Below are 59953 nucleotides of genomic sequence, written 5' to 3' on the forward strand. Positions count from 1 at the left end.
CCGATCGTAAACTCACAAAAAGGTGCGTTTGTAAACGTTGTTTGACCAGAATCAGGCTTTCTGGGGAAGTATAAACAGAACCACGATCATAAACGTGTTTAAATGACGTCATTTGGTACATGCTTCCGGTGAGATGAAAATCCGCGGGCAAATACAGTCGTATTGCTCCTTGTTATCTCTACGTAAAAACAACGATGCGAAGCCAGCTGGAGATCATGATATGCTCTGAAAAGTTAAGCATAAACAGCACTCCCAGAAGCACGTTTACGATCGGCGTTTTGAATCGACGTTTGAAATCGCTGATTCTGTCCTCGCAATGGAAGCATAAACACACCAGAAGATACGTTAGTATTAGTCTTGAGGACGCAATGATGATGATTTTTTTTAGATATGTCATATACTTCTTCATCATTGACGTCTTGACACTCTCTCCATAGTGTCTTAAGCGAAGGACCAAAACAAAGATGGATTTCCCTAGAAAATCCATCTTTTTAAACCAAAATCACAAGAATTCTATTCATTCTTACATCTTCCTACGCCTAATGCGTAGGAAGGTTTTAAATATTATTATAAAAAATATAAAAAAATGAAGATTTCTTACCTAACTGATGCCGCGTAGACCCCCCGTTCCACATGTAAACAATGGAAATACAATAGCGTCGACCCTTGAACCGTTTATGTATGACGTACTTCCGGAAAGCAATCCCGTCTTAACAATTTAGAGATGAAAATTCTTATTTAACAAATCATTAACTAACCCATTAAAATTTATATTTTCATTATAAATAATTCATATTAATATATATAAATTATTTATGATCACGAAATAAATTTTAAGATTTGTTGAATAAGAATTTTCATCTCTAATTTCTATCTCTAAATTTTATATTTTTATATAATAATATTTAACACCTCCCTACGCATTAGGCGTAGGAAGGTGTAAGAATGAATAGAATTCTTGTGATTTCGGTTTAAAAAGATGGATTTTCTAGGGAAATCCATCTTTGTTTTGGTCCTTCGCTTAAGACACTATGGAGAGAGTGTCAAGACGTCAATGATGAAGAAGTATATGACATATCTAAAAAAAATCATCATCATTGCGTCCTCAAGACTAATACTAACGTATCTTATGGTGTGTTTATGCTTCCATTGCGAGGACAGAATCAGCGATTTCAAACGTCGATTCAAAACGCCGATCGTAAACGTGCTTCTGGGAGTGCTGTTTATGCTTAACTTTTCAGAGCATATCATGATCTCCAGCTGGCTTCGCTAAAAAAAATCATCATCATTGCTTCCTCAAGACTACGTTAGTATAGTATTAGTAAATGATTTTTTACTCTTTAGAAGCCTCCTGGCTAGTAGAAAAGATGGAAAGAGCTTACGGCCGTGTTTATGTCGCCATCTTGATTTCGTTGTCTTTCGCTTGGCGACAGCACGCAAATCGCGCGATTCGTTTTTTATGAATTCTTCTTTAAAAATGAAATCAATATCGCAGAAATGTTACACCCGGTAATCTACTTCACTTGGAAAATAAGTTGAACCCCATGACAGGTAGGCCTACATGTTTTAGGGCTAGATTTAGAGGGAAAGTAGAAATCTCGGGGGCGAAAGTTTCAGGTTTTGTACCAGTACGTGGGTGAATATAGCTCGTGATCCCAGGCGTCAGTGGGGAGTAACCCTACGACTACGTAGAGTACTATGTAGAGCTAAATTCATAGTAACCCAGGCCAGGAAACTCCCGCCCGCGTAGCGGGCGGGAGTTCCCTGGGCTGGGTTAAATTAAAGGCAGTGTATACAGCCACACGCGTGTGTCTTTACCATCCAGCCACACGCGTGTGGTTATATCCAGAACACCTATCTGTGGTGTGGATACCGCCACACGCCGCCAGTAATAACAGTAAAACGCGTATGTAGGTCTGACCCTCTATATCACGATCAAAATAACCTCATTTCTTCATTAAATTCTTACATTCTAAACCACTCTGATTTCTTTAAATCGTTTCAATTTCATTCTCACCGTCTTCTTTCCTTGCTTTTCTTGTCGTTACAAAAGGCCGCCTGTTAAATAGCAAATTTCCACACTTTTTCTACTCGTGCATGTCGATTCTCTACTGACTCTAGGCTATGTGCGCGTACGTGCGTACGTACGAAACTTGGGATTCGTGCATGCTTATATGTCTACTACTGCGCTGCGCTAACGCTGTACTGTATGGGTCTGCCAGCGCCACCGCGAAGGAAGCCAGAATCGACACAAGTAGAAAAAGAGAATTTGCTGTTAAACAGACAACCGTTTGTAACAAGACAAGAAAAGCAAGGAGAGAAGACGGTGAGAATGAAATTGAAACGATCTCAGGATATCAAAGGGGTTTAGAATGTAAGAATTTAATGAAGAAATGAGGTTATTTTGATCGTGATATAGAGGGTCAGACCTACATACGCGTTTTACTGTTATTACTGGCGGCGTGTGGCGGTATCCACACCACAGATAGGTGTTCTGGATATAACCACACGCGTGTGGCTGGATGGTAAAGACACACGCGTGTGGCTGTATACACTGCCTAAATGAAATCATGACTTTCAGTTTCAGACGCCTCCAGGCTAGTCGAGCACCACATAGCCTATAGATCTATATACATACGGTTCTTCGGCAATTACCCCTGGACAAAGGGAGAGCATAAATAATTACATATTAGGTACAAATCAGGATATAATAATGTATATTTACCACTGGCCACTAACACCTTGGCCTTCCACATCCCAGCCAATGTTTCGGCCGTTTCTCTGCGGGGTTCCGGACTCCACCAGGCCCTCAAACTTCGGGTCCACCAAGTTGACCGACATCTTTTTGTTTGTTACAAAATCGCTAGAAGTAACAGTTCCTTGTTTCCACCCAGTGTACTAAGACGCACATGGTTGATATCCTTATCAATTCAAGAAGATTAAGACAAAGTGCAGTAAGATCAGATTCTAACGGGCGTAAATATTGGATGAAGCGATAAACTGTAACGGGCGTCGGTGAGCTTTAGCGAGTGAATTTGAAACGCACATGTATTACACTAGCGCGCTAGCATGCCTCGCCGAAAATAGATTTCCGATGCCGAGATTTACCGAAGAGTTCCGGATATCTAGTACTCTATTAACGTTATAGCCTTTACTGATAGTTTATCCATTGCGATGATGATCTTAAAAGAAAATAAAAAAATCATCAAATATCAAAATTACCGGCAAAATTTCAGTGTAAATTAAAAACTAAATGGAGATTGTATTGGGAATAGTGCATCAAACAATTTTTCAAGTTTAGTACTCCTCCCTGCTCCCCCCCCCCCCGCCCTGCGCGATCGAGCTTGAAGACCCTTGTTCTTGCTTGTTAAATTTTTCTCGGGTATGATTGAAGAACTTACTGTGGTAACACTGTGTTTGTTACCCAACTATGTGGGCAATTATGTGATTAACAATGTGATCTGAAGTCTAACACTGTGACCACATAGTTTACACATAGTCAACTATGTGAACACACTGTGGTAACACTGTGTTTGTTACCCAACTATGTGAGCAAAATTTGTGATTAACTATGTGATCTGAAGTCTAACACTGTGTCCACATAGTTTACACATAGTCAACTATGTGAACACACTGTGGTAACATTGTGTTTGTTACCCAACTATGTGGGCAATTATGTGATTAACTATGTGATCTGAGTCTCACACTGTGACCACATAGTTTACACATAGTCAACTATGTGAACACACTGTGGCAACACTGTGTTTGTTGCCCAACTATGTGGACAATTATGATTAACTATGTGATCTGAAGTCTAACACTGTGTCCACATAGTTTACACATAGTCAACTATGTGAACACACTGTGGTAACACTGTGTTTGTTACCCAACTATGTGGGCAATTATGTGATTAACTATGTGATCTGAAGTCTAACACTGTGTCCACATAGTTTACACATAGTCAACTATGTGAACACACTGTGGTAACACTATGTTTGTTACCCAACTATGTGGGCAATTATGTGATTGACTATGTGATCTGAAGTCTCACACTGTGACCACATAGTTTACACATAGTCAACTATGTGAACACACTGTGGTAACACTGTGTTTGTTACCCAACTATGTGGGCAATTATGTGATTAACTATGTGATCTGAAGTCTCACACTGTGACAACACTGTGACAACACTGTGACCACATAGTTAACACATAGTTTACACATAGTCAACTATGTGAACACACTGTGGTAACACTGTGTTTGTTACCCAACTATGTGGGCAATTATGTGATTAACTATGTGATCTGAAGTCTCACACTGTGACAACACTGTGACCACATAGTTAACACATAGTTTACACATAGTCAACTATGTGAACACACTGTGGTAACACTGTGTTTGTTCCATAAGGGTAAGCTTAGTTCAAATACGAAGAACTGAATTTTGGCGGACATGTTTTCACGTAATTTCTTTTTCTTAACTTTCAATTTGGAATCTTAGTGTGAGTGCATCAGATGTAGATGTTTTAGGTTTTAGATGGGAATTTAGGGAGTTGGCACCCGTTATTTTGCATTTTCTGTTTTACCATTCAAAAAGTCTCAATATACAGCTAGTCATTGTTTCACGAAAATGCTTATGCCATTAGTCACAAGATGGCGTTCTATGAGCCATCAAGTAGGGTCTAGGGTATCTGCTCTCCTGCAAGTCAGATTGTTCGAAAAGATTTTGCCTTGTCAGGACTTAAAGTCAGCGAGTCTAAAAGCCTTTTTTATCTCCAAACAATCGGGTCAATGGTTAGGCTTGCTGATTTATACAGTTTCTATGCAATTATCCCTACCAGAGAAAAAAGATACAGAAAACACAGGTTCCATCAAGTCATCTTTTGGCTGCCCCCAACCAATTTGTCTCGATCTGTTCGAGAAACTGCGCTGCACGCACTGATTTTAGAAATCGAATCAATTGGGTCCATCGCCATGCAGGCTTTTCTCAATACACATGCGCAGGACTGTGGAGTCACGTGATTCCTGGTCAGGTGTAGTTTTTGTCGTCCGCAGGTAATAAGGTCGAACTTGAATTTTGGCACAAAAACTTGGATTCCGTCAATGGGCAACCATCTAGTATTTCTGCTACCTCAGTCGCTAGCGTTTCGGGTTACGGGTCTCTGGTCATAAGTTGAAATGGTATTCCGACAGCCAAAATTCGTGCAGAATAATTTCAGTGCTAGCACTACATATTTTTTGCATGATTTGAGTATTCAATTATACAACACATGTCTGGAATTCAACGTTACTTACGAGCCAGAATGGCTTCCGCGCGATTCAAACCAGCGGGCAGATGATTGGTCTTTAAATCGTAAAATATTCGTCATTATCGATAGACGTTTCGGTCCACTTTCGGTAGATAGGTTTGCATCACATTCTAATTCACAATTACCACGTTTTCCAGTTGCGAACCTGCTGAGTGTTTCACGCAAGACTGGGCCGGAAAGAACAATTGGGTATGCCCACCGGTGTCTGTATATATAGTATTTAATGCAAAAAAAAAAAAAAAAAAAGATGAAGTATAAAGCAATCGGTACTGTCATTGGCCCTCGGCTGCTTTTTGACCAATCCTTTCGGCAAACATCGGTCATTTTCGAAAGTTTTGTTAGCACACATCGTGCTGCCTACCATTCAAGATTTACTGTACGCATACTACCAGACAAGCGTTTATTTAACGGTCCACTACTTTTCAAATTAATCGTTTTGAGATATGACTTTCCAATGGCATGAGTCCACTCCTATTGTCCACGAGCGACAATATGTAATTTGAATTAATTTGAATTATTTTTGAAGGTTCAGACACCAAAAAGTTTACGATTACAATCGGTACTGTCATAGTGCGTCAATGGCCATAGGCTGCCTTTTGATCAGTCTTTTCGCCAGACTTCGGTCATTTTCGGAAATTTTTGTTAGCGTGCTGCCTACCATTCAAGATTTACGCATACTACGCAGAGGGCAGATTATTGGGTACAAACCAGACATGCGTTTGTTTAACGGTCCTACTTTTCAAATTAATCGTTTTGAGATATGACTTTCCAATGGCATGAGTCCACTCCTCTTTTCCACGAGTGACAATATGGTAATTTGAATTAATTTCTGAAGTTTCAGACACACACACACAAAAACAAAAAACTGTTATGATTGCATGATACGTTTACTATTTGTAAATTTCGGATCCATGAGAGACAGAATTAAACACTATATCATTTTGTATGGTATATGATTGATTTGATTTTCAGAATTACAAATATTTCGCACTCAAAGTATACCGTGCCTATTAGAGACAGTTAAAGATCTTAGCCCATGAGCGGCACATTATTTGCCCATGAGCGGCACATGCTTAGTCCATGAGTGGCACATGCTTATACAAAATAATTATGGATCTTATACAAAGACAGTTTTGGATTTTAGCCCATGAGCGGCACATGCTTATACAAAGACAGTTATTGATTTTAGCCCATGAGCGGCATATGCTTATACAAAATAGCAATGGATCTTATACAAAGACATTTATGGATTTTAGCCCATGAGCGGCACATGTTTATACAAAATAGTAATGGATCTTATACAAAGACAGTTTTGGATTTTTAGCCCATGAGCGGCACATGCTTATACAAAGACAGTTATTGATTTTAGCCCATGAGCGGCATATGCTTATACAAAATAGTAATGGATCTTATACAAAGACAGTTATGGATTTTAGCCCATGAGCGGCACATGTTTATACAAAATAGTAATGGATCTTATACAAAGACAGTTTTGGATTTTAGCCCATGAGCGGCACATGCTTATACAAAATAGTAATTTATCTTATACAAAGATAGAATGGATTTTAGCCCATGAGCGGCACATGCTTATACAAAATAGTAATGGATCTTATACAAAGACAGTTATGGATTTTAACCCATGAGCGGCATATGCTTATACAAAGATTGACGTCATGAAGACTTATGTAGTTGTATTGTTGACGAACTGAGTTACATAATTTGGATCACAATTGCGATATATTATATGCACTATATGCCGATATTCAGACTCAAAGATTGGACTTTGATATTCAATGTTTTTTATTCTATGACCTACGGCATTATCTTTGAATTTCTTTTGATAAATTAAATAATTATAGCCAAAGTATAGCCAAATCGGCGAAACTACATCATTTATAGTTCGAGCAATTGTCTTCCACACCTTGATCGATAATTCGGCAGCAATACATGTTGCAAATATTTTCAACTCTTAAGCTGTGTAATCCTTTGTCTTTGGTATCAAAGAAAGCAATGAGAGCGGTAATACACGTCCGCCATTTAGTCTTGTCAGAAAATTGTCCCGATTTGCAACTTCATTTACTGCCATTTCTTTTTCAGAATAATGTTCTTATCTCCGGAACATGGGCCGAATCAGTTCTTCAGACACAAAGATTACAACCAACATGTATCTTCTTGAGTTAACGTCCTCTCCACAAGATTCTGTTTTGAAGTCCAAGGCACCTGCTACTATGGGCAAGTACTGGAGTGACTGGAAGCGTTGGAAGTTACTCACAAACCAACATGATCTACAAGCATTTCCCGTGAGGCCAGTACATCTAGTCTTATACGTTCAACACTTGGCGAAATCCGCAGCAAGAATTTCTCCGATCGACACCGCCATAGTATACGATGGTCACACACTCTGGCCGATACCTCACCACCTCCTACTGATAGCTCTATTATCAAATCGACCGTTGATGAATCTCGTTGAAGCCTAACTAAATCAAAATCATCAAAAAGAACCAGCAACTTCTTCAGAATTAGCTCAGCTGGTAGCAGATAAAGGGGGCCATGACGCATCTGCGTCTGATCTTCGTCTTCTATATCTTTCCATACTCGGAACGCACGAGCTGGCGGAGCATCGGTAGCCGCTTCAAGCTTCGTTAATTAGAGATGTTTTGCACGGCATAGGGCATATACGTACAAGATTCCATTTCCAGCAAATTATCCGTTGCAAGAGCAATGAATCTCTGAATTATAACGTTTTAATCGTATGTTAAAAGGTCCAGCTCTTTCGTGCTGATTTTGTTTGTATGGGATAATTTTCTTTTAATTTTCATTGTGCTGAAAATGGTAATAGATCTTTCGTCACATTCGTCTTATCCTGGTTTTTCATGCGTAAAGACAAAGAGTAAATACTTTCACGGTTGTACTTTTAATAGTTTGGAAGTTCAAAATGTACAACATTGACGTACAATTACTACTAGTTAGTATAATTACTAATTTTGATCCCATTCGATCTTTTACCTCGCAATATTTGTTTTTGAGGTGTCGGTGACCGCACTCTCCCAAGAGTAAAACAATAATTAAACAAATTGATTACAAATATAACAAACAATTTTGTTTGCTTTTGTTTGTGTGAAGAAAGGAGACTGAAATGAGATTGTAAAATTCTCTTAGCATTGTATAGAAAGAGAATTGTTATCTCATTTGAGGGGGAATGTTGAATTGCATGTGATTACGCAACATGCTATTGTTGCTATGTTGGGTGGAAGGGAGATTTCGGGTTAGCTTTCATTCGCGGTCATCACACCATACAGGGAAGTAGCATATTTTTTCCCTTAACACAGAGATTTATAAAACCATATTTTTAGGTGGTCAAAAATTTATTTCCTTACCAAAATCAGATAGGGTTAGTAAAAATGTAGGATGACCTTGGAGCTATTTTCTTTGTTCGCTCGATCGCCTTAATGGGGTCGGATAGGAATTTCAGAGAATTTTCCTTATTTGGTTTAACTCTGTTTTCGCCTATCTCAAGGTCCATGGTTTTGCTTGCAGTACGCAAGCAAAATCTTAGTTATCAAGTTGAATGATAACTCAATTTCTAAGATTCGATAATTCATAAATATTTGATTATCGTTTCATTATTCTAATTATGAAGGAAATTCATACGTAATCGTTCAGTGTAATTGACATACGATCACTAAGATTTCAAATATTGATGTTTCATGAATATGCAACCATTTTACATGTTATACACGAGAGCAATGTTCTTTAGAATGTGTAATCATGACGATTACTAGAATAGTCTGAGTAATTCAAATCAGCATGCAAGCTGAGTTAGATGCCAGTTGTTACATTATGTTTTCGAGGTGTTGTTAATTTGAGAACGACTGTGTTGTTTGTTTTTGAGGTGTCGGTGACCGCACTCTCCCAAGAGTAAAACAATAATTAAACAAATTGATTACAAATATAACAAACAATTTTGTTTGCTTTTGTTTGTGTGAAGAAAGGAGACTGAAATGAGATTGGATAGTTCTCTTGTTCTCGTTTTGTCCCCATACTAGAACCTTGATTTTGTTTCTTTTCGTAATGTGCATTTTGATATGGTTTCCAATATATTTCTCAACATTTCGACATTTAATGTAGTTTAATGCTTGCCTTTATAAAGAGCAATATTACATAAAACCTGCTTGGCGAAGCAGATTATAACATAACGTTCGAATGATATTTTATCAACACATTTTTAATTGAGCATGTAAATTCCCTCTTTATAGGCATGATAGGTCTACTCTTAATGTAAACATTCGAGTTATATTTATTGCCTACCATCTCTCTGTGCATTTTAATCCCGGGGGGGGGGGGCACTTACATTGACGAGTGGATACCATGCGCGACCAAAAACACGTAAAAAGGATGTCTTTTTCACGATAGGGCACTTTACGTACGTAACGTGATAAGGGTGTCAAAACACAAAAATAATGAAAGAAGGGTATCTATTTCGCAAGAAAAATTACTTGTTTAGGGTCGAATTTGCGGGGATGATAAAACAAAGATAGAATGTTTTATAAAGGATGTCTTTTTTGCCCCAACACTTCGTGTTTAGGGTCCAATTTAGGTGTAGATCGAAGGTGGGGTCGTTCTAAACCGAATAAGGTCAAGCCGACGACCGAAGGACCCGTTACAATAAAACATTCCTTTACTTGTTTAGGGGTTCATTTCAGGGAACATTTGCCAAGAGTATCGTTTTGTTTCCAATACTTGTTAAGGGTAGGGTTTCAAACGCCAATACTTGTTAAGGGGTGCATTTTCAGAAAATGGAAATTACGTGTTTAGGGTGCTTTTCGAGACCCCATGGTCGCGCATGGTATCCACTCGTAAATGGAAGTGGCCCCCCCCCCCCCCGGGTTTTTAATAACCAAATATATTGCAACTAATTGGGATTAGTTGCAAACACGGTTTTCGAATAGAAGGCACATCGGGGAACATCAAAGTAACAAGACAGTCACCAGCGCTGACAAAGTGATAATCTCCCCTTGACATACCCCTATATACCAATCAAGAGGTCATCTTTCTATTGAAATCCGCCACCACTCAGACCACCTCTATATGTTCAAGAATATAGGGTAATCTCCGCAATCAAGAATGGGGTAATTTAAATCTACCTTGACAATGGGGTAAGCCGTTAAATACAGCTTGCAATGCACTGGCCCATGTCATTTTCAACGTCCGGCTTTCGGGGAATTACAATTAGCATCAAATGGGTAGTTCTCTTGTTCTCGTTTTGTCCCCATACTAGAACCTTGATTTTGTTTCTTTTCGTAATGTGCATTTTGATATGGTTTCCAATATATTTCTCAACATTTCGACATTTAATGTAGTTTAATGCTTGCCTTTATAAAGAGCAATATTACAAAAAACCTGCTTGGCGAAGCAGATTATAACATAACGTTCGAATGATATTTTATCAACACATTTTTAATCAAGCATGTAAATTCCCTCTTTATAGGCATGATAGGTCTACTCTTAATGTAAACATTCGAGTTATATTTATTGCCTACCATCTCTCTGTGCATTTTAATCCCGGGGGGGGGGGGGGGGCCACTTACATTGACGAGTGGATACCATGCGCGACCAAAAAACACGTAAAAAGGATGTCTTTTTCACGATAGGGCACTTTACGTACGTAACGTGATAAGGGTGTCAAAAACACAAAAATAATGAAAGAAGGGTATCTATTTCGCAAGAAAAATTACTTGTTTAGGGTCGAATTTGCGGGGATGATAAAACAAAGATAGAATGTTTTATAAAGGATGTCTTTTTTGCCCCAACACTTCGTGTTTAGGGTCCGATTTAGGTGTAGATCGAAGGTGGGGTCGTTCTAAACCGAATAAGGTCAAGCCGACGACCGAAGGACCCGTTACAATAAAACATTCCTTTACTTGTTTAGGGGTTCATTTCAGGGAACATTTGCCAAGAGTATCGTTTTGTTTCCAATACTTGTTAAGGGTAGGGTTTCAAACGCCAATACTTGTTAAGGGGTGCATTTTCAGAAAATGGAAATTACGTGTTTAGGGTGCTTTTCGAGACCCCATGGTCGCGCATGGTATCCACTCGTAAATGGAAGTGGCCCCCCCCCCCCGGGATTTTAATAACCAAATATATTGCAACTAATTGGGATTAGTTGCAAACACGGTTTTCGAATAGAAGGCACATCGGGGAACATCAAAGTAACAAGACAGTCACCAGCGCTGACAAAGTGATAATCTCCCCTTGACATACCCCTATATACCAATCAAGAGGTCATCTTTCTATTGAAATCCGCCACCACTCAGACCACCTCTATATGTTCAAGAATATAGGGTAATCTCCGCAATCAAGAATGGGGTAATTTAAATCTACCTTGACAATGGGGTAAGCCGTTAAATACAGCTTGCAATGCACTGGCCCATGTCATTTTCAACGTCCGGCTTTCGGGGAATTACAATTAGCATCAAATGGGTAGTTCTCTTGTTCTCGTTTTGTCCCCATACTAGAACCTTGATTTTGTTTCTTTTCGTAATGTGCATTTTGATATGGTTTCCAATATATTTCTCAACATTTCGACATTTAATGTAGTTTAATGCTTGCCTTTATAAAGAGCAATATTACATAAAACCTGCTTGGCGAAGCAGATTATAACATAACGTTCGAATGATATTTTATCAACACATTTTTAATCAAGTGTAACATGACCGTTTGTACACTTCCAAACTCAGTCTCCTATGCTCTCCTGTACTCAATCAAACTAAGCTCTCCTTTAATTAAACTAAAATTATTAAACTGAAGATAGGGTGAACACAAAATAAATTAGAAGTTGACAAGATGAAGTCCAGATCAGCACTGACTTTACTTTCCAATCTTATCTTCTGCCCATGTACCCACATTGGATAATCATAGAAATCAACCAATCAAATATAAGGAAAATGGTATGAACTATAAAATGAACTAACCCTATTTAAAAATAAGAACCAATCAGAGAATAGAGAAGGGTGATCATGAGTTAAACTGAATCCTAATGAGAATTAAACAATAAGACCATGTGGAGTGGAAAGCTAATGGAAAACCAGGAAGCATGACTGAGGGGAAACTGAATGAATGAAATGCAATGAACCTGTGTTGCTATGTGAGATGTATTGTGGAGATGGAATGAAAGATGAGATCATGACAATGTATGTGGATTGAGAGGATGGAAAGAAGGATGAGATGAGTAGGAATGGAAATAAACAAGTTGAATGTAAACAATAAAGTATGGAAAGCCTAATGTAAGAGTAAAGAGTAAAATAGATAGACCCAGCAAAATTTACTGTTACATAAGATTCCCTCTTCATTAAAAATGTCCTCATTTTTCAATATACACTCCAAAGTTTTTAAGTTTCGATTCATGTTTTCTTTCCGAACTTTTTTTTTCCTTGCTAGCATGAATTTTTTTTTTTTTAACGGGCAAAAAAAATTAAGAGGATAAAAGAAAATAATGAAGGAACCTTAAATTTCAACTGTTCACAGTAATATCAATAAGTCATTACTTTTGCAACAATCAGCAGAACTGACATATTTCCAAACCCAATCTATGTAATATTGCTTTCTTTTATAGCGGTCGTCACTAAACAGACGATTTCAGAGAATGAAAAAAAAATGTATATTCTGACTTCGATATTTCTTTCGAAGAGAAATAAGAATTATTCAAATCAGTATTAACTATTACCAATGGCAATCTGACTGTTAGTTGCAAAAGCACAAATAGTATACATATTGTTGTCGCATGAGTATTTTCGAATAAACAATTAGCTTTCTTCTTTTTTTTTCAGACTTAATTTTTTCTTGCGATATATCCTTAAAAAGCTATGATTGTCCAAAAGGAAAGAAAAAAAATACAACAAACTGCCATAAGCGAAAATGGATCATGCATCAACAACAAAAAAAAATTACCAACTTTGCAACCAATCTAAGTTTTGTTTCGTGAACATTTGGTCCTTGCTTTTTTTTTTAAGATTCAAATTGTCTGAACAAAATCGATTTCCATTCCATTTTCCAAACATATTGTTTCGTGTTTGATGGAATAGAGATAAAATATTTTTTCTTTTTTTTTTTTGGTTTCATTATATTTCCAAAATCAAGTATCCATATTTGATATATAATGAAAACAATTATTTGCTTTTCAAATACTGTTACACAAGCATGTAAATTCCCTCTTTATAGGCATGATAGGTCTACTCTTAATGTAAACATTCGAGTTATATTTATTGCCTACCATCTCTCTGTGCATTTTAATCCCGGGGGGGGGGGGGGCCACTTACATTGACGAGTGGATACCATGCGCGACCAAAAAACACGTAAAAAGGATGTCTTTTTCACGATAGGGCACTTTACGTACGTAACGTGATAAGGGTGTCAAAAACACAAAAATAATGAAAAAAGGGTATCTATTTCGCAAGGAAAATTACGTGTTTAGGGTCGAATTTGCGGGGATGATAAAACAAAGATAGAATGTTTTATAAAGGATGTCTTTTTTGCCCCAACACTTCGTGTTTAGGGTCCGATTTGCGCGAGGTGTAGATCGAAGGTGGGGTCGTTCTAAACCGAATAAGGTCAAGCCGACGACCGAAGGACCCGTTACAATAAAACATTCCTTTACTTGTTTAGGGGTTCATTTCAGGGAACATTTGCCAAGAGTATCGTTTTGTTTCCAATACTTGTAAAGGGTAGGGTTTCAAACGCCAATACTTGCAGGGGTGCATTTTCAGAAAATGGAAATTACGTGTTTAGGGTGCTTTTCGAGACCCCATGGTCGCGCATGGTATCCACTCGTAAATGGAAGTGGCCCCCCCCCCCGGGATTTTAATAACCAAATATATTTTGAAAAGGGGTGTTTACCAGGCTAAAGTGAAGGTCCTCATTTGGGTATGAACGACATATTCTCATTAAAATACATGTTGTAAGTTTCAAAGGGGGCACACTTGTGTAAAATGGCATATTTACATTAACAAAATTGATAATGGCTCTCAAAGGGGGGGCCGGCACACGGGCCGGATCCCCCCTGGATTTACTACATAACTGTACCCTCCATGTGCAGAATATAGACCCCCGTACAGACCCACTACTTCTTTTAGTAGAGGTCACAAAATAGACCACAATACTTTTGAGAGCCCAACTATTGTTCAAAATAAATACGGCGCTTATTGGATTGCATTGTGTTACTCCGGCAGGATCCGCACCAGCATGCACTCCATCCTTGTTGATCTAGTATGCTAAATACCTCGGTCACATTTGTTCTAAGGCAAGTCGAAAACAGTCATTTTAACAGTTTTTGTACCAGCTAAATATAGGAAATTTGAATAAAATGAATAAAACGGCTGTTTTCGACTCGCTGTATGGCCGCCGTAAAGCAAATATGACCGAGGTAATACCATTTCCTGTACGTTAATTTATTTTTGGTGCGCATTTGAATATGCAAGCTATACAGAATGCAGCTATACAATTAAGAGGTGAGGTACAAAGTTGGAAGGGAAACTAGGCCAAAGAGGCTTTCGTGTTACGTCGGTAAATTATGTTTACCTTAGACACTGGGAATCTAATTTGCAATAATTTGACAGACACACATTGCAGATTAATTCAGATATTTGATAGGAAGAAGAAATCAACGGCAATATACACGTATTGTTGAAGTCAAACGTGAAGGTTAAAAGAAAATAGGTATAGAAAAGTTTTAGAAAAATTCAAAGGAAGAAATGAAGTTGGATAAAAAAAGGAACCATCAGAATTAAGTTGACAAAATTGAATATTGTATGTAGAACAGGAAAATTGAAAGAAATAATTAAGTCCCCTCCCCCCGAGCGGACTGGTTTGAAGGGGTGGGTCACCATGCATAAAATTATGGTACTTGTGGAGGCCTCAGCCCCAGATCCCCTTCGGTTCTGTGGCTCCTGGATGGTAATCAAGAACACTAGGTCACAGAGCACTCTAGATCACAGGGGAAATTTATATAAGAGAATAAAGACGGATCACAGGTAAAAAGATATAGTATAGATTTTCCTGTCCAGTGTCATGTCGGAGTCACTTCAATGTGTTAAGTTTCATTTTAATTCACGCGATATTTTTCATCGGTCATTCAAAGTTTAGAATGGGATTAATAGAAGACGCTTAATTCCTTTATAAACACTCAACTCTATTCATGGTCAAGACTACCTCAACTTTGATAATTTCAATATTTATTTTTAAGTGCTTTTGACTTCGTTCGAAGGTAAAGATTTTTGTAATGGTCTTAAAAAGTAACGAAAGTACTTTTTGTTCTGAATTTCGGGTAATGAAATTCAAGAATTGTGCATTTAAGCTACAATTACCGATATGACAGCTTGAGCATCCAATTTATTTTTTAAAGTTCAAATTAATGATATTTTATTCGTTTGTTTTGCACGGCATCTTTATTATGTGCGAATATATAAGTTTCTAGAATTCCAATGTTTAAACAAATGCAGTGGCGTACCTCGGATTTTCCACAATGGGGGGGGGGGGGCAAAATCGCCTTAAAAGAGTCCTCAACAGCTATAAAGGACATTTCACAGCTAAAACAAATTGACAAGCAAAAAAAAAAAGGTCTTCAACTTCTCGTCGGGGGGGGGGGGGGGGAGGAGGGATAGATCCGTTGCATGGGTTGTGACTCGTCAGGGGGAGGGGGGGGGGTCTGCCCCCTGTAGGTACGCTAGTGAACATATATATAAGAGGGCTAAATTAAACATAGGCCTATGTTAAGCTCAAATTTGAATTTCAACGCTGCCCTTAGTTTTCAACCTTTTTTCCAGAAAAAAAACGGTTGCATTTTATGTATTTATTGTTATTTTTTGTCACGGTAGCGTTTTAATGTATATCTTTAAATGCCATCATTTTTGGACCAAGGTATGATTTATATTGTATCTTTTGCGTGGGTTTTTGCATTTCGTTTACAAAGATGTTAAGGAAAATTCCATATTTTTCCTCTTCACCCGACAATGCTGACTGTGTGGGCTCAGTGTGATGAAAAAAAATCTTACCCTCGCCTGAACACTTACTTTCAGAAATTCAATATGTTAACGGTATGTTCTTCAAAATGAAACAACATGCTCGTGCTATTAAGGGCTAAAGCTTAATTGTTCTATTAAAGAAATGAAATCTAAATCTAATTGAAATTTGTCATATACTGAAACCCGAAACGAAAAATTCTCCCCCAAAAATGTGAAAGCGTAACTTTTGAAAATATATACCCCACTGGACTACGCACACCGATACAAGGACACAACAATATTCAGATCAGTGACTAGAGATCGGGCGTTTAATAGTTTGCCTAAAATGCCGATATCGTGGACATAGAGGGCGCTCATGCAGAAACATCTTATCGGAGAGACAACCGGGTGGTGTCAAAAGAAAAGATCAAAGCGCACGCTTCCGTTTTCGCTGCAAAAGGGAACGGTGGCGTCTTGAATGGCAAGAGCACTGACCCGTAGGAAAGAAAAATGGACAATGGAACGTTGAGCGGGATCGCCGTGGAATATAAAGGTAAAGACGCACGCACACCTTTGACAAGCCGCCTTATTTTCGCGTACAGAATTTTTCGCGAATCGCGGGGGTCCCGACATTTTCGCGGGTTGTTAAATTCGCGATCGGAAGATGTACTAGTATCCGAATAAAGTTTACTAACTGAGAATCGATTCAATCAAGTCCAAGTAACAAAAAAAAATAAAAAAGAGGCAACTTTGATTTGGATAACTTTTAACTCGTCACTGCATGAAGCTACTGCAAAATTGACTCGGCAGAAATTAGAGTAAATGCCAATCTAACCGGAAAGTGGTTTTGTGCATGGTTTAGTGTCATATAACATTATGAATTTTCTAATTTCCAAACTGTAGTTTAAATATTGTGCAGTTGTCATTTTCTAATAATTTCTTCAAATAATTCATGTATTGTAACTTCCGCAATGTGACTGTTATGTGTCCTGTCATCTACATATAAAGGCCCCCTGAATAAAGTAATGCGTCACTGATTACCGAATGACTGTATTGGACGCGAACACAAGATTTTCGTATTATTTGGGTTTGTAAGAATTCTATTTGGAAATAAAGTGCCAGGGTCTTGTTATTATTGCCTTTTAAAGCAATAACGTAAATACATCGACAATGAAATTGATCCAAAAACTGGCCGACAAACCAACATACTTGACAGAACACTGAAAAGTCTGACTTTTACAAGAAATCTTACCAGGCTTGCAAGAAATGCAGCATGGACGTCTGATTTTTTTCCAAGAATCAAAATGGAATCGTTTCTCATGAGTACGAGCAGTTGTCCATTTTTTTCTAGAAATTATGTCTTGCGGTATAGAGAAAATATAATTAAGCTCATCAGTTGTCATATTAGATGTGCTCTAGTCCAGTGGTTTGAAGAGCGCCATCTGAAATATAAACGGCAAACTGAAAGCAATGTTTTTGTTTTCAAGTAATGGTTAATGATCAATGATTAAACAATGGTAAATGATCGGTACGTCTAAACACTGACGCCGCCCCCCCCCCCCCTTACAAGAAAAAAAAATGACGTTTGGGGTAATGGATTTTATGTATATATTTTTTACCTATGCATTATTTTGTTATGTGTTCATCAAATCTCTTATAACTGTAGCTTATGCATATTTGTGAAAAAATTATTAAAAGTTATGAAAAGAAAAGAAGACTTGAAAAATAATTTCGTGTTCCTTTATGTTAATGATTCTGGCTATTTTAGACACAATACACGCATGTAGTATAAATCGATCTAATCTTTTCCCACTATAGCCTTTGCGAAAAAAGCGGGATGAATCCTTAAACTAAACAACTTTTTTTTAAGTAAAAGTAATGTCAAGAGAGAGAGAGGAAGAGATAGCGGGAGAGAGGGAGGGGGGTAGATGGGGAAGCGAATCTTGGGGAATCTTGAATTAAGATAGGAATGAATGAATGGCAACGTAGCAACAATCAAACTAAATGGAAAATGATAACTATGATTTTCGATGGTAAAATATAATGCTTCAGAGATATATTCCTCCTATATTAAAGCAATCTGGAGGTTGTTTATTTCCGTAAGATTAAAAAAGCAAAAGCATATATTACAGGTATGGCGTACATTGAATACAAATAAGATAAACTTACGACTGGTAGCCTATATTCAGCTGCAACTATAATCGTTGATGCTGGCCTTCCATGGGGTCAGTACAAAGTAATACAATAAAACAAATCATAAAAATGAAAATCATCCATTCATAATGATACAACGAATTACAAAACAAATCTAAACCCCAAAATATGAATAAGAATACGAAAACACACACGCACCATCTCTCTCACACACACACCTACACATATACTGTGTAAATGTTAAAAAGGTGATTAGAGTGGGAAGTTGACGCATGGGTAATCCGTTAAGAAGCCCTGTTCACGAATGTTCTTTTACAATAATTTGAATTTGGTTAAGGTAATGAAAGCATGTTAAAATTTCGGAGGGAATACGGAAGAGATTTAAACCGAATCTTTCTTTCAAATATTCTGGTGTCATGTTATCTAACACTTTAAATGTTTTGCCTGTCATGTAGAGTTTGCCAGTCAAAACGGCTGTGAATTTGACTCGTGGAGAACTATGAGAGTATATGGATTAATATTGGTCATTATCCTTTCAGCCCTGTTTTGGATTTTCTGCAGTTGTGACAAACAAATTTTGCTTGTGGACTGCAAAATTACATCTCCATAATCAAAATGGGGTAATAAAATAAATTAATATATTAATTTCAGTTCAGATGTGTTTACATACTGTCTTAATCTACCTAAATACCTGACTATTTTACTAATATTGCTACGCATCTCTTCAATGTGAACATCCCATCTTAATGTATCATCTACATTGATACCAAGATATTTAAAGCTATTCACTTTAGAGGTGAAGGTGGAGTTTTCCACCAAAAGAAATAAGAGATCTATATTTGACATTCTATACAGGATAAATGCCAAAACGAATGATATAAACAATATGGAGAGTAACGCATGTGCGTTTAAAGCTAAAGTAATAATCGTCAAAATAGAATAGAAATTACGGAGGTAAAATAAGAATAGTATCAAAATAATAGAAATTGAAAGAAAAGAGGAAAGGGGAGATAGAAATAAAGAGAAGTGACCAGAAAAGATGAGAGGATCATGGGGCGAGGTGGGGGAAAAGTAACTCAGGTATAAATTGGGGCAGGTCGAAATGGTAAAAGAGAGCAATCAGATAAAAGAGGGTGAGAAAGGGAGGAGGGGGGTGGCACTTCCATTGACGAGTGGATATCATGCGCGATCATGATGTTTCGAAAAGCACCCTAAACAAGTATTTTTCATATTCTGAAAATGCACCCCTTATCAATTATTGGCGTGTGGAACCCTACCCTTAACAAGTATTGGAAACAAAACGATACCCTTGGCAAGTATTCTTTGAATTGAACCCCTAACCAAGAACAGCGATATTTCAATCGTTATATGTCACTGACTTCGGTCGTCGGTTTTAGCTTTACCTACGTCATTCGGTTTAGTACGGCCCACCTCCAACACCTAGCGCAAATCGGACTCTTAAACACGTAGTGATCATGGTGATGACTGATGGGGTAAAAAGTGCATCCTTTATAAACATTTTGGGCTTTTTATACCCTCACAAATTTGACCCTAAACACGTAGCTTTTCTCGCAAAATAGATTTTTTTTCTTCATTTTTTAGTGGTTTTGACACCCTAATTACATTACGTACGTTAAGGCGCTGTCACACCTTGGCGTTTTAGACGGCGTATGCCCGACGTATCAAAATTTCTCTAAAACGTCGGCATACGCTGAACTTTGTTGTTGTTTTTTTCAACTCTGGGCGTATACTTAGCGTATTCATAACGAGTTGGACGTACACATAACGTATTAGTAACTTATATCGAACGCTTCGTTAACTTATAAGTAACGTATTCCAACGAATGCTTAGCGTATTAATGGCGTACACAACTTATGCCCTACGATAGCCTAACTTAAGGCGCTGTCACACCTTGGCGTTTTAGACAGCGTATGCCCGACGTATGAGGAATTTGGTGAATACGCTGGCGTACGTCGAATACGTTACGGGTAAGTTTTGCATACGTTGAGAGTACGCTAAAACACGCTGGTATACGTCGTCATACGGCGAGGTCGTCGAAAAATTTTGAGCAAGCACAAAATTTTTCGACGTATGCCAGCGTATGGCTCATACGTCCCGCATACGCGGGCCATAAGTTGTAGGCAAGTTACGCGATCGTTGATACACGTTGACACACGTTACTCGTAAGTTACTCATAAGTCGATGTACGTCGAGATAATGTCCAGCGTACCCTAAAACTTACTTCTAACCTATGAGTAACGTGCTTTCAACGTATGTGTAACTTAACTCCAACGTATATTGACGTATGAAGACGTGCTCCGGATGACCACCAAACTTACTGAACGTGTTTATAACTTACAGCTACCGTATAATGGCGTATTGACAACGTTTATAGGAATTGGTATACAAAGGTGGGGTTCACAGGAGTTTTCTTCGGCATGGCGGTGGTGTTGATACGGTGATGTATCGTGCGGTTATTTGAATAGTCGAGGGCAGCCTTTTTATAGGCTATGACACGTGTTCGTCAGCGATACGCTGCCGCGCGCTATACGTAAGTTAGGCTATCGTAGGGCATAAGTTGTGTACGCCATTAATACGCTAAGCATTCGTTGGAATACGTTACTTATAAGTTAACGAAGCGTTCGATATAAGTTACTAATACGTTATGTATACGTCCAACTCGTTATGAATACGCTAAGTATACGCCCAGAGTTGAAAAAAATCAAAGTTCAGCGTATGCCGACGTTTTAGAGAAATTTTGATACGTCGGGCATACGCTGTCTAAAACGCCAAGGTGTGACACCACCTTTACGCATAGCGCGCGGCAGCGTATCGCTGACGAACACGTTCGTAGCCTAAAAAATGCTGCCGCTCGACTATTCAAATCATAACCGCACGATACATCACCGTATCAACACCACCGCCATGCCGAAGAAAACTCCTGTGAACCCCACCTTTATATACCAATTCCTATAAACGTTGTCAATACGCCATTATACGGTACCTGTAAGTTATAAACACGTTCAGTATTGTTTTGTGGTCGTCCGAGCACGTCTTCATGCGTCAATATACGTTGGAGTTAAGTTACACATACGTTCAAAGCACGTTATAGATTAGAAGTTTTAGGTACGCTGGACATTATCTCGACGTACATCGACTTATGAGTAACTTACGAGTAACGCGTGTCAACGTGTATCAACAATCGCGTAACTTGCCTACAACTTATGACCCGCGTATGCGGGACGTATGAGCCATACGCTGGCATACGTCGAAAAATTTTGTGCTTGCACAAAATTTTTCGATGACCTCGCCGTATGACGGCGTATACCAGCGTGTTTTAGCGTACTCTCAACGTATGCAAAACTTACCCGTAACGTATTCGACGTACGCCAGCGTATTCGCCAAATTCCTCATACGTCGGGCATACGCTGTCTAAAACGCCAAGGTGTGACAGCGCCTTAACATGCCCTATCTAGAAAAAGACATCTTTTTACGTGTTTTGGGGGTAGCGCATGAAATCCACTCGTCAAGGTAAGTGCCCCCACCCCCTGGCCGGGGAAGATATCTATTTGTGAAAAACGATGATGATTCCAACTACCTGTATTTCTCTGTATGCGTGAATATGAAAAATATTTTGAAAAAATATGAAAATGTTATTTGCTTGCTCATATACAACAGTGATGATTACACATTTCTTGAAATTCAAATTGAGGCGGACTAGACAGGCTGTAATAGGAATGAGTAATCATAGTCTGCTTATTACCGCAATGGAAGTATATCAACACGGACAAGGGCAAAATGAATACAGGGCAAGGCCACTTTTCAAATCATCTCTCGTAACGTCGATGATGTTCCAACCCAAGAATTTAAGTTTGGACAAAATCCTCCCCAGTCAAAGTCACGCCATAACTATATAGCTTTAATGATTTTAATATCTAAAAGTTTATTATTCGTAGAATTGAAGGTAATCCCAAATAAATTCTTTGCAGCACTTTTCAACCTTAGTTTTACGGATGGACTGTAAGCCTGAAACTAATTTATTTTACTTCGAAAAACCTGCATGGCAAAAAACCCCATCAAACTGGATGAAGAGAATTACTTTTGAGTAGACAGGACACTGGAGAACACCCAATAAGTATACAAAATATGATACGATCAATGAATATGCTTGACTTCATAAGTTTGGATCAACGCCTTTGAGATTTCCTTTAATGGAATATTTCCTCTTTAAAAAGCCATTCGGTCAGTTAAAGCTTTTAAGGGGAGGACGGAGGAAGAGGGCGCGCTATTTCATCCAGCTTTGTGGTCAAAGCTTCCCCTTGGGGTCAAAGTCTTCAAACTTTTTAAATTACATGGGTTTGACTTCATTTTATTATATTAGCAATTATAATTTATTGTTTGACAGTGGCAGCTATAATAAACGTGAAAAGGGAATCAATACAGGACAGGTATGAAAATGAATTGGATTATACCTCCATCAAACACGTCGGATTTCCAATAACATATTCCTTTCAGAGGAATGTATAGTTATTGCATATGCATTTTCACTCGTATGTTTAATCTTAATACTGTTATATGTCTCCCATACAAAGTGTTCGTATAAAAGTTGCAAGAATACGTGAATTTCTAAAAACAATTTATAAATATTGATCAGCATTCACACATCCGTTTCCCTTATTTTCCTTCATCCGTCCATTCATCTACTCTTTATCCCTTGACTTAAAATTTACCATAATTTGACCAAGAGTTTTCTGCCCTACATACGTAATTATATATGGGCACAGGTACAGGTATGCCAAACCTTTGTCATATCATGTCATGTTAAGTCGATCTCTAAGAGTGTGTTGACAGGGATAGGTCGAATCTCTTAGAGTCGTAAGAGAATGGGCGAAGATCACTGCTAATCTCTTGTCAATGTTCATTAAAGTTTTGACACTCAAGTCAATCCCATCATGCCCACACAATTACCCTGATTTCTCTTCATTCGAGTACAGGTAACCACAACATGATATGGGAAGTGTACTACTCACTCGATATAGTAGAAGGTAAAATCGTATACACCTGTCCCTCCTATGAGAGAGAGATATATATATATGTATATGTATATACATGTATATAAAAGATTGGTCAATCAATGTCTGCATCGGCATTCATCAAACCAAATAAATGCTCAATTAATGCTGACCTAAATTATTGAATTACTGGTTAAAATCTCTCACATTTTAGTCGATTTTGTCGAACTCATATTTAGTTTTTACCGATAAATGGTTTGTTTTGATCGACTATCTTCAAGAGTGCATCGATGTTTAAACTATTCTCTGTGTATTTGTAAAGTGATTAAACTGTACTTTAAACTTATTCTCTAGGTTTCACTAAGACAGACACACAAATTTTTAATGTTAATGCACAAAGTTACAGGATGGATTCGAGGAAAACGGGAAGGGATGGGCAATCAAATAACAAGAACACTAACTCTACGAAAATGTGATAAAAATGGGACGGGTAACCCCCATTCCTTATAGACGTTCCGTCCTTCATGTATATGAGTTTATGTTCTATTTATTTATTATAGCAGTATATGTTAATATAACTATAAAGAAGTAGTGCAACATAAGCTAATTATGGGCTACACTAAATGCAGTAATTTTCAGATGAGCTTTTGGAGTTCATTTGTGTTTGACTAGGTACACTGAATGATAAATTAGTTAGAGTTACGAAACAAAATCAAACTCACAACCCAAAACATGCAGTGTAATCCTAATGAATTGCCAGTTTTATTGCGACTGTTACTTAGTTGCCGATTCATCTTCTAAATCAAATACACCACAATTTGCTTCACATTATAAGAATACAATATTGATGTCATTAAACACTGTGCATCCTGATGTGAATGTGAAATTGGCTTAATTGCTTGCTTTATTTCCGTTCAGAATATTGGTCTTACAACTACAAAATATGAAATTGAACAAATTGAACTGATATTATTTCAAATTATAAGGATGGATCAAACTTGAGATGTTTTAACGGAATTTACGGATGATATTTGTACACGTATTAAATAAAACAAAGCCAAGAGCCAGTTCTTGGAAGATTGACAAATTTGACGATTTAACAGCCCTTGCTTTGGACGAATGGCAACTTACATTAGTCAGGGATGACATCATCATCTCGCTAATTTCTTAATATCTTCTTGATACAAGTGCCAACTAATGAATAGTAAACAGAGGATGACGAACATAAGAAGCAATATCAAATACAAGCTAACTTTACCATGGTTACCAACATAGCCCATCCCCTTCGAGAATATCGGCCAAATGAAAACTGTTAAGAAAATAGTGATGATTGATGAGATGAGAGGTGTGTGTGCGCGGGTGGGTGGGTGTGTGTTTGTTATCTTCCTTAAGCCAGGAGTAAGGACCCATGTATGCCATCCTGAGTTATATAATGCGGGAAGTGCTGATCCTCCCTGTCTTGAAAAACGTGAAGGTCTTGCAACGAAATTGCTATATAATCTGGGGCCTACGTATATGCCGCTTACATCTTCATCAGATCCTCAAGAAGTTTTATCTAATAATTTATCTAGTATAAAATATTCTACTAAGTCATGGAATATATTTGCCCTGTGATCTCTTCACTAGTATTTGAACTACAATAATGAATAATTATATATGACATACCAGCAACAGTTTTTATATAATGTAAATGTAAAGCATGCCTACTAAAATGATGAAAGAAAGATTAATTCCAAACAGAAAATCTATGCAAATCGATCCTCTTTGACTATGTTCAATCACAAATAAGGAATAGTTATTGAATAATGAAGTAAGTAGAAGAAGACGAATGTGTAATTTGCATTAAAGTGGAAGTTCACCCTAAAGGAAAAATTGTTGTAAAAAGCAGAAAAATAGTAAGAAAATATATGGGAAGGCTTGAGGAAAATCAATCAAAGACTAAAGAAGTTAATAGATTTTTTTTCATTATTTGTGACATCATAATCGAGCAGTTCCCAATAAAATGCATGAATTTCAAATTTATGATGGTACGCGAGGACTATTTTTTTTCTTTCAGGAGCGGGTGTGAAACGATTGGTATGTTCATTTACTGAATATACAACAAAACCACTATCGGGTTTTGTTTTGTTGGTTTTTTGTTTAGATAGTGACATTTTTTTTTCAAGCGATATATGGTGTCGCGTCTCGCACGTGATGTCCCAAATAGAATTCTAATATTTTTTCTTTATCTTTCATGGATTTTTCCTCAAACCCTTTCCTGCTATTTTAACAAACTTTTCGTCGGGGAGAACCTCCCATTTAAAATGATGATTTCCAAGCTAACGAGTTCCTTGCCAATAGTATTAACATGTTTATTTACACTTCGCAATTAATTTTTCTGCAATACATTTGTTACATAATTCATTGTGGAATTTTCATCGTCTTTTCAAAGACACACATTGAGACAAAACAGAAGAAACTTTTAATATCCCACGTTACCTGTCAAAAGTAAATATTCAATGACTAATTCTCCATTTCATGATGATGTATACTCAAATCATATACTTCGTGTAATTAAAATTCTTTTCCATGAAAATTTCATAAATTTCATAGAATTCAACTGATGAACATAACGATACTTGGCATACGCTCTAACTCTTATAGACGTAGTCATTGAGAAATACATGATATCAGTTATATGATATGGAACTATCGGTCAGATGGGCGAGGTATATAGGCAGACAGTCGACATGACGTTAATGAAGCGATGAGTCAATACATTGACCAATTTTCACGAGGGTTTGCTTCAAGTAAATCTGTCATCGGATGGAAAGACAAACTGTCAATGTATTTCTCTTAGATCAGCCCTGTTATATATTTTCCTCCAAATACAATCTTTGAAGCATTTCCCTGTCTGTCGCATCCAACCTCCAACGTTTTCATCACATCTCCTATTCTTTGACAATATATACAGTACATATCACACAGTTTGATATTGAATAACTACCGTGAATTGTTCATATAATCATTATCATCACCACCTTCATCATCGTCGTCATCACTATTATCATTAGTATTATTATTTTTAATTTCATTATAATCATAATCAAAATCAAAATTATTGTTATCATTTACAATCATCATTATTATCGTTATTGATATTAATTTCATTATTATCATTTATAGTCACTACCATCATTATCATAAAAGTTGTTCAGATTTTTCATAATGAATTCTGTTATTAATATCATCTTTTTTATAATCACATCAAGAAATATGCTATAATAATGCTTGGTTGGAACACGTCCTCATTGCCGGAAAGCGCAAAACCTTTTAGTTAAACATTTTCATGAAGCTTCCATGTATACATGTACCGCGTTTGGCGTAATCAAAACATCACAAAACTTAGTAATAAACTTAAAAAAGTGAAACTCTGTTTAATACCTGATATCCGGAAGTGAACGTGGTACAGTTTCTGGGATTTGGCACCGTGACATATAATATGTTGCAGGTGTTAATTATGACCTTTATTAAATGCAAGCTTAAATCCTCTTTTGTTTTGCTTTCTCGAGCTTTCCCATGTATTTAGGTGTAGATGAATATGAGATACATTTTCAATGCAACTTTCAATCACAAAAGAATGATTGAAGCATCAAAAGTGATGATGATGATGATTCCGACGATGATTATAATGGTAAAAGTGAAGACGATAAGTATACTACTACATCTAGTCATACTATTTTCATTATTACAACTACTACTGCTCATACTACTACTACTACTACTACTACTACTACTACTACTACTACTACTACTTCTACTACTGCCACTACTACTACTACTACTGCTGCTGCTGCTACTACTACTTCTACTACTTCTACTACTACTACTACTACTACTACCACTACTACTACTACTACTACCACCTCTACTACTACTACTACTACTAAACAGTTTTATTTTAATAATAATAATAATAAGGACATAAGAATGAGGTTTTCTTCAGCTCTAGATTTCCTCAAATGAGGCGCTCATAGTGCGCGCTCCAAGGGACACACAATCCCGTCTACCATGTCTACTTCCAAGTGCGCATCACTCCCAACATTTCAGTTCAACTGCACTATATGACAATCATTATGATGGCTGGTCTTACGAAATTATATAACCTAGAAACTGAAGTACATAATCAATCATACCTAGGATGACAGATATTATGATGCACTTCAGTTTCTAATGGTGTATAAGTGTGTAAAGGGGTAAATTGTCATCAGAACAAGGTATATTTTAGAGGAGTGCACGTGGAAGAAATTAGAGCTACACATAACAATGACATGACACACTCTATGTAAACCATTTCTCTCATTTCATTCGGCTTTAATAGAATTAATTAGCACTACCACCTCTGGGAAGGGGCATCGTGTTCATTGCACCCTTCAAAGTACAACCTCTGCCGATCTTGCACCAGAAATAGTTGTCAAGAAATGGTTGGGGTCAGTCTCAGTGAGTCACGTGACATCCCTTGCCACTAACCAAACCCGTATCTTGTCTGAAGAGAGACTCACGCAAGATGATCACGAAGGGGGTCTTGATTATACGAACCAAAGTCACGCTACCTACAAACTGAATGAGATCTATTTATAGTTTTGATTCTAAAGATTCCACATGATTATTATTTGAAAGAAGAACTGACTTACATTGTTTTGCACCCAAGTGCGCTAATATGACTGAAAATATCCTCTACTACTAAGCTCTGAAAGGAATGAGGCACTGAATTTGTTTTCTTCGGCAGCAGCTATTCACGGTTTAACGCTAAAGGATTGCCGTAGCAGACGACGTTATCGCGTGTAACAACAACGATGCTTATGTGATGTTATATAGCTGACAGCAAACATGTGGTGTTTTGGGATTACGTTATTTCTAATTCTCCAGGTAAATAACTCATATGTTCATAAATCAAGTTTCTTGAATTGTGGTGGATGGAATTTATAAATTCCCTTTCATGTTATTTTCATTGAGTGAAACAGAACCATTTTGTCAGATAGGACGTATCAACACGAAGGCTTTCAGTGTTGATTCTTGTATTTGTCTGTATTGTTTGCGACATTACCTAGATATTTGTTAAAAAAGATGATCCATCTTCTTTTGATAACATGTGTAAGAGGAATATTGTCCTTCGTTTACTTTGAGACATTTCTTCAACCGATCGTTGTCTGATAAGTGGTGCAATATCAACGTACATCAATGCGAATTCATTTTGAAGCCAACTATTGTATTCGATAAGTAACATTTCAATCAAAAGCAAAATCATTACCTTAGACTTTCTCCGCCCGTATGACGTTATTCCATTACAATTGCACCATTTATCAGACAAGGATCGGTTACGGACACATTGACATTGTCATCGTCACCATTAGTACATCTATTGTCCAAATATGCTTGAAAGTTTATCATTCGTGTATCATTGATTAAATACATATATCATCAATTCACAATTCTTGGAGGAAATAATGACTGCCCCTCCCCCCCAAAAAAAAAAGTTTAAGGAGTCATTTCAGTTATGTGTCAATTCGAAACAATAGGCGCTTAGATAAGCTTTTAAATCTAAAATATAAAATGCAAAATCAAGTCATCCTATAGGACCTCATGGCTGTTGATTTCTTAATTAAGAAAAACGGTTACTATGCAATATACATCTTATCAGAGCTAGGGATCTGTATCATTCCCAATATGATAAATTTACAGACGGAAGGAAATATTATAATCACATTGTTGAAACACTTTAAAGTAACATAGGAAGTTTTAGGGTAAATGACCCACAGCTGTAGTCACTACGATGACATTATTGCTATAAGGGGTTGGAATTCAAGGTTGAAAGTCTCTTTCCATTATTTATTTGAAAGAAGTCCATTGACAAATCCTTGTTTGTAGGTAATTGTCTAAAACTTATTATGTCATAGCTATGAATTCAAGTGGCGTCGAATACTGTTCGAATGATTTGCTTGTCAATCCATGTGACACTGACACATAACGGAATGACAAGGTAGGATTTAACACATTTTATCGCATTACTTAAGACCCGCACCTCGACGTCCTTTAAAACGTCAGTCTATCGATTGAGGTGAAACATCCTCCCTCTTGTATAATCAAGACCCTAATCAAGTAATTTAATTAAATGAATACTTTTCAAAAAGTTAATTCAAGAGTTAATTTCTGTGATTGGCGATATAGAACTTGTCAGAATTCCAACCCTGCACGTGTTGCAAAAGAAGGATCATTTCAAGGGATTTCGACTTCGCTCTGTTCCATAGGTTAACAATGCTAGGACGTCATTTGAAAATGTTAATCTCTTCAAACTGCATAGGATACTTTATAGCTCTCACAATAAAGGGTATAGAACTGTCATCATAATGTTTCTTACCTCATATTATAATAATTGAAGCTAAATTAAGTAGGGTAATAACGCGCCTTGTCTATTTTGTCAAGACTGGAGTATATAATATTATAAGTGATTTATCCGTACTGTATTATACAATTCAAGCATACTAGAAGTGTGTTTATATGTGTGAGTAAGGGTGTGCGCATATGTGTTGGAGGGGATGGGCTTTTATCTGACGTTTACAAATCATACAACCTGTTCTCGTATCATATTATTAAAAAGGAAGATTAGCAAAATCCTTAAGAACACCGTCCAATGAAATGTATCTACAAGTAGGGTTAAAAAAAACTTACCCCACCAAAAAAAATATATATAAGGTTTTACGCGCATTTTTGGTAAAAGAAAACGGCAATTAAGAATTATAGAAATTATCTAGGGGGGGGGGCTGCGACCTTCTCCTACGCTACATATGGCTAGCATGACCAGGATCATGACCTCTACATCTCTCCTTGGTGATCTTACTTCGTTGCCCAAAACACACACACACAGCCCGTCTTGTAGTATGATAATCGGGGACTCACTAATCATCAATCGACAATGTGGGGACAGTGGGAACGAGTGTTAGTTGTCTCATACACAACAATTTTGAATTTAATGCACTAATCGGGCTCTATTTAGGACATACGTGAGCATATGTCTCTAACCGGGGACGCTTCATACCGCCCTTCACACACAACTTTAGTTGTGTGTGAAGCATACATGCATACCTTTTTTAAACATAATAACTCTGTCCTCCTTGTAATTCTCCAGTTCTAAGTCAAACAATAAGTCTCAGCTTACTAGCATTTTCATATTTTGTTCAGTTCATGAGGTCGCCTAGAACATGAAAGTGGCCTAAGGCTTGCCAATGTTATCGTCGTTTACATTATGGCATCGTCTTCCCAAAGTAAAGAGGTATGGTTTCGGCTTTGGGTTATACCCAACAAGTACTGATTGGCTCATGATCACATTGTTTATAATTTTCCTTTACCTGAAAAAGATTAGGTGCACGTCGAACTCATACAGCACCTGTTAAGAGACAAGGGGCTCTTTTACCCCAGGTTTAATTAATATTTCCATTCGATGAATATGAATGACCCAATATAATAATTTGGTGCCTACAACTTGAACCACCTGTTTCTATTCGAAAAATATCTTGAAAACGAAGTGTCGCTCCATGAGAACTTTCGCAAAAAGACCCTCTTATTAACCACAATAACACACAATATACCACCTTGCTACAACAAGCGGCCGAAAGAATAGAATACATACTTATTATCTGTGTTACGTGGAAAGTAGAATAAAAAAACACAGCCATTCTGGCGTAACAGACTGTTAGTGCGATCACGCGATATTCTTTAACAACTTTTTAAATTTGTATATAAATATCCTATTCTTTTGTAAAGACACTGCTTGTACCTTGTGAGCGCGTCGTGGTCTAGTGGTTCTGACTCTCGCCTTTCAAGAAGAATCCCAGCCATGGCGTGTTTTCCTTCAGCAAGAAATGTATCCACACTGTGCTGCACTCGACCCAGGTGAGGAAAATTGGTACCGACAGGAAGTAATTCCTCAAAAAGCTGTGCGTACCAGAATCGGTAGACTATCTTAGCCGGGGTAATATAGGAGCGCCTTGAGCACCTAGCAAGGTGGATACGTGCGCTATATAAATCCTTTATTATTATTATTATTACCTATCATGGGTAAAATCATCTTAAAATAAGTTACCCTTACATATTTACTTACCAAACTTTAGTGTCCCTTTCGCTAATGTACAGTGCCGAGTCACTGCCATGGTCCATTTTCTCCAACAGCCGTATTTCAAAGCTGGAACACAAAGGAAACAAAGAAACTAAATGAATAGGAAATGCATACAATTAATAGTATAAGACAAACACATCTTTGTACCCCATCCCCGCCGTACAGATACAGAGTGGAGATAGAAGATTGTTTGTGTAAACCTAATAGTTTTTGAAACTTGATAAAACTCTAATTTCAAAACAAATTTCAATATTATGTACAATACACATCCTGTTTGGCAGATATAGAACATAGTATTCTTATATTCTACAATTCGACATGATTCAAATTAGAGTCCTTGAAAGCATTCAAGGGATGGTCCGGGTTGAAAGTATTTATAGCTTAATAAATAGAGTAGATTTCACTGAGCAAAATGCCGAAAATTTCATCAAAATCGGATAACAAATAACAGAGTTAGTTAATTTTAAAATTTAGCCATATATTGTGAAAACAGTCGTCATGAATATTCATTAGGTGGGCTGATGATGTCACATCCCCTCTTGTTCTTTTGTATTTTATTATATGAAATAAGGTTTATTCAAATTATTTCCTCCAAGAACTAGAAAAATTGGATTGACAACTGATTTAGTTCCTTAGATATTTATTGCTGCAATTTATTTCATTATAAGGGAGACAAATCATTCACAGAAGTATGAAATAATGAAAAAAAATATGATTTTATGTAATAAAATAAGAAAACAGAAAGTGGGGATGTGACATCATCAGCCCACCTAATGAATATTCATGACGACTGTTTTCACAAAAATATTGCTAAACTTTAAACTTCAATAACTTTATTATTTGTTATCTGATTTTGATGAAATTTTCGGCATTTTGCTCAGTGAATTCTACTCTATGTATTAATATATAAATATTTTCAGCCCGGACCATCCCTTTTAAGAAATTATCAAAATTAGAAGTAGGCCTACTTTTCCTGAATAAGACGTAATGCATATTCTAATAAAGACGTAGTAGGGAAGCAGGTTTACGAATGTCAATGTCTTCGAAGCTTTTTTTTTCTTCCGAGAAATCATGTATGTTTGAATAAATAAACTGATTTTTTCTTATATTTTCTTATTATATAAATCATGCATCTTGCCCTTAGATTAGATAAGATGCCCAAAAGCACCTCACAATTGTAACAAGTTCATTACTAACTCTCTTATCTCACGTCAAAAAAATTATGTTGCCATCAACTGCAATCAACAGATGGTAAAGATTAATGAAGAGATCGAGCCAACATTATTAACTATCTATGTATTCAGTTTCTATTTTTTTTTGTCGTAACCACAAAATTACAGTGCACAGGCGTGGTTCAAAAAGGATAACGGTAGATTGGCTTATGTGGAAAAGTAGTTACTCATATGTTTGAACCTCGATTTCGTTGATCTACGATAAATAAACCCTCTCTTTTTTTTTGTCCAAAAATGGTCTCGTTTATTCGTTCTAAATAGTTTTGGAGGATAAAGACATGATTCTTGGGACAAATTATAAATTGATAATTAAAATGCAATAAAAAAATCAAAGAAAAAACGTACTTTGTGTTTAGATTTAAAAAATATCTGATATTGTTAGAGTGGATTAATCAGTTTCCTAATATTAATCAAATATAATGTATGTGATTGGGTGATTCTGAAAATAACTCCACTCGCAAAATGGTTGGTCGATATTTTCATCAATCTTTAACCAACGTAAGGCCGTATACTATCCATTAAATACTAGTATAATGTAATCACTTATTGCACACTGTGTTGGTCATAGTAGAATGACCTAACTTTGAGTCTAGGTAAAAATTTATCGACAAGTCTTATTTCTCATTAACAAGATAATAAACTTACCCTATCACGCATAAGTTTTCCTAACATTAATGTGACCACAACTTTTGGTATGAATATGACCTATTTGAAAGGTTGGAGGAGTGACAACCTTTTCCTAATGTTACATCCAACCTTGTATAAAGCTGAAGCCAACAGTTTAAGTGTTGGGTAGAACTATTTAAAGTGGTAAATGCAACATTTAGAAAATGTTGTCACTCCTCCAACCTTTCAAATGTTAAGGTAACATTTCTTTTTTAGAGTGTAGTTTATCAGGATTTCTTTACACAAATTATTAATGTTCAGTTCTGGGTGAAGTTCTAACCAAAAATCCCCAAAAATGTGTTGCCGCACACATTTATTTTTTAAAAGAGCGATCACATCTACGGATGATTTTTCTGCAAGCGGAGCAAGCTAGACATTTTTAAATCCTAGACAATTCTTATAACATCAAGCTGAATCAGACAATTTAGCTGTTTGATGTCTTTCAGGGCCTAATGTTTGCATTACCCAATTCCCAGTTTTAGACGCATATATTGCACGGAAATTCTGGGAATTACTAGGGGAAATTAAGACGGAGGGGTAAAGTGACAGGTTGCTTGGATAAGTCACATGTTCGCAAGAAGTCTCCTCTTGTTGCTACCCGTTAAACATAAGGCAAAACGGTATGGCAACATCTCTTTCAATGTTTCTCCAACACAGTCGTTTTGATTTCTACACCACGATTGTCCCAACGACAATGAATGCACAAGGGTAGGCCTTCAGCTTTATTGGACATTGTTGGAAGTGAATGTCACCAACCGATATCAGAGATGTTGCAGGCGAAGAAATGTGGTTGATTTTTTGAATAAGAAATCTAGTCATCAAGACTGGAACGTTTCATGCAAGACGTTCTCCTGTACACACAGATGAGTCAAAAGAATCTGATTATGCACTTTTATTTTCAACGAAACAGTGTTTCGTATTAGTTTTATGTATGTTCCTGTTCTTGTATATCTTGTAACGATGCACAGGTAAAAAAAGCAAAATTATGAGAATATATCATGTATCACGCAATTTTTTTTTTCGAAATAACACCATATTATTCAGCCCAAGATTAATTGATTGAAAAAACGATTTGAAAAACAAACCAACCATGCATATACAATACGTAAAAACAAAGATGTATCCAATGACAAAAACATGTCAAATCATCATCACATGACGAGGCTTTATGACAAGTAGACAACAAATTTGGAACGTATACTCAATTTATACCTTTATAGACAGGTGATGTCTTGTTCATCGAGAGAGGTTCTGATCGAAGTGGCATGTGAAACGTTATTTGCGCGATCATAGACAAGGCGTTAACTTAACTAAAATGTTGAATTATTTGATCTGTAAGTTAATGATAAAATCTTTCCCCGGGTCAGTTGTTTCTTTTCAGTCTGTCGTTTGACCAAATGAGCGGATGGCGGCAGGATTTGTTATGTTGATAATCTATTACGATTATTTTTGCAGTGCAATATACCCCCCCCCCCCGAAGTTAGAATTAGTACCGTCTATAAAAAAGGTGATCAACCAAACCTAAGCGAAGTATACTAAATTTAAGTAAAATGATGGAAACTTAAATGAAATGAGATGACTTGAACATAAAAGAAACAAAACAAAAGTCAAATTATGAAAACTGAAATAAACAAATACAAAACGCAAAATTTAACAACCAAGATGAAAGCACAATGAATATCATTAAGAAAATAAAAGAATCAACAAACAAATATACAAGTAAAACTAATTTCGTTATACTGTGACAGATACAGTATTTCTCTTCAAAGGGGGGGGGGTGATTTACATCAAAATTTCCATGATCAACCGCTCGAAGTGCCAAAAGCTGTTGTTACTGTTTGTTAGTCATAAAGACTTACGATTTTTTTTTCTTTTTAAATACAAACGATATGATACCTAATTAAGTAATGGAGGCACAAAACTTGAGCATATTTTTTTCTATTTTCATTATTTAATCTTCCGAATGTAATACAATCATTGGGAAAGGAGACATTCTAAGTCTTTTTTAAATTCATTTTGACATAACAATACGACTCGTACAATTAAGGGAACATTTTACAAGTAAAAGTTATAAACACCTGGAAATTATTTGCACCTTTTATTAGACTCTGAAAGAACTTGTTGAATGTCCATAATCATTTTTTGTTTTGTTTCATCATGGTTTCATTGATATCTCATACTAGAAAAACATGATATGATTTTATGATAATGCTTGTCAGACATAACTGTCTGAATTTTAAATTGATAAATATTGGAAACAAGGTAAAAACAATTTTGTGTCTCGCCCACTTATGAAAATAACCAGAATTATCATGATTTGTGAGGGCACGCAAGAGGATTATATCGAAACTTCATTGTGAAATGACTGGGATGGAATAACACTTGTCATAAGAGCCTTGCACGTAAACTTTAATGCTGACCTGAAAATGACCTTTGACCTTACCATGTGACCTCGGACTGCAGCATAACATGCAGGTCCCCCAAGTTCATCTACCATCCAAGTTTGGTTGGAAAGCGACTTACGGTTGCGGAGTTAGAAGTCGTGCATGTAAACTTTAACATTGACCTGAAAATGACCTTTGACCTTATCATGTGACCTCCGACTGCAGCATAACATGAACGTCCCCAAAGTCCATCTACCATCCAAGTTTGGTTGAAAAACGACATACAGTTGCGGAGTTAGGTGTCATAAGAGAGTCTTGCATGTAAACTTTAACGTTGACCTGAAAATGACCTTACCATATGACCTCAGACTGCAGCAAAACATGCAGGTCCCCCAAGTACATCTACCATCCAAGTTTGGTTGGAAAGCGACTTACGGTTGCGGAGTTAAAAGTCTTGCATGTAAACTTTAACATTGACCTGAAAATGACCTTTGACCTTACCATGTGGCATCCGACTGCAGCATAACATGCACGTCCCCCAAATCCATCTACCATCCAAGTTTGGTTGAAAAACGACATACGGTTGCGGAGTTAGGTGTCATAAGAGAGTCTTGCAAGTAAACTATAATGTTGACCTGAAAATGACCTTTGACCTTTAATACCATTTGACCTCCGAATGCAGCATACCATGAAGGTCTCCCACGTCCATCTACCATCCAAGTTTGGTTGAAAAGCGACTTACAGTTGTGGAGTTAGGTGTCATAAGAGAGTCTTGCATTTAAACTTTAATGTTGACCTGAAAATGACCTTTGACCTTATTATGTGACCTCCGACTGCAGCATAACATGCAGGTCCCCCAAGTACATCTACCATCCAAGTTTGGTTGGAAAGCGACTTACGGTTGCGGAGTTAAAAGTCTTGCATGTAAACTTTAACATTTACCTGAAAATGACCTTTGACCTTACCATGTGACCTCCGACTGCAGAATAACATGCACGTCCCCTAAGTCCATCTACCATCCAAGTTTGGTTGAAAAGCGACATACAGTTGTGGAGTTAGGTGTCATAAGAGAGTCTTGCATTTAAACTTTAATGTTGACCTGAAAATGACCTTTGACCTTACAATGTGACCTCAGACTGCAGCATAACATGCAGGGGCCTGTTGCATAGAACTTTTTACCTGAGAAAACTCTGGTAAAAACTGAAAACTAAGGTTAGTCTTATTTCTGCCATTGACTTTAACATAGAGCAAAAACTCTGGTAAAAACAACCTGAGTTTTCTCAGGTAAAAAGTTTTATGCAACGGGCCCCAGGTCTCCCAAGTCCATCCACCATCCAAGTTTGGTTGAAAAGCGACTTATGGTTGTGGAGTTATGTGTCATTACAGGTTTGTGACGGACGCACGACGGACCACATTTGGATCCCTAAGTCTCGCCTTCACCTCTGGTGGGCGAGACAAAAAGTGTCCTCGTGAATTTCCACACAATCTTGCCTCGGTCATTATCACGATATTTTTACTCGTGTATGGAAACGTATTATTTGAGACCTTTCGTTTTCTGTGACGTGCCATGTGGACGTACGAGATTAAGGAATTTTGGGAGCACTGCGCATGCGCGAAGTAATCTGTGACGAGCCTTCTCGTCCACTGACCAAATCTGTGACTCGTATTTGAGGGTTTTGACGTTCGGTGTCATAGTGCTCGAACGAGCGCTAGTTCGTACATGATGACGTCATCCCAGTTTGGCAAAAATGAATGAAGCCGCATCAACACTCGAGTTTCGTTGATTCAGCAGGGCTGGTAAACTGCAAATTACTGCTTGTTACCAGCTTTTCCATTACATTTAGTGTGTCCTGTTTTCAGACACTACATATATCCGATAGGTAATTGATGTTTTATTTCCAAAGACCAAACAACCGTGTTTTTCGGCTTTTTGCGCAAGAGTGCAAATGTTGCACCCACAGTCGCCCCACTGGTTCATAGCATGATGCTACGCCTGATTCTCCGGCCAAGCATCGGCCCACGGCCCGCTCGCTATCACGCTGGTATATGCTGTGGCGTGGTACGGGTACGTCGACTTAAATCGAAACTGTTTTCATCAATGTACGAACGTGATACTGAACGAGCGGTGTCACCACTTCCGGTGAACTAGGAATACGTTGCAGTCGCAGACAATCGAAATCTCTCTAATACAGATGGAGAGATGCAATTAAAAAAATCACAAGACTTTCAGTCCCGTTTGCATCGTCAACAAGCTTTCATTTCATATTCTTAGATCCCAAATCAATTTGCTGTTTATTCTCTTTTCTGACTTTAGCAAGTCAATTTTGTTCTAAATTCATTATCGTGTGGGTCTCTGTTTTGTGTTTTCTGATATATTTTCCGTATACATTCGTAATTCCGAAGGTTCGTTAATCCGAAAGCGAAATGAGGTTCGTAATTCCGAAGGTTCGTTAGTCCGAAAACGAAATGATTAACGAACCTTATTTCGTTTTCGGACTAACGAACCTTCCGAACAACGTACCTTGTTTCGTTTTCGGGTTAACGAACCTTCGGAACAACGAACCTTATTTCGTTTTCGGATTAACGAACCCTCGGAACATCGAACCTTATTTCGTTTTCGGATTATCGAACCTTCGGAATAACGAACCTTCGGAATAACGAACCTTCGGAATTACGAACCTTCGGAATTACGAAGTGTAACCTATATTTTCATCGCATCTGTTCATTATTCATGTAATTGATTTATCTTCCTTAATCATTGTAGAATTGAACGGTCGTATAAGCGATCGCATATTATGCGATCGCTTATACGATCTACCTATTCCATATTCACAAGAAATATAGCATGATTTCTTGAAATCTGGTAAACTGCAATTAATATCTTGGTTACCTAGGAGATTGATCAATACAGAGAACGGGACACCGGAAAAATATTAGGGACGAAACTAGCTGCCAGTCTCCCTGGCTCTCCGAGTTATACTTTATTGGACATTTCCTGGAGTACACAATTTTAGTGCAATGGGAACGCCTGTCATACGATTACTGTACCATGACTTGATTTCGAAAATATTCTTGAATGGAATCAATGACAACGCAAATTAATTCTTTTTTTTTACTTGTACTAGCACGATCATACTACTAGGTACTCGGGATGTAGAACTCCCAGATGTCACCATGGACCTAGGTCCTCGATATTACTTAGGTTTATCACGAAATAAAAAAACATGATTTATCACGACCTTGTGTGAAACAAATTCAATAATATTCTCATTTCCTCATTCATTCCGAAATGTGTGAGTATATTTTCGGAAACATACCTCGTAAAACAATGTCATTACGAATTTCCGTACTGAAAATGTAATTTTTGTTCATCCTTCAGCTCAGCATCAACGCATTCGTCATTTCAAGAATTTGTTTTTCATTATAATAAATTAATTCCTCAAACATTTTTTTCGGATTATAATTAATATTTAAGATTGTAAATTATGGTTATAAGAAACAAGTGGTATTGTTAATAAATTATAACTATAATACTGCTTTGTTAATATATTCGAATCATTAAAAAATTTCAATTTATTCAAAAGTCCATACAAAGTAACAGAAAATTGTATGTCACACAAGAGCAAAACAACGATTATCATGTCTTTTCATATATGCTATATATATATATATAAATAAAGGAATTGGGAAAAGCAACAAAAAAAGTCAGATGACTTGTCGAGTAGGCTACCCTTGTGGAGTAGGATAGAATAAGGGTAAAATTGAGGTAAAAATTAGAGTAAAGTTGGTCTGAAATGGAATTAGAATATTAACCTTTCACTCAAAGTAGGCCACAGCTCTGCCAAAGATTACGGTTCCAAAGAGTCCACAAACAAACTCATAAGTCATCGTATGACCTGCACATGAATTTGTCGTTTTATCTATGGTCCTACTACTCCTACGTAACAAAATAATGTGTTCATTTTGTACGAACATAATTTTTATGAATTGGGATACATATAATTTGAATATCTAAGCCTTTATGTCAATGGGAAATTGAAAGCATTTTTTTAAGCCTTGGCTAGTTCTGGAAGATATTTAACAATTTCATTTACTACATTCCACAAAAATAGAAATCATCTCAAAATGGTCGTTTTAATTGAGGAATATAAATATTAGTCTATTTTTATGAAGAGATATGTGCACATTTTTTAAATTACAGTTTGAAATAAGAGGTTCATGGAGTTTAGATAATTAGAAAGTTATAAAGTTTCAACTTTCGCAATATTCCTCTTTCAGGTTACGGAATATTACAAGGAAATGTTTGATTTTCACGAAATGATTTACATGTTGGTAAATTTGTCCATTATTTTCATGATATTGCAATCAAATGCCTTGACATGATGCATCTATTGCACTCTATTGATTTATCATAACAAACCTACGATTCTCTTTTGGAGATCGCAGAACAGGACGATACGCTAAAGTTGGGGGGTTTTTTCAAGAAAAGCGCACACTTTGAGATTTTGTTTTGGGGTAATGATATTTTCATGATATGTGAATCGTAATTTCGGGACTAAACTCGTAGTTTTAGGATCAGGATTGGGAATTAGAATCCCCACGTTCCCTCCCTCTTATTGCCAGTGTGGGGGTATATCTGTCAAAGCTGATATCCGCAAGTATCCCCGGAGGGAGGTACTCTACCAGCATGAATAAGGTAGTGAAAAGCTTGGTCGCCCTATGGTTCCGGAACTTGGCTAGTTTATTTTGGGGGCAGGGCCAGAATAGCGAGGCATTTGAACTCAAGCGATCTTAATAGGATCACTACTTTTTGTAATATACTTCTCGTTAATGCCAAGCATGCATGTCATAAACCAATGTACACCTCTAAATGATTTATAGTAGCGATCCTTAAGTTTCACGTTTCATTTATTTCTCCTCAAGAAATCAGATAAAAAATACATAAAATAGACGATGTATAACAATGTACATCAAATGAATCAATGGGGAAGGCAATGACGGAAAAAGAAGAAACTTTTAATGTGGCCGACCCACGACATTTATTGCAATAATCTTTATTTTTAACCAGACTGTTGCTTCCCAATCGAAGCATTACTTTTTTATACAAACATCCTCTGCCTTTCCACTCTAATGATATGCTTAGATATGCTGTCGTTTTTGCATTCTGTTGGAACCGTTCCAGTGATCGAAATCTCAAGCAATGAGGGAAAAGATATTTCAATCAAACCAAAGCGAACGGAGCCAACAGACCATATGTGGCTGACTTTACTGATTGAGCTTTTAGTCAACAGACGATCGATGTTATCTTAAAAAAAATATACAGAACAAACGTTAAAGGAATACACGTCAGTTATGATCTTTGACAATGTAACGTAAACATTATACAGAGATAGGGAAAAATATTAATTTATTTTGCTCTCGTTGCAAAATAAGATTATTGATATTGATAACCCCCCCAAAAAAAGATTTCTAAATAAGCCGTTCCAAGTGTTTTCAAGAAGAGTCATTACTTTCAACAAAATAAAAAAAAATGTTCTCGTCTGAATATTAAAAAATACCTTTCATTGCCTAAGTAAAACAGCATCACAAACATGATTCTCTAAATGATTGATTACCTTTGTCTGAATTTCGGCTAGATCATTGATTGATTGATTGATTGATTGATATAATCGTAATTTTTGTTCCAAGGGTTCTAAGTTAATACTACAAATAACAGCTGATGTTCACATGGTGAATAAAGAACTGGTGTGAAAGATTGTAGCAAAGATTTGGTGGCTAAAATTATGATTCGATAATATGGATAGAGTAATCTGCAGAATGACACCAAAGAACCCGGAGCGAACCATTGGAACTGCCAAGCTTAAAAACACATGTGTTGAAGTTAAATATTCACTCAGTGTGTCAATTGAAATGCGATTTATTTCTAAAATGTGCATTACATCGTTAAAATTGCTTATCTGAAAAACACATGAACTAGACAAAATGAAAGTTGTCTTTGAAACTTCGGCGGGATCAATTGTTCAATCTGGTATCTTTCGATTATTTGATTCGAACTGTATAATGGTTTATCCCTAGGTCTTGCAGGCGTCGCATGATTCCTATCAAACTACATCCAAGCCACACAAAAAAATCTCCACCATCAGGCCTAAGATTTTTTGCCTTTGTTTTCTGCTCTTTGGTCAACTTGGCTCTTTTACCAAAGGATTGCGTGTACAGTGTACTATTATCTCAAATGCTTGGAATAAACCATAAAAATTAAATTACAGTTAGATGAATACATATTTAAATGGTTCTAAGGTATCAATCAAGAGAGTAAGGGCATGCAACTTCTCTTAATCCACATCAATTTTATGCATGTTAATCTTCGATTGATCTCATAGAGCAATCTTTGTCTCATATAAATTAAAGTATACTGCAAATCTCTTTTTCATATACAATCTTGAACATTTTTATCTTGTCATTCGCCTGGTTAATTTCTAGGGCATTATTTCTACTAGAGCGACAGTTATTGTCTCTTATCATCTCTCAACGTACCTGAACCCTTCGAGTAAGCAGTTGGATGGTGTCTGTTGCGACGGCATCTCTACAGACTTGTGTCAGACCAGATGCGACAACAAATTTGAAATATGCTTCGGGCCTCTTGGAAAGTAAGATATTCTAAAGAATAGTATAATTAGATGTCTGAAATGGTTTAAGGATACAGGTTCAAGCAATTGAAACTCATTTCATATTCTTTTCATTATTTTTGTCATTTATTTTTGCCTTCTTAACATGCTTAGTAACTCAGTTTTGTTTAGGTATGGATATTAATCCATCTATCTGGATAGACATATTAAGGCAGGCGGTTAATGGCATTACCCACGATCATTGATTGAAATTGAAAGATTTTTCAGTTCCATTTAATAAAATTGGTAATAACATTACAGATATTGAACTAGAATAAGTTTATAATTACACAGATATATTTTTTTGTTATTCTACCACAATTGTATACCTTATATTTTTTTGAAAATTTTTATTTCTTTTTAATTTTTCATAACACTATCAAATATTTTCAGTGACAATAGCACAGATGACTGTCCTTATGGAAAGTACAAAACAAATAAGGTACATGAAGATCGGGATCTGTTTCTCTTTCCTACTCCACTCCCTGGAGGTGTACCCAACCCGATCAACATCAGGATTGAAGAATGGAAGGTAATAGTTCTTATTTGTCCTACATAAATCATTAATTCTCGAATGTATGCAATCAGTGTTGATTTCGTCGCCATTGCCAGATCAGAAACAAAACACACACGCAATTTCTAAAATTTTGAAATAATTACCATGATTACCTCTGCTATATACCTTTGACCCCGAATCTAATAACGTCACCACTCCCAGATGTGTATAAAAAAGCCAAGATTGAAAATTAATCCTCAAACGGTTACTTGATTATCGTAAGAACGATATACATGTATATTCCATGGTTACTTAAAGATCGCTGTGATTATTCACATTTAAACCCTGGTCCCAGAATCTATCACTCTCACATATGCATACACGAGCCAAATTTGAAACTTGATTACTCAAACGATTCCTTAATCATTGCAAATCAGATTTCTTTTAAAGTATTAACGACCTTTGTGATCTTTGATTTTTAACATCATAACCGTAAACTTCAATGGGATAATCAACACATCAGTATGCATACTCATGAGCCAAGTATGAATTTGATACCTGAAACGGATTTTCGATTTATATAATCATCTCTGTGACATAGAACTTATGGCTCCGAAATCTATTTAGATCGTCGCCAATATACACACTGAGTGAAGACCCTAAACGGATAACTATTTATTTTTCGAGAACGAAATATGTTCTGGTACATCATAAGATCTGTGCCTTCGGGAACCACAGAACCAAATCAGACCATTGTCCCTCCAGTGTCCACACTTGAATTAAGTTTGACGTTGATCCTTCCAACGATTTTCTCGTTATCACGAGATCATTATATTTCAATGTGTGTTAAATGTATGACCTTAGAACTTTGACTGTGATATCCAAAATTAATCTGTCATCGTAATACTATATATTTACTCAGAGAAAAAATGAAATTGATTCGTCAGAGGGTTATTTAGTTATCAAGAGAACGAGAATTGGACGCACGGATGACCCCAAAGCAGAATGGCTTCTGCAACCACCTCAGGTCGGCGGATGCATAAAAATATGTTGTGAGGAAATGACAAATTAAATTGTTCATAATTTCATGAAGATTTTAAAATATGTTTTGAGAAATTAAAATAATTGTTTATTAATGCGACCATAATTATCATCATTATTATCCTGTGAAATTCGATGATATAAAAAATAGAATAAAGTACATGGAAATGTGAAGTTTATTATTTACAGAATAAATAATATTGCTTGCAGAAAGGTTTTCGAGTGAAGATGAAGGTATTTGATACCAATTCCTACTACAACCCGGAAATATTGGTCGATGTCTACGGGGACAACTTTCATATGCAGCCAGGCAGGACTCCATCGCGAGCTCGTAAGCACAGAAGGACCCTTAGTGGGGAAGGATCTTCACAGTGAGTGCAACATTCTTTTCTAGAATTTATTTCCCATTTCTGTAAGAAAACATTATAAAACCTTTACTTTTATGTTTAATTTTGAAAAGCAGAAGGTAATATATGTATCGGCATTCTTTTATCGGTTACAATGGTTTATGGTTCAAATTTGTGGTACCATGTACGTTTGTAAATGCTTACATTTGCCATGTTTTAAATATACCGTTTATATGGGCCCCCTTACCAGCTTTGAAGGTTTAATGACTTTTAGTGATTCTTGATTGTGTCCTATGTACGGTTTTCGTAATAAAAACTTCGTTTGATATTTTTTTTCCACAGGATCATCGTTAACATTAAACTATATTGCGATTCTCATTTCTATGGTCCCGAATGCTCTGTCTATTGCAAACCTCGAGGAGATGGAATTGACCACTTCTACTGCGACCCACTAACAGGCGATATAATTTGCCATGCTGGTTATACTGGGGATAGGTGTGCAGAGGTATGTAAACATATCAAGACAGAGTTGATCAAAATTGTCTTTAGTCATTTATCTTGTAAAAGTGTTTCTAGTCTCGTGTGTGAGTGAATTCCAACTGAATTTATTTGCAGTTCTATTTGTTTTATATTTTAATTGCGTGGATCAGTGCTATTGTTCACACTTTCAAACTGTTTTTTGCCCATGTTTCATTAATATTTCTAATTGATCATTTAATTAAGATATCAACGGATATGTGTCTACCTGTCCTAAAGATAGTACCGTGAGATATCGGAATTAAATGCCTTTTAGATGCCATTTAAGTTCCAATTTTTCATTGCACTTTTAAAATAGGAAATCGACGAGTGTGCTTCGTTGCCGTGTCAAAATAATGGTACATGCCACGACGTAGTGAACGGATTTTGGTGTACATGTCAAGAGGGTATAGCGGGTAAGTTTTGATTTTGCCTTCAGCTCAACCCAAGCCCATCTCCTTCCCCCTAAAAAATTATAACAATACATAAACGTGTAAATGAAAACAGCAAGCAGAACGCACCAAACCGAAATGATCCAATAATAAAATACAAATATACACGCATTGGCACTGTCAAGATTAATGTTTTTGCTAATACCAGCAATTCTTTCATTATCAAAGACGCAATACTCCCTTTCATATATTTTACACATGGATGATCATGTGTGATAACGAGACCTTCAAAGTTTCACATTTAGTAAACGTACATTAAGACTTAAATCTTTGTCTCCGTAGGTAATGTGTGTCAAACAAACCCCGATGACTGCCAAGAAAACGAATGCAGGAACGGAGCGTCCTGTATTGATGGATATGCCACTTATACTTGCAAGTGTCCTCCAGGATTCAGTGGGACTTACTGTGAGTTCAACATCAACGAATGTGCCAGCTATCCCTGTCAGAACAACGCTGTATGTTCCGACGGTATAAATGGATATGTTTGTCTGTGTATACCTGGATTTACTGGCACTCACTGTGAGACGAACATCGACGAATGTGCAAGTGATCCTTGTTACAATGGTGCGTCTTGCATAGACAGAGTTAACAAATATAAGTGTAGATGCATCAAAGGCTACGAAGGAGAATATTGCGAAGTTAATATCAACGAATGTGTCAGTGATCCGTGTCAAAATGGAGCAATTTGTATCGATGCAGTCAATGGTTTTGAATGTATCTGTAAGCCTGGATACCAAGGAAAATTTTGTCAAGTAAACACAGATGAATGTAAAAGCAATCCATGTTTGAATAGAGGTGAATGCGTTGATGGTGTCAATGGTTACAACTGCAGTTGTACTCCTGGATACACTGGAATTCACTGCGAGTTTAACATTGACGAATGTGCAAGTAACCCTTGTCTTCATGGCAGCACTTGCAACGACCTGGTCAATAGATATCGCTGTAATTGTCTCCCTGGATACGAAGGTGCAGAATGTCATATTGAAATCGATGAATGTCAGAGTAACCCTTGCCAAAATGAAGCACCATGTGTCGATGTTGTTGCTGGTTATCAGTGCGTATGCCTGCCTGGTTACGAAGGTTCTGAATGTGAGACAGATATCAACGAATGTAACAGTTATCCATGCGAAAATGACGGCATGTGTCTTGATGGAATCAATGGATACGCCTGTCAATGCAGAGATGGATTCGAAGGAATTCATTGTGAAATAAATATCGATGAATGTGAAAGTTCACCATGTCTGAACCAAGGAACATGCGACGATGGCATAAACAGTTACACCTGTATCTGTAAGCCAGGATTTACAGGGATTGAATGTGAAACAGATATTGACGAATGTGTGAGTGCTCCTTGCCAAAACGATGCTGCATGTATTGACGGAATAAATAGTTATATCTGTAAGTGTACACCTGGATATGAAGGTGACTACTGTGAAATCAATATTGATGAGTGTGCTTCACTTCCTTGTCTGAATGGAGCGACATGCATAGATGGAGTGGATGGATATGTATGCAGTTGTAGTCCAGGATACACTGATGTTAACTGCAATTTGGAAATAAACGAATGCATAAGTATAGTTTGTCATAATGGCGGAGAATGCGTTGATCATATCAACAAGTATGAATGCGTTTGCTTGCCTGGATATAGTGGCTTACAATGTGAGATAAACATAAACGAATGTGAAAGTAGACCATGTCAAAATGGAGCAACTTGCAAAGACCGCATCAATGGATATCAATGTAACTGCTTACCAGGATACGAAGGGTGGAACTGTGAAATTGAAACCGACGAATGTTCTAGTTCACCATGTGTAAATGAAGCTTCGTGTGTTGATGAAGTAAATGGATATACATGTATTTGTCTCAGTGGATACGATGGTGTCCATTGTCAAACTGATATTGATGAGTGTTCGAGCAGCCCCTGTCAAAATGATGCGCTCTGTGTTGATAAAGTCAACCAATATCGTTGCAAATGTAAAGCAGGGTACAAAGGGGCAAATTGTGAAAATGACATAGATGAATGCTTAAGTAACCCATGTGAGAACGGTGGTCTCTGTGTTGACAACATTAATGGGTACCATTGCCAATGTATCCCAGGTTACACGGGGACAAACTGTGAAATCAACATTGACGAGTGTGAAAGTTCCCCTTGTGAAAATGGAGGATCTTGTAATGATGGTATCAATCGATTTGAATGCAGTTGCTTACCAGGATACAATGGGCAAATGTGTGCAACTGATATTAATGAATGCGCAAGTGGTCCATGTTTGAACAATGGCACATGTGAGGATGGGGTTAATGGTTATTTCTGCTTATGCATTCCTGGATTTGAGGGTACACAATGTGAAATAAACGTTGATGAATGCCATTCTGATCCATGCGATAATGGTGGATTTTGTATGGATGGCATCAATGGTTATATATGTACATGCTCTCCTGGATACGAAGGGACACAGTGTGAAATTAATATTGACGAATGTGGAAGCGCTCCTTGCTTCAATGGGGCCGAATGTATTGATCGTATTGATAGATACAAATGTAGGTGTCGGCCGGGATTTGAGGGTACACATTGCGAAGTGGATATAAATGAATGTGATAGCAATCCATGTTTGAATGGAGCATCGTGTCTAGATCAAATCAATCGATTTGAATGCGTATGTATCCTTGGGTTTAAGGGAGTAACATGTGAAGCAGACATAGATGAATGTAGTAGCTCACCCTGTCAGAATAACGCTACGTGCGAGGACCACATCAATCACTACACCTGTCACTGTCTGCCTGGTTTTGACAGTATACAATGCCAGACAGACATTGACGAATGTTCGAGTAGCCCTTGCGAACATGGATCAAAGTGTGAGGATCTCATAAACGGTTATCTTTGTCACTGCCCTTCCGGATATGAAGGAATCCACTGCGAAATTGAAATAGACGAGTGCCAAAGTAATCCTTGTCTGAATGGAGCAACCTGCAATGACAAAATCAACAAGTATAGGTGTAATTGCCTGCCAGGCTACGTAGGTGTTCATTGTGAAGAAAACGTTAACGAATGTGAAAGTATTCCTTGCCAGAATGAAGGATCGTGTGAAGACCTCGTTAATCATTTCACTTGTAACTGCCAACCAGGATTCAACGGGAGAGTTTGTGAGATGAATATTCAAGAATGCGACAGCAGTCCATGTTTTAACAATGCCACATGTGTTGATGATATCGATGGATATCATTGTGATTGTCAACAGGGTTTTGAAGGAGTCCATTGTGAGGTAAACATTGACGAATGTGGATCTGATCCTTGTCGGAATGGAGGCGTCTGTTCTGACAAGACAAACCATTACATCTGCAACTGTACTCCAGGATACGTTGGAAGTCAATGTGAACTCGAAGCTAATGAATGTGACAGCTCTCCTTGCCAAAATGGTGCTAGCTGCATTGATCGAGTGAATAAATATAAATGTAGATGTTTAGATGGATTTGATGGTGCTCACTGTGAAATTAACATTGACGAATGTGAGAGTAATCCATGTTATAATAGCGGCACGTGCGTTGATGGAATAAATGAATTTCACTGCTCTTGTGTGATAGGATTTGCTGGAGTAACTTGTGAAACGAATATCAACGAATGTGCAAGCGACCCATGTTTTAATGACGGAACATGTGTAGACCAAGTTGCTGGATACGTATGCGAATGCCTTGATGGATTTAATGGACGTCACTGTAATAATGACATAGACGAATGTGAGAGTAATCCATGTTTAAACAATGCAACATGCATCGATCAAGTGGATGGGTATGAGTGTCAATGTTTGCAAGGTTTTGAGGGCATGCACTGCGGGATAGACATCGACGAGTGTACCTCATCACCATGTAGAAATGGAGCTGCCTGTGAAGATATGATAAATGGTTACAGATGTGAATGCCTATCTGGATATGAAGGAATTCATTGTGGGATAAATATAGACGAGTGTGAAAGCAATCCTTGTCAAAATGAGGCAACCTGTGTTGATAGAGTGAACAAATACAAGTGTACATGTCAACAAGGCTTTCGAGGAAATCAATGTGAAATTGATATCAACGAATGTAGTAGTGATCCTTGTAGCAATGGTGCAACTTGCAAGGACAGAATCAATGCATACTTCTGCGAGTGCAATCCTGGATTTGCAGGAATTAATTGTGAAACAGACATCAACGAATGCGAAAGCAGACCTTGTGAAAACGGTGCGACATGTGTGGACAAAGTGAATGGATATTCGTGTAGTTGTGACCTTGGTTATGATGGCATTCTTTGTGAAAATAATATTGATGAATGTGGAAGTACCCCGTGTTTGAATGGTGCTAGATGTCACGACGAGATAAATGGATTTATGTGCCAATGTACAGATGGGTATCATGGCGTCTTTTGTGAGACCAACATAGATGAGTGTGCAAGTCTACCGTGTAAAAATAATGGAAAATGCAAAGACAAAATAAATGGTTATATCTGCAAATGCCAAGAAGGGTTTGAAGGATTGCACTGTGAGAATGACATTGACGAGTGCTCCAGCTCCCCGTGCATGAATTCAGCAACTTGTGTAGACCTGACTGCTGGATACGAATGTGAATGCAGCCCTGGATACATAGATTTCCACTGTGAAACAGACATTGATGAATGCGTCAGTTCTCCTTGTGAAAATGGAGCTACCTGCAGGGATGATGTTAATGGATACACCTGTTTATGTATGCCCGGTTACCAAGGAGTCGATTGTGAAGAAGATATTAATGAATGTGGCAGTGAACCTTGTAAGAACAATGCTACATGCGTGGATAAAGTTGACAGATATAAATGTATTTGCATTCCCGGTTTTCGTGGAAAAGAGTGCCAAACAAACTTCGACGAATGTACCAGCAATCCCTGTTCAAATGGCGGCCAGTGCGAAGATGGTGTGAACGATTATATATGCCATTGCACACCAGGATATACTGGTGACTTGTGTGAAATTAATATTGATGAATGTCAATCAATACCGTGTCAAAATGACGCTCGCTGTATCGACCAAATAAACGGATTTACATGTGATTGCAAAGATGGCTACGACGATACTTTATGCTCAACAGATATCGATGAATGTTCCAGTCAGCCTTGTTTGAACAATGGAAGTTGCACTGACATGATAAATAGATTCAAATGCATTTGTATACCAGGATTCGATGGGGCACTTTGTGGACAAAACATAAATGAATGTAGAAGTAACCCATGTTTGAATAATGGAGAGTGTGTTGACGATATAAATATGTATTTCTGTCGATGCACTCCTGGATTTGAAGGAATGCAATGCGAACTTGAAGTTGATGAATGCTCAAGCAATCCTTGTCGAAATGATGCCCGCTGCCACGACAATATTAACAGATACAGCTGTGAATGTGTACCAGGTTATGAAGGAACCCACTGTGAAATTAACGTAGATGAATGCTTGAGTGACCCGTGTGTGCATGGAGGGACTTGCAGAGACATGACAAACGAATACCAGTGTCTGTGCCGAGCAGGATACAATGGGGAAAACTGTGAGAATAACATTGATGAATGTTACAGTGAGCCTTGTTTTAATAACGGCAACTGCTTGGACAAAGTCAACAGATACAGATGCTTATGCATGGACGGATTTGACGGTGTTCACTGTGAAGTAAATATCGACGAGTGTGCCAGCGATCCCTGTATGAATGCTGCTTCATGTTTTGACCAGATTGATAGTTATCACTGCCTTTGTCAACCCGGATTTACGGGCGTTCAGTGCGAAATTGAAATCAACGAATGCAGTAGCTACCCATGTCAAAACAAAGCAGGATGCATAGATTTCATAAACAGATATGAATGCCAATGTAAACCAGGATATGAAGGAGTTCACTGCGAAATAGAAATTAATGAATGCATCAGCAGTCCGTGTTTGAATGATGCTTCATGTATTGATAAAGTTAATCGCTTCAGGTGTTCCTGTCTTCCTGGATATGAAGGTGTGCTGTGTGAGACTAATACAGATGAATGTCAGAGCTCTCCTTGCCAAAATGAAGCGAGATGTCAAGACCGAATTAACGGATATATATGCATATGCCCGTATGGATTTGATGGTGGCCAGTGCCAAGTTGATATTAACGAATGTGAAAGTTTCCCCTGTCACAATGGTGGACTTTGCCTGGACAGAGTCAATGGATACGAGTGCCAGTGCGCTGCTGGTTTTAGGGGAGTGGAATGTAAAACAGATATCAATGAATGTTCTAGTAGCCCTTGCCAACATAATTCTGAATGCGTAGATCGAATCAATGGATATAGTTGCTCATGTAATAAAGGAACGGAAGGTGTACATTGTGAGATTGACATCGATGAATGTGCAAGTCAGCCGTGTCAAAATGGAGCCGAGTGTAAGGATGGAATGAATGGCTATCAATGTCAATGTCAAATTGGATACCAAGGTGTTTACTGCGATGTTAACATAGACGAATGCATGAGCTCCCCTTGTCAAAATTTGGCATCATGTATTGACTTAGTGAATGGATACTCCTGTGATTGCATACCAGGATTTTCCGGACCACATTGTGAGATAAATATCGACGAATGTGTAAGTGAGCCGTGTGCTAATGGGGGCGCTTGCAGGGATCAAATCAATGGATATATCTGTGGCTGCCTTCCGGGTTATGATGGTAACCACTGTGGACATGAAATCGATGAATGTGCAAGCTCACCTTGTCAGAACGGGGCAAACTGCTTAGACCACATCGATCAATACATATGCCAGTGTTTGGACGGATTCATGGGAACCAACTGCCAAGTTGATATCAACGAATGTGCTAGCTACCCTTGTGTTAATGATGGGACGTGTTTTGACAAAGTGAATGGATACCGTTGTTCCTGTGCTGCAGGGTTTGAGGGATTCCAGTGTCAGGTGAATACTAATGAATGTGAAAGTTCTCCTTGTCTTAATGGAGGAAACTGCGTCGACCAAATTGATGCATTCTTTTGCCGATGTGAAGCAGGATATGCAGGAGCAATCTGTGAAATCAATATCGACGAATGTGCTAGTAACCCATGTAAATTTGCATCTACCTGTCAAGACAAAATTGATGGATATGGATGCGAATGTCTTTCGGGCTATTATGGTGTGCACTGCCAATTTGAGGAAGATGAGTGTGAGAGTAGACCTTGCGGTCATGGTGGACAATGCATTGACGAGGTAAATGGATTCACTTGTGAATGTGCTGCTGGATACCAAGGCGTTACTTGTGAATTTGATATTGATGAATGCAACAATCATCCATGTCAAAATGGCGGAACTTGTATTGATAGGATTAATGAGTATGATTGCCAATGTGTCGATGGGTTTGGTGGTTCCGAATGTCAGACAGACATCGACGAATGTGCTAGTATTCCCTGTCATCATAATGGTGCATGTCACGACCATACAAATGGCTATAGATGTACTTGCATGGTGGGTTTTGAGGGAGATCATTGTCAAACGAATATCAACGAATGTGAAAGCAACCCTTGCTCGAGCTATGGAAGGTGCATAGATAGAATAGATGGCTATCGCTGCAGATGTCGTCCGGGTTTTATGGGTGCTCATTGTGAAATTGATATTGACGAATGTCAGAGTGACCCTTGCTACCACGGTAGCAGATGTGTTGATGGCTTAAACGGATACTCTTGTCAATGCAGATCCGGTTACCAAGGACCACGCTGTCGAGATGAAATTGATGAATGTATCAGTAATCCATGCATAAACGGTATTTGCCTCGACAGATTAAATGGGTACCGTTGTCATTGCATTAAAGGATTTTATGGAAAAAATTGTGCGATAAATCATGACGAATGCATCAGTAACCCCTGTCTGAATGGTGCGACTTGCCAAGATGCAATCAATGACTATAACTGCGAATGTCCCTTGGGATATGAAGGAAAACACTGCGAAATCATTACCGATGAATGTCGAAGTAATCCTTGTCAAAATGGTGCAACCTGTGTGGATGGATTTAAGGAATATACGTGTGAATGCGTTCTTGGTTTTGAAGGAATCAACTGCGAAGTGAATATTAATGATTGCGCTGGTGCCCCTTGTCAAAATCGAGCTACTTGCCTGGATGGAATCAGCAGTTACGAATGCCAATGTGTTCTTGGCTATAAAGGAGAACACTGTGAATTCGAAATCAACGAATGCGACAGCCATCCTTGCAAAAATGATGGAACTTGCCTGAACGGAGTGAACAGTTTCTATTGCTATTGCCCACCCGGCTTTGAAGGTTGGTTATGTGAGGTACAGATAGACGAATGCGAAAGTAGTCCGTGTCTACATGGTGGAAGTTGTGTTGATGGCACTGCAGAATTCAGCTGTCAATGTAAAGAGGGATTCTCTGGTATCAGATGTGAGACTGTCCTTGATCAATGCAAGCTTCATCCATGCTATGGCAACGCTACCTGCATCAAAATACATGACGATTTCAGGTATATTGTTATTATTTTTTATCAACTTCAATAACCGCGAAATGTTGTATCGAGTTAAAAGTTGACGGGGCTTCAAAATTTACACTGAAAGAAAAAAAATGATTGTACATTGCTGAATACCTAATTATTGGTCATTTTATGAAATCATACAGTATTTATACAGCAAATTCTTTCATCGGTTAAGAAATGTAAATTTGCATGGTATTTAACTTAATCTAGGTATCTTTATTTGAATATTCAAAGGTGTCTTTGCCCACCTGGATATTCTGGTCTGGGTTGTGACGATTATGATGAGGAAGGTTGTGGATCGACAAAGTGCTTCAACGGCCAATGTTTTATCGATGGAGTAACCAATAATGACATCAAATACAAATGCAAATGCAACAACGGGTTCATCGGAACTGAATGTCAGACGTGTAAGTAACCCCAAGGCAGGTAATCATTAACAAGAGTCAAGGTAGGAAAACTGTATTTTAGTACCCATACCTACACTGATCAAGAATCAGCTTTTATTGTGGAAATTCAATATGTTATTAGATTTCTCTGCGTTGTTCCTCATATCTAGCATGTATATGTTTACTTAAGTAGAGCTTTTAAATTTCATACGCAGATTATTGTCTATCTCGTCACGAAAGAAGTACTCAAATACTTTCTCAAAAAAATATTCTTAAAACGTTTTGAAAATTATTGAATTATTTGTAGTTTAACTACAATGAGAAGTAACAAAACTTTAGAATAGTCCATCTGACAGTGTCTGAAACGCTGTTCTTTTTACTGTTGTTTTGCTTCTATAGATTTACTGAACGTCACAGCTAGCGTGCTAATTGAGGAAAAGCACTCACAACTGAGCGGTCTTGAGCACAAGATGAAGGAAGTGCTAATGGAAGCCATGGAGAAGACAGATGACATCCATAATTGTTCCAATGTGGACATCGCCATTATAGATACTACGACGGGCAATGGAGCCTTATCGGGGTAATCACTACTCAATCGTGACAGTATTTCCGATTATATCAAGATTATGGAATAATTCCAGTTTGAAAACGAATTATAAGTAGCTTTGTCATGGCTCTTATGCTAATATGACTTTCTGTACTCATACACACAATGAACTTAAGTGAATTTCATTAATACGTCTTTTAATTGTTATAGTCAGTAGGCTGTTGATATGATCGAAACGTTTGTTATATCAATTTATGAAGATAGCATCCAATTACGTTAATTTCTTTGGTATTTCTTACAGCATGGAATTTACGAACGTAACAATCTACGCAATGCTGGATGATAAGCCTGCCGATCGCGATTCTCTATCACATATGTTAAGAGCTCTCCCTCCAGCCCATGTCAACAAACTCATCCATCCATATCGACTCTTCGTCGACAGGCAAATGCCACCTGTATTACAGACAGATATCACTGTAAATGACGAAAAGAAGAAGAAGAAGGTATGAAATATAGTCTACCTAATAAAGTAAACCATATTGCTCTTCTTTAGAATAAGCTACGCCGGTTACCTTTTTGTGCAAGAATTGAATTCAAGATCTTTAGCATTTTAAACTTTAAAGTGCCTTCGAGGATTGGCTCTTACTTCCAGGTTGCAGCCGCATGACTATGCATTTATGAAGAAAATAAAATGCAGTAAATGAATTCCGTGGAAAAGAAAGTTGAAATTTTCTTAGACCTTCATCAGGTAATATGAAATTCATTAAAATTTAAGAGACTTATTTCTGTGTTTGATTTTCTTCATTTACTTTCATTCCTAAACAGTGCAATATAAAAGAACGACTCTTTTCAATGGAATAGAGGCACATTTTTCTCCTTCAGTATTTTACTCATAGAAAACAGAAGTATAAATTTGGATATTGTCCCGGAAATTTCAATGTTCGATTGACTACCTGCGAATTGTTCTTCTGGGACCCTGTAGGAAAACCTTTTGACGTTAGTTTGAAAAGGTTTCCTGATGACTCATGGTTGATGTTTCATGAGATTTACGCTGTCATGCCTATCCAAATACACCCGCCCCTGCTCAAATCATTACAAACTGAGTCTGACCAAAAAGTTTTAATGTTATAGCAGACGATGGTTTACGCTGATGGTGAAAGCGCTGTTTAATGTAATGAATCTCCTTCAAAATAGCAGCAGAATAAACTCATTGATTTAACACTTTGTGGAAATTATTTCTTTTTCTATCAAGTTCTTCCGGATGGGTGAAACAGTTTCTTCTAAACTCACTTTCAAAACGAGCATAGAAATCATCACCATTCCCATGATATGGCAATCAGCATATAAAAAAAATCTTGTTCAAATTTTGTTACAATTTAAATAATATTTGTTGCACTTAAAATTGTGTACGTTTCCAAATAATTTTGATAATTGGAGTAATCAACAATCCATTAAACCTGTAAAGTAGAGGTTTGGAGTTTTGATAAGCACTTGTTCCCTTGCTTTCCCCAAAATACAACGATTATAAGTAAGATGTCGTCAGTCAATAAGCAAAAGGGTTGTTTGGCGCTAAATTAAAAAACAAAGGTTTCCTTTCAAACCTCTCCATACCCAAATCTAACCTGCTCAATTATCATAAAAATGAAAAGACTATTCCATGGATGAAAAATGAAAAAAACTATTGGACATTTTAAAACTGCGTTCAATTCCAAAAATAGCTATACGTACAACCTAATTGGTATGCAAAATATGATACTGTATTTTATGTTTACTTTATCTTGCATTTTTCTTGTAATTTAGATAGTTCTTATTCTATTTGATAAAAAAAAAGAAATACACAGGAAATCAGGAGTGTATGAGTTACCTGTTTTCCTAGTTGCATATTACCCGTGTCATGCGGGAAAAATGTAAAATTAAGAACATTTTCTGAAAAGTCATAAGGTTCTTATTTTACATCAAAATTTCGTGATGTATTTTTAATATAATGTTCTCTCTATTCATTCAAATTTTGTTGATAGGGGTAGACTTGAACTTGAACAGTTTTTGTCTTAACAGGATATCCTTGCGCAATAATTAACATTTCTGATAGCTAAAGTGATGTGAAGGGTGTAATGAAAGTCATTTCTTATCTTACAAATAACAAATCTTTAAAGAAACATCAATTTCATAGTTTCTTAATCCTTAGCTCTTGAAAATTAAGTCTATTCAAAGTTCAGCTATCCCCCTTATCTTTCATTTGAATTCATTTCTGTAACCTTAATCGTGAAGAGTAAAATACTAATTAATAACAATAAAACATGTAGTCCGCATTCTGTCCATTTGATACATTAACCAGCCATTATGGGAGTTTGGGAGTGGGGTTTGTCGGAATATAAATTCTTGCCTGTATATGAAGTTTTAATCTCTGTTAAACAGTAAAAATATTTATTGAAGATATAGTTTCAAGAAAATACTTGATCAATCAAAGGGGCTGGAACTTTAGGTAGTAAATCAACATTAATATATTGCTTTTTGTCTATCTAGTCCTGGGGACATCGGCATTGGTACGTTTTCTTAATTTCCATCGTCATCCTCATTGGAATTGCATCAGCAGTGGCGTACATCGTTAGGAGGTAATTTTCCTTCCTTTAGCACCCGTAGATATGCATTATCTTAAAGCATTATCTTAAAGCATGGCCCTGCTAAATTTGTTGATATCCCAGTAATAGACTTTTGAAAGATAACGTAGAGGAAGCATTGTCTGACACATATTCATCACAAGATTTTTATATATATAGTAACAACACAAATATATAATGAACTATATGGTCTATCAAATCTTAATCTTGTAGTATTTCATAATATTTCGGACTTTTATGTTTGGATAACTCAATAAATCTGTTTCTTCAAATTTGAAGTAACAGTTTGAATCAGGAAAATAATCATCATCGGTCAATGATTCCCATATATGCAATTCCGGGTCACTATTTTCCTCGCCTCATGTTCTTATTTTTTTGATATCCTTACTGTATCCAGGCAGCGGAAAGCTGAAATTCCACCCGACTAAGGGGTGATTCAACTTCCAGGAGAAGGAAAACAAGGGAGCCGAACTTACTGAAACTCTCTGGAAACACAATTTGATGAGACACTCTATTGGTTGTGCCAAATATAAAAACTGGAGGGAAATGTGAATTAGTGTCACCGGAACTACCGTCATTTATGGAGAATTTGACTACGAATTTGTATTACTTTATGGCTCTTCCGCATCTAAATGGATTATCTTCAACGTCCACATGGTCAGATGTAATGCGAACATCAATTGAGAAAACTGAAACTAGCGACTCGTTATTAATTACAATGCATATTTTTTAAAAAAAATTTTCGTATTATACTAGATGCTTATAATATTACGAGTATTTTACATTCTATTAACTAACATGCACCCATATATACTTTTTAGATTGCAGCAGGCTGTCCTGTTAACCAAAAAAGTGGTTTGTTCTTGTAATATTTATTTTACTAACCTAACAAAAACACAATAAGAAGGTGTGATGCCACATTACAATATAGAATATTTTACTTATAATTATACCGTATGATGGATAGGAACGCCAGAAATCGTACAGAATTGTCTCCCTATGGACGGTTTGTGTTTAATATACGAATAAAGGTCGTTTATGTATGCACATACATTTCATGTTTCATCTTTTTTATTACTCACATTGATTTATCGAAGCTATTTGAAAAATCATTTTCGATTCCATGTGTTATCCTGTATAGCTTGACGATGGCAGTTTTATGTATACATGTATTATATGAGAATAAAATCCTTATAAGCATTTCATTCAGCTTCTTCAAAGAACCCCCCCCCCCTCCCCCATCGGCCGATGAGAAAGAAAAACAATAAGATAAGAACGAGTATACACATGGCCGAGCACCTATTACATACCCTTCTTTTTATTTCAAATATGAATCAAACTTGCCTATGAATCTCCCTCATGATAATACACCAGCTGCACCGGTCACTGATTGTGAAATGGTGGAATATGCTTTTACAATTTACATGATTTAACTACATCAGACTATAAAGGAAGTACAGGAACTCGATTATCTTTACTACTGTGGTGTTCAATAACAAGTCTTAATTTTCTCGCAATTCCATTTTTGTCTTTCATGAATGTACCACAGTCACGTATTAGCCGTATTGAATAAGATGTACATACTTTTTCTACTTCCTTAATAAATACGTATTTTGCAAATAACAATTGTCGGTGTTGTATGTTTCACAATATGAGAAAGAAAGGGATCATTATGAAGGATTCAGAGGAAAGATCTTCCACCTGAGCTGTATTCTGACATCCTAAACACATTGGCCCGTATTCTGAAGTCAGGTTTAACTTAAACCATGGTCTAAGTCTGTGCCACAGAGTTAAATACGTACTAAACTGGTTTGTGCTAAAATTATGGGAAGCCAAGAGTGTCAACATTTTATCAAGCTTTATTTTTCTTATATTTACTGTGCTCTCTCCTGATTATTCTATGGTGAAGACAATCATCTGTTTATACTTCCTAAACAATTATGAATGATTTGAGAGCCAAATGAGCTGAAATATGATATCTCTACTGTTATTGATTTATGTAACAATTGGCTGTCCATACTTAAACCCCAACTTTAAACCTGAGTTTACGTTAAACCCGACTTCAGAATACGGGCCTTAGGGTAGAAAGCTTGGGGAAGGAAGAAAATGGGTCCGAGTAATAGATTTTTGGAAATGTTGTTACTCTTTGGTCTCGGCCATTTCAAGAGGCAATTTACTCTTTTTAGAGTAAAGGTGTACAGTATTTGATCTAAGACGAGTGAGGGTCATTGCTCCATGTTTATAAAGCCTAGCGCACACTATACGATTCGTTGAGATCCGAATTTCAAATATTAATTGTAATAACATTTGATATGAATATTCCAACCAATAAAATCTTAACGATCAGAGTTCAGAATAGTGGTAGGACTACTGAAATTGAAATTCAGTTTAGTTGGAGCCTCCCTGTAGGAATAAAAGCAATTTCAATGTCAAATCGTAATGACGTCATCATCAGCTGCCACCTGAATCCGAATTGGAATTTACTTCGACAACATGGCTTAGCGCAAAGCAAA

The 59953-nt window shown here is 37.1% G+C and overlaps 1 protein-coding gene across 1 annotated transcript; it reads left to right on the plus strand.

Annotated features, from left to right (window-relative positions):
• The first annotated feature begins 27832 nt into the window (after nt 1-27832).
• Nucleotides 27833-58130, plus strand: LOC121409915 (fibrillin-1-like). Its single transcript, XM_041601697.1, has 12 exons — nt 27833-28376; nt 42383-42549; nt 42961-43099; nt 44315-44475; nt 44794-44956; nt 45287-45383; nt 45702-53880; nt 54124-54296; nt 54675-54855; nt 55124-55325; nt 57346-57434; nt 57838-58130. Exons 1-12 carry the CDS (start codon nt 28338-28340, stop codon nt 57866-57868), a joined length of 9621 nt encoding a protein of 3206 aa, XP_041457631.1. The 5' UTR covers nt 27833-28337; the 3' UTR covers nt 57869-58130.
• Nucleotides 58131-59953: the final 1823 nt, after the last annotated feature.

Source organism: Lytechinus variegatus, chromosome 3 (assembly GCF_018143015.1).
Source record: "Lytechinus variegatus isolate NC3 chromosome 3, Lvar_3.0, whole genome shotgun sequence".
NCBI classification, from domain to species: Eukaryota; Metazoa; Echinodermata; class Echinoidea; order Temnopleuroida; family Toxopneustidae; genus Lytechinus; species Lytechinus variegatus.

Bases quoted from the DNA above. Each gene is read 5' to 3' on its own strand.
- LOC121409915 (XM_041601697.1), top strand. From the start codon at position 28,338: ATGTGGTGTTTTGGGATTACGTTATTTCTAATTCTCCAG. The intron at 54,856-55,123 runs GTAATCACTACT...TATTTCTTACAG, and splicing joins GGCAATGGAGCCTTATCGGG to CATGGAATTTACGAACGTAA. The intron at 57,435-57,837 runs GTAATTTTCCTT...TACTGTATCCAG, and splicing joins GTGGCGTACATCGTTAGGAG to GCAGCGGAAAGCTGAAATTC.